The sequence below is a fragment of the Lotus japonicus genome, chromosome 3, assembly GCF_012489685.1.
Source record: "Lotus japonicus ecotype B-129 chromosome 3, LjGifu_v1.2".
NCBI classification, from domain to species: domain Eukaryota; kingdom Viridiplantae; phylum Streptophyta; class Magnoliopsida; order Fabales; family Fabaceae; genus Lotus; species Lotus japonicus.
The window spans coordinates 41,696,196-41,768,284 of record NC_080043.1 but is presented as its reverse complement, the minus strand read 5'-3'; the positions used below and the strand labels follow the sequence as shown (position 1 = coordinate 41,768,284).

General features: G+C 42.5%; 1 protein-coding gene across 1 annotated transcript; it reads right to left on the bottom strand.

Moving 5' to 3' along the window:
- Nucleotides 1–32,165: 32,165 nt before the first annotated feature.
- LOC130748722 (protein AGENET DOMAIN (AGD)-CONTAINING P1-like) lies at nucleotides 32,166–32,815 on the bottom strand. Its single transcript, XM_057601967.1, has one exon. The coding sequence runs from the start codon at nucleotides 32,792–32,794 to the stop codon at nucleotides 32,312–32,314; it is 483 nt and encodes a 160-aa protein (XP_057457950.1). The 5' UTR covers nucleotides 32,795–32,815; the 3' UTR covers nucleotides 32,166–32,311.
- Between the last annotated feature and the right edge of the window lie 39,274 nt (nucleotides 32,816–72,089).

Below are 72,089 nucleotides of genomic sequence, written 5' to 3'. Positions count from 1 at the left end.
ACATCCAAATTAGACGAAAAAAATTAAGAACATAAACATAAAATGATTGAGACAAGATATCAAAATAAAATAATATTAGCGTAATATAATATTAGCATAACTAACTTACGTCTTCAGCTCTCAGTTCGTCGAGCTTGATCCGCCACAAATCAATTTGATTCGTTTGACGACCAACGTCAACACGATTTGGGTTTCTTCCCCACCTGAAATAAAATTTAGGGTATATTATTAACGGCTTATTTTGTCGCATTTATGTGAACAAATAAATATAACTTCTTGTAAATTACGTGCATACCTTCCTGCGATGGGGCATTCTATTGGCAATATCGGTATGATTTCAGGGGCAGTCATTGGAATCCTTTCCCAAGCCCAGATTTGGAGCAAATAAGTACAACCACCGATTTCTTGTCGTTCATAACCGGTTGCATGACATAACTCATGATAGAGAGTTGCAAGCACAGCCGAACCTGAACTGTACGTAGAGGCCAGAGCTAAATTCTCTATTAGTAGTAGATATCTTAGAGGCACATGTGATCCCGAGTGGTCGGGTAATAAGAAAGTGCCAATCAAGCGCAAAATGAATGCTCTTGCAGCAAATTCAGCTTCTGCCGGCCCAAGTGCACCTAGGTTTTGAAAATCAAAACACTGGTTTAACACTTTGTATTGTTTGAGAGAACCACATAGAGCGACCTCGTAAAATCCGGCCAATCGAACGTATTGTTCGATTTGTGGAGGGACACCATTCAAAGGAATGTGGGGTAATCTCAGCTTCAAGACTTTCTTACTTGTTTGGTTCCAAACATATCCCGACACATGTTTGTTTTGTTTCACCAACAACGTCGGATTTTTTGGACCGAGAGTTAGCACTGCTTCATCCGCCATTTACAAAACCTTCATGAAGTAATAAAATGCAACCGAAAATTAGGCATCAAAGAAAGTTTGAGACTCAAAAACAAATGATAAACTATAATATTTGAAAGGTTAGAATGAGAGATAGAGTTAGAAATAATTACCAACAATATAGAGACTTTTACACTTGAGAGAGTTTGAGGGTAGGTAGAGCTTGAGAGGTATCAAACTTATCACTTGAGAGTTCAGAAATGAGGCTTGAAAGTTGAGAATTGAGAGAGTTGGAGAGGTGAAGTCGAGCAATGAAACTTCAACATTTCTGGGGGTCTTTTTATAGGGGTTTCAGACCGCCAGAAATGCTGAACATAGCCAACAAGCCATTCGCGAGGTCAAGGGCGAATGCCTGTGCATGTTTGATCGTGGCCGACATGCCATTCGCGTGGCAGGCTACGAAAGCCTCTGCATGCCTCTACATGCATGTCAGCTCTGCTACGTCCCATCCATTGTCAGCCATTCGCGAGCTTTGTCGCGTATCCCTCTTGTTCCCCAGTCAACCTGCATCGGGAAGGAGGAGAATCTCTCCTGGTGCACCAGACTGTCCTTGTCGTATTAGGATTCGCAAGATTCCCCTCGAATGCTACAAGAAAACTACCCCAGACAGCTAAATTTAATTTTTTTCACCCCTTTTTTCCAATTAATATTTTTTTATACGTCATTCAGAAAAAAAAGCCGCAATTTTCCGAGAAGATCCGGTGTGTAAAGTTTTTCAAACTTTCCAAATTTCCAAGTTCAATTTTTAAATTTTCAAATATTGACTTGACAATGACATTGAGTTGATAAGTCACGGCTTTTGGAAAACTTGTAGACTTGTAGTCTTGTACAATGCACAGAGCATTAGATTAGATACACTTCCCTAACCCTAGGCGATTAGTAAAGAGGTACCCAACACAGCCCAATAAGGAATAGCCCAATAACATGCAAAGTGAGCACAAAAAAAAAAGATGCGTATGAACAGTGAAATGAGATTCTAAAATTTAAGTTAGTAGATTGCTTCGTATCGATTCTCTAGCCATGCTTGGCTAGTCTTTTCATTGCTTCGAGTTTTAGAGATTCTATGAAGTTCTAGTTGTTAATCCTATCTCTATGCATGAGTTCTTGTTTGTATCTTTGGATTTCAATTCAGAAATGTATGATTAGCTTGAATGCACACTTGCTATATGCTAAACTAAAATCAGACCGGAAGTTGTATTCTAGTTTAGGGAACTGAATTGAGATTGATCCTTCTATGCTTGCTGTTAGGAATAGAGGAAAATTTGAGTTGTGTTGGCCTGAATATGACATGCTAAGTGCCTCAAATGAATGTTGTAACACCCCGATTTCCGGGTGCCACTTTAGTAACCAGAAATAAACTCTACGCGGAAAACAGGTAATTTTTTTTTTCGTTTGATTCCTTTTAATAAAGCGATAGCAACCTCTGACTATGGTTCTGAAAACTCCGAGGGGTCGGGGTAGACCTAAGAAGGTTGTGCTAGCAGGAAACAAGTTGCAAAGCCGGTCTGAAAGCTCTTCTCGGGTTGAATCAGAAGTTAGCGGCACTGCGGAGATGGAGACGAGGTCTGGGAGAGAGCTATTGGTGTTGCCAGGGGAGCTGTCGGAGCCCTACAGTGTTATGACTCGGGCGCGGAGCGCTATTCTGATGGGGAAACGCCTAGGTATGGTTTACGATTGCACAGACGAAACGGCCCACAGCATGATTGCAGCTCAAATCTTGGCGCGTAAGTAGTTTTAGTTTTAGCAAAGGAGTTTCTTGGGTGTTGGCGGGAGCTTGGGAGTTGCTTGGCTTTTGGTGGGTTTTTCTAGTGTTTGTAAGGGCTTTTAGTTGGTTTGTATAGGCTTTGGATAGATTGGGTTGGATGCTATATTTTTTGGAGCTGTTTTTACTTTTGCTAACTGGTGTATTTCATGCCTATTTCCTCTTTAATATATTTTCTTCTTTCGAAAAAAAAAAATAAAGCGATAGGAAATAAAGACAAAACCCAACAATTAAACTAACCGATATACAATATATACACATGTACAGCCTCAGCTGCACCCCACGTCACGCGCACTCGCAGTGACTCCAAAGTAGTGTGCCCGTAGGCAAATATATACAGACCCTGAAGTGTGAGTGAAAGTATCAAATATACAGTCATCCAAGAGAAAGTCGGCCCCAAAATGGCCTCAACCCAAGACCCCTATAGTCCGACAGACTCTCTGTGATCCTCAGCAAGAGAACCACACAAAAAGCCATATATCGGGAACCTACCCTGTCCCAAAAGTAAGACGAATCAGAGCTAGGACAGTAACAACCAACTCAAAAGACTTTAACCACCCATACCCACACTATTATCATCGACTCTCCCTCGATCAGGCATGAAGTCTGGGTCCTCGTCGAAAGCTTCAGTAATAGTCGTTACGCTCCAGGTTCTCCACGAGGGGCGAATCATCACGAATCGCCTGACGGACGCCTGGCAGCAGGCCGACAGCCCAAACACAAACATGTAAGATCAAGTTTTGATCTAGTAGTACAACTCTATGTTTTGATGATTACAAGTTAACCTTTTGATATGAACAATTGTGGTACTCTAACGTGTTTTTCTGAGTGTGCTATTTACAGGCTCTGACCTCAACTCAATCTCACACAAATCAGAAGCACTGTGTATAAAGAGTGACCCAAGCAACGCTTTCGCATTCACCATGTTCAGTATGAACAGTGGAAAAGCTTCAGAAGTTCTGAAGCTATACAAACTCTGATGTGGACTCAGTCGCTAGAAGCTCTGAAGATCCAGAAGTTCTAATAACCAAGAAACACTGAAGGTTCAGATGTTCTGATGGTGTAGAAGACTCTGAAGATCCAGAAGCTGAATAGTGGAAACTCTGAAGTCCAGAAGCAAGAAACTCTGAAGGCCATGTTCTTCCCTCTGAGTTCAGAATCAGAAGATACAATGGTCAGAGGATCTGTGCTTTCCCTCTGACTCTGATCAACCGGCTTCACAAGTTCCAATATGAAGTATTCCCCTGATCAGAAGTCTCCTAGGTTAAAAGGTCAAGTCGCTATCCAAGTACAAAAGCAAGTGTACCTTCCTGACGACCTACCTAACGTTCTCAGCCACAGCAGAAGCTGGATTTTCCAGAACTGCCCTCCAACGGTAGCATTTCCCATGCAACGCTCAACCCTAATCCTTGGAGTATATATAGAGGCTGAAGATTGAAAGAAGCGGCTAGAAGCATTCACACGCGCAAGACATATTCAAAATATTCTAAGCTTTCTTTCATCTGAAATTCATTGTGTTTACTATTAGCTTTTTAGAAGCAAATCTCTTGTAAACATTTCTTTGATAAACAGTTTGTTTAGTTCCTTTAGGAGATCAAGGTTGATCGGATCCTAGAGAAGACTAAGAGAGTGAATCTTAGTGTGAGCTAAGTCAGTGTAATTGTTAGTCACTTGTAGGTTTCAAGTGCAGTTGTAACTCTTACCTGATTAGTGGATTGCCTTCATTCTAAGAAGGAAGAAATCACCTTAACGGGTGGACTGGAGTAGCTTGAGTGATTTATCAAGTGAACCAGGATAAAATCCTTGTGTGCTTTTCTATCTCTTATCTTTAGCACTTAAGTTCTCGAAAGATTTGTCAAAATCTTTAAGGTGGAAGTTTTGTACTGAAAACGTTATTCAAACCCCCCCTTTCTACCGTTTTTCATACCTTCAATTGGTATCAGAGCGCAAGTTCTGATTACCACACCTAACAGTGTTCAGTGATCCGGGCCGGTGTGAAAAACAATGGCTGCCACCACCAGTGAAACTCAAAGAGATGGTTACAACGCAAAGCCTCCTATGTTCGATGGTCAAAGGTTCGAATATTGGAAAGATAGACTGGAAAGTTTCTTTCTGGGTTTCGATGCAGATCTCTGGGATATTATTGTGGATGGCTATGAGCGTCCAGTTGATGCAGATGGCAAGAAGATCCCAAGGTCAGAGATGACTGCAGATCAAAAGAAGCTGTACTCACAACATCACAAAGCAAGAGCAATTCTTCTAAGTGCTATTTCCTATGAAGAGTACCAGAAGATTACAGATCGTGAGTTTGCTAAAGGCATTTTTGAATCTCTGAAGATGTCTCATGAAGGAAACAAGAAAGTCAAAGAATCAAAGGCATTGTCTTTGATCCAAAAGTATGAATCCTTCATCATGGAGCCAAATGAATCCATTGAAGAAATGTTCTCCCGATTTCAATTGCTTGTAGCTGGCATACGACCTCTCAACAAGAGCTACACAACAAAGGATCATGTCATAAGGGTCATCAGGTGTCTTCCTGAAAGTTGGATGCCCTTAGTGACTTCAATAGAGCTCACGAGAGACGTTGAGAATATGAGTTTAGAAGAACTCATCAGCATTTTGAAATGCCATGAGCTGAAGCGCTCAGAGATGCAAGATCTGAGGAAAAAGTCCATAGCCTTGAAATCCAAATCTGAAAAGGCTAAGGTTGAGAAGTCAAAGGCTCTTCAAGCTGAAGAAGAAGAATCTGAAGAAGCATCAGAAGATTCTGATGAAGATGAGCTGACTCTGATCTCCAAGAGACTCAACCGCATCTGGAAGCACAGGCAGAGCAAGTTCAAAGGCTCTGGAAAGGCAAAAGGAAAGTATGAGTCCTCAGGCCAGAAGAAGTCTTCAATCAAGGAAGTCACATGTTTTGAGTGCAAAGAATCTGGGCACTACAAAAGTGATTGTCCAAAGTTGAAGAAAGACAAGAAGCCAAAGAAGCACTTCAAGACCAAGAAGAGTCTGATGGTGACATTCGATGAATCAGAATCAGAGGATGTTGACTCTGATGGTGAAGTCCAAGGACTCATGGCCATTGTCAAAGACAAAGGAGCAGAGTCAAAGGAAGCTGTTGACTCTGACTCAGAATCAGAAGGAGATCCTAACTCAGACGATGAAAATGAGGTATTTGCTTCTTTCTCTACCTCTGAACTGAAACATGCTTTGTCTGATATCATGGATAAGTATAACTCTTTATTGTCTAAGCATAAAAAGTTGAAAAAGAACTTATCTGCTGTCTCCAAAACTCCTTCTGAACATGAGAAAATTATTTCTGATTTGAAAAATGAAAATCATGCTTTGGTAAATTCTAACTCTGTGCTTAAGAACCAGATTGCTAAGTTAGAAGAAATTGTTGCCTGTGATGCCTCTGATTGTAGAAATGAATCTAAGTATGAAAAGTCTTTTCAAAGATTCCTAGCTAAAAGCGTGGATAGAAGCCTAATGGCTTCAATGATCTATGGCGTAAGCAGAAATGGAATGCATGGCATTGGCTATTCTAAACCAATTAGAAATGAGCCTTCTGTGTCTAAAGCTAAATCCTTGTATGAATGCTTTGTTCCCTCTGGTACCATATTGCCTGATCCTGTACCTGCTAAAGTTGCTAAACATCCTCTTAAAAAGGGATCTTTCTCTATGACTAAATATCATGCAAGTATTCCTTTAAAATATTACGTTGAGACACCCAAGGTGATCAGAACCTCTGGGGTAACTAACAAAAGAGGACCCAGAAAGTGGGTACCTAAGGACAAGATTATCTATGTTGCAGATATCCTTGATAGCTCCACTGAAACACCAATCATGGTATCTGGACAGTGGATGCTCGCGTCACATGACGGGAGAAAAGCGTATGTTCCGAGAGCTGAAACTTAAGCCTGGAGGCGAAGTTGGCTTCGGAGGAAATGAAAAGGGTAAAATTGTTGGTACTGGTACTATTTGTGTAGATAGTAGTCCATGCATTGATAATGTTTTATTGGTAGACGGCTTAACACATAACTTATTGTCTATAAGTCAATTAGCTGACAAGGGTTATGATGTTATATTCAATCAAAAGTCCTGCCGGGCTGTAAGTCAGATCGATGGCTCTGTTCTGTTTAACAGCAAGAGGAAGAACAACATTTATAAGATCAGATTATCTGAGTTGGAGGCTCAGAATGTGAAGTTCCTTCTGTCTGTTAATGAAGAGCAGTGGGTATGGCATAGACGGTTAGGGCATGCCAGTATGAGAAAGATTTCTCAGCTGAGCAAGCTAAACCTTGTCAGGGGCTTACCCAATCTGAAGTTCGCTTCAGACGCTCTTTGTGAAGCATGTCAGAAAGGCAAATTCACAAAAGTCCCTTTCAAGGCAAAGAATGTTGTCTCAACCTCAAGGCCGTTAGAACTTCTGCATATCGACCTGTTTGGACCAGTGAAAACTGAGTCTATAGGTGGCAAGAGATATGGGATGGTTATCGTTGATGACTATAGCCGCTGGACATGGGTAAAGTTTCTAACCCGCAAGGATGAGTCTCATGCTGTGTTCTCTACCTTCATTGCTCAAGTGCAAAACGAGAAGGCTTGTAGGATTGTGCGTGTCAGAAGTGACCATGGTGGAGAGTTTGAGAATGATAAGTTTGAGAGTCTGTTTGATTCCTATGGAATTACACATGATTTCTCTTGTCCCAGAACTCCTCAACAAAATGGTGTTGTTGAGAGGAAGAACAGAACTCTTCAGGAGATGGCTAGAACCATGCTCCAAGAAACTGGCATGGCTAAGCATTTTTGGGCAGAGGCAGTAAATACAACATGTTACATTCAGAACAGAATCTCTGTGAGACCAATTCTGAATAAGACTCCTTATGAATTGTGGAAGAACATAAAACCCAACATTTCTTATTTTCATCCTTTTGGCTGTGTTTGTTATGTTCTCAATACTAAGGATAGATTGCATAAATTTGATGCTAAGTCTTCTAAGTGTCTATTACTTGGTTATTCTGATAGATCTAAAGGTTTTAGATTTTATAATACTGATGCTAAGACTATTGAAGAATCTATTCATGTTAGATTTGATGATAAGCTTAACTCTGACCAGTCAAAGCTAGTTGAAAAGTTTGCAGATTTAAGCATTAATGTTTCTGACAAAGGCAAAGCTCCAGAGGAAGTTGAGCCAGAGGAAGATGAACCAGAGGAAGAAGCTGGTCCCTCTAACTCACAAACTCTGAAGAAGAGCAGAATCACTGCAGCTCACCCTAAGGAATTGATTCTGGGTAACAAAGACGAACCAGTCAGAACCAGATCTGCCTTCAGACCTTCTGAAGAGACCCTTGCTGAGTCTGAAAGGATTGGTGTCCTTAATTGAACCCAAGTCAATAGATGAAGCTCTTCAGGACAAGGATTGGATTCTGGCCATGGAAGAAGAATTGAATCAATTCTCCAAGAACGATGTTTGGAGCTTAGTGAAGAAGCCTGAGAGTGTCCATGTTATTGGAACGAAATGGGTATTCAGAAACAAGCTAAATGAGAAAGGAGAAGTAGTCAGAAACAAGGCAAGGCTAGTTGCTCAAGGCTACAGCCAGCAGGAAGGAATAGACTACACTGAAACATTTGCTCCAGTAGCAAGACTGGAAGCAATCAGACTGTTGATCTCTTTCTCAGTAAATCACAACATAGTTCTACATCAGATGGACGTAAAGAGTGCCTTCCTAAATGGTTATATCTCAGAGGAAGTCTATGTTCATCAACCCCCAGGTTTTGAAGATGAGAAGAAACCAGACCATGTGTTCAAATTGAAGAAATCACTCTACGGTCTGAAGCAAGCTCCCAGAGCATGGTATGAGAGACTTAGCTCATTCCTTCTGGAGAATGAGTTTGTAAGGGGTAAAGTAGATACAACTCTTTTTTGCAAGACTTATAAAGATGATATCTTAATTGTGCAAATTTATGTTGATGATATTATATTTGGTTCTGCTAATCAATCTCTATGCAAAGAATTTTCTGAGATGATGCAGGCTGAATTTGAGATGAGTATGATGGGAGAATTAAAGTACTTTCTGGGAATACAAGTTGATCAAACACCAGAAGGAACATATATCCATCAGAGCAAGTACACTAAAGAACTTCTGAAGAAGTTCAATATGCTGGAATCTACAGTGGCCAAGACTCCAATGCATCCTACATGCATTCTGGAGAAAGAAGATAAAAGTGGTAAAGTATGTCAGAAGCTCTATCGTGGCATGATAGGTTCACTTCTATACTTAACTGCATCTAGGCCAGATATATTATTCAGTGTTCATTTATGTGCTCGATTCCAATCAGATCCAAGGGAAACCCACTTAACTGCTGTTAAGAGGATCCTAAGGTATCTGAAAGGCACCACTAACCTTGGCTTGATGTATAAGAAAACATCAGAGTATAAGCTTTCAGGTTATTGTGATGCTGATTATGCTGGAGATAGAACAGAGAGAAAAAGTACTTCCGGAAATTGTCAATTTCTGGGAAGCAATCTAGTCTCATGGGCAAGCAAGAGGCAATCAACCATTGCACTATCAACTGCAGAGGCAGAATATATCTCAGCAGCAATATGCAGCACTCAGATGCTCTGGATGAAACATCAGCTGGAGGATTATCAGATCCTTGAGAGCAATATCCCAATCTATTGTGATAACACTGCTGCAATCTCATTGAGTAAGAATCCTATCTTGCATTCAAGGGCAAAGCACATTGAGGTAAAGTATCATTTTATTAGAGATTATGTACAGAAGGGCGTACTTCTTCTGAAGTTTGTTGATACTGACCATCAATGGGCAGATATCTTTACAAAGCCCTTAGCTGAAGATAGATTTAATTTTATTCTGAAAAATCTAAACATGGACTTTTGTCCAGAGTGAAGATGGATCAGAACCTCTGACTATGATACTTCTTGATCAGAAGATGTCTAGTCCAGAAGGTAACTCAATCAGAGTGTGTGTGCCCACTGGTACTAACTCTGAAGCTGAGACAACAACACGTGCGTCAGAATTTCTGATGCATAGTTCCTTGTGCCCGTGTGACAGTCTGTTATGATTGCGTGTAGATATGCTTATCTCCTGTGTGTGATTGTGTATTTTACTGTTACTATCTATCTTTAATTTTCAACCGTTGATCTTAAATTGCTTTTTGAATCAACAACGGTTATTTGATAAAACCCAATATACACACACGTTGTCTTTCACTTCCGGTTTTCACTCTCGCACTCTCTGTTTTTCAAAACCGCTCTTCTCGATTTCTCTCTCGATCTCTCTTCATCTTTCAACCTTCATCTTCTACCTCAAACCTTCAACCTCTTAAAAATGGTGAGACAAACCAGAAGATCTACTGCAGATGCACCTCAGTTCCCTCACATGGTAGTTGGTTTGGCAACGGGTCAAAGGGGCTCTGAGAACCCGGCACAAGAACAAGTTCAAGCTCAAGAGCAGTTTGTTCCAATTGCAGAACGGGGCTGTGCCGTTCACTGTGTTTATCCTCCTGAGGAACTCCAAGTCCTGGCAGAATGGAGATTTAACCTCGACAACTTGGCTGCAAATGGGTTTGATCTTCGTCCTGAAGTCCAAGCTCAAGGTTGGGGAAATTATTTCAACCGACTTCGAGGACCGGTGTATGAGAAATTGGTAAAGGAATTCTGGAAGCACGCCGACTGCGATGATACTCAGGTGGTCTCTCACATTCTTGGAAGGAAGATCATCATCACTGAGAAGTCATTCGTGAATCTGCTAGGTGCAGAAACTGCTTATGGGTATCGGTTCCAACTGACGGAATCGAAGCTGAAACCCAGCACCAAGGACATAGTCAACCAGGCTCTGTACACCACCTTCAAACCGGGCAAGACGAGTTACAAGGTGATGGATCTTCACCCCAAACTCAGGATCTGGGACAAGATTCTGCTCAACTGCATAAACCAGAGACCGAAGGGCAGTTCCCCAGACTACATCAACTTCAACCAGAAGGCGATGTTGTTCTTCATCCAAAATCAGGAGAAGATCTGCCTTCCCTACTTCCTGTTCTCTTACTTGAAGGAATGCATCCGGAAGTCTCGCACCACCGCCTCCATCAAGTCTGCAATCAAATATATCCCTTTTGGGAGGCTGCTCTCAGACTTTCTAATTGAAAGCAACTTGGTGCAAGATTTGATCAATGCTGGTTGCACAGAGGATTTGAGCACAATTGTCAGTGATGTCTTCACTGCAAACTCCCTGAAGAAGATGGGTTTGGTCCAGAAGAAGATTGCTCCTGCTCATGAAGACACATCTTCTGAAATCAGAGGAAGAAGAATGCCTCTGAATGACTACCCTCTGTGGACACAAGCGGACAATCCTGACGCCATCAGATGCTATGTTGAAGACCTCAGGGCTCAAGGTTTCGAAATTGACCTTGATGATTTCGTCAGCAGACTACCGCCAGCTCCAGAGTTTCCTTCTCCTCTAAAGAAGAAAGCTCAGAGGAAGATGGTTCTGGAAGAATCCTCTGAAGAATCTGATGTCCCTCTGGTCAAGAAGACAAAGAGAAAGCCTGATGATGGTGATGATAGTGATAGTGAGGATGGTCCTCCAAAGAAGAAGCAGAAGAAGGTCAGAATCGTGGTGAAGCCTACTCGGGTGGAACCAGCTGCTGCAGTGGTCAGAAGGACTGAACCTCCTGCCAGAGTGACTCGATCATCAGCACATTCAAGTAAGCCTGCACTTGCTTCTGATGATGATTTGAATTTATTTGATGCACTTCCTATTTCTGCCTTGCTTCAACACTCCTCAAATCCCCTCACTCCTATTCCTGAATCCCAACCAGCCGCACAAACCCACCTCTCCACCACATTCCCCAAGATCCTCCTTCTTTCAACCTTCTCCTACTGAAGCACCACTCTGGAATTTGCTTCAGAACCCAACCTCTAGGTCAGAAGATCCAACCTCTCTCCTTACCATTCCATACGACCCATTATCTTCTGAACCAATCGTCCAAGACCAACCTGAGCCCAACCAAACAGAACCACAACCCAGAACGTCTGATCACTCTGTTCCCAGAGCATCAGCTCGTCCTGCTGCCAGAACCACGGATACAGACTCTTCAACAGCCTTCACACCTGTATCCTTCCCAATCAATGTTATTGACTCTCCTCCCTCCAATACCTCTGAATCAATTAGAAAATTCATGGAGGTTAGAAAAGAAAAGGTATCTGCCTTGGAAGAGTATTACCTTACCTGTCCAAGCCCTAGGAGATATCCTGGCCCTAGACCTGAACGTCTAGTTGACCCAGATGAACCTATCTTGGCCAATCCTATCCAAGAGGCAGACCCCTTAGTTCAACAAGCTCACCCTGTCCCTGACCAACATGAGCCTATTCAACCAGACCCTGAACCCGAACAATCAGTGTCTAACCAATCCTCGGTTAGATCACCTCACCCTCTGGTTGAAACTTCAGACCCTCACCTTGGAACCTCTGAACCCAATGCTCCCATGATTAACATTGGTTCTCCACAAGGTGCCTCTGAAGCCCATAGCAGCAATCACCCAGCCTCTCCTGAACCCAACCTCTCCATAATTCCCTATACTCACCTTCAACCCACATCTCTCTCTGAGTGCATCAATATTTTCTATCATGAAGCCTCTTTGAGGCTCCGCAATGTGCACGGTCAGACTGATCTTAGTGAGAATGCTGAAAATGTGGCTGATGAGTGGAACAATCTGAGCACTTGGCTAGTGGCTCAAGTTCCGATTATGATGCAGCTCCTGCATGCAGAGGGCAGTCAGAGCATTGAGGCTGCAAAGCAACGGTTTGCTAGAAGGGTGGCTCTTCACGAACTAGAACAGAGAAATAAGCTTCTTGAAGCAATTGAAGAAGCCAAGAGAAAGAAAGAACAAGCAGAAGAAGCTGCACGTCAAGCAGCAGCTCAAGCTGAACAAGCCAGACTTGAGGCAGAGCGTCTTGAAGCTGAGGCTGAGGCAGAGCGACTTGCACCAGTTGTATTTACTCCTGCTGCTTCTGCTTCCATTCCAGATCCTCAAGCTGCTCAGAATGTTCCTTCCAGCTCTACTCAGACAAGCTCATCCAGACTCGACATCATGGAACAACGTCTTGACACTCATGAATCCATGCTGATTGAGATGAAGCAAATGATGATGGAACTTCTGCGACGCACTGACAAACCTTAGTTTAGGATCTCTTCTTTTTCCTTCTTTTTATTTAACGTTATTTTATTCAAACTCTGTTTCTTTTTATTTACTTATTCTATTCTATTCGTTTGTGATTATATATGCATATCCTTATATATAATTGTGTCACATATGTTTGCAAAAATCTCGTTTTATTCATAATCTTTTTGTGTTTACATCATACATCACTTCTCTAAAAAGTCTAGAATGGAGGATCTCTCCTCATTCTTCTACACTCCTGGCGCTGCTCTGACCTATCCTTCTCCAGACGATCCAGTACATGCTGGATGTTGCTGAGCCTGTTCTTTAGCTCATCCCTCTCCAGAATCTCTTCTGAAGTCTTGAGCTTCTCTTCCAAACACTCCTTCTCTTCCAGCAGCTTGAGTTCAAGCCGGCTGAGTTCTTGCACCTCCTCCACGAAGGCAAGAAATTCCTTCAGGTCTCTCTCCAACTCTGGACGCAGGTCCTCTTCCAGCAGTGTCCGTGTTAGCTCCGAGATGGTCGTTGCACCCTCTGGATGCCTGATGTTCAGGAACAAGTCCTCTTCAAAGGCCTTCTTCCTCAGCTCTTCTAATGCTACGTTGTATGATGCCATTTGTTTTAACTGGAAATTGTTCGAGGTATGAAGCTTACCTTCTCTCCAACGCTTTATATAGGCTTCACTTTCTCTCTGCAAGTTAATGCTCCTACAGTTTCTCGAGGTTAAGTTCTTGGTAACTGACCCTTCTATTTACTCACTTGACCGGTGGTAAACGTTCATCCCTTGCATTAACTCTTCTATTTATTTTCGCCTAACTTTGATTCTTACATCGTTTTCATTTTCTTTTAAACTTAGACCTTCTCTAAGGGGGAGTACCTTGTACTTCAAGCTAAGTTTTTCACACCCCAAGCTTTTTGCTTATGACAAAAAGGGGGAGTAAACCCAGTTTTTGATTTGTAAGATGTGTTAGTGTGACTTATTTTTCTTTTGGAGATTTTAAGAGTTCCACCTTCATGACCATAGATGTGTCACTGGGCAAATACAAGGAATACATTTCACTTCTTCTGAAGTGATTCTAAGTTGACTCTGATACCCAAGACTCTGATACCTTGTCCCTGACTCTGATCACTTATGCGCTCTGATTATTCGTTTTTCATCTATGTCATAAGTTTTTCACCCTGAACTCTTACATCATTTAGCTCAGAATCTAGACTTTACTAACGTTTTCATCAAGTATTAGATTCAGGGGGAGCTAAGCTCAGAATCAAGCAGTGACTTGAATTCAGAATGAGCAAGATAAACTATTCACATCAGGATAAGTCTTATTCTATATCTCTAAACTCTGAGTGAATTCAGTTTAATGTTTAAGAATTGTTCATCAAAAATTTTAGTTTTGTCATCATCAAAAAGGGGGAGATTGTAAGATCAAGTTTTGATCTAGTAGTACAACTCTATGTTTTGATGATTACAAGTTAACCTTTTGATATGAACAATTGTGGTACTCTAACGTGTTTTTCTGAGTGTGCTATTTACAGGCTCTGACCTCAACTCAATCTCACACAAATCAGAAGCACTGTGTATAAAGAGTGACCCAAGCAACGCTTTCGCATTCACCATGTTCAGTATGAACAGTGGAAAAGCTTCAGAAGTTCTGAAGCTATACAAACTCTGATGTGGACTCAGTCGCTAGAAGCTCTGAAGATCCAGAAGTTCTGATAACCAAGAAACACTGAAGGTTCAGATGTTCTGATGGTGTAGAAGACTCTGAAGATCCAGAAGCTGAATAGTGGAAACTCTGAAGTCCAGAAGCAAGAAACTCTGAAGGCCATGTTCTTCCCTCTGAGTTCAGAATCAGAAGATACAATGGTCAGAGGATCTGTGCTTTCCCTCTGACTCTGATCAACCGGCTTCACAAGTTCCAATATGAAGTATTCCCCTGATCAGAAGTCTCCTAGGTTAAAAGGTCAAGTCGCTATCCAAGTACAAAAGCAAGTGTACCTTCCTGACGACCTACCTAACGTTCTCAGCCACAGCAGAAGCTGGATTTTCCAGAACTGCCCTCCAACGGTAGCATTTCCCATGCAACGCTCAACCCTAATCCTTGGAGTATATATAGAGGCTGAAGATTGAAAGAAGCGGCTAGAAGCATTCACACGCGCAAGACATATTCAAAATATTCTAAGCTTTCTTTCATCTGAAATTCATTGTGTTTACTATTAGCTTTTTAGAAGCAAATCTCTTGTAAACATTTTTTTGATAAACAATTTGTTTAGTTCCTTTAGGAGATCAAGGTTGATCGGATCCTAGAGAAGACTAAGAGAGTGAATCTTAGTGTGAGCTAAGTCAGTGTAATTGTTAGTCACTTGTAGGTTTCAAGTGCAGTTGTAACTCTTACCTGATTAGTGGATTGCCTTCATTCTAAGAAGGAAGAAATCACCTTAACGGGTGGACTGGAGTAGCTTGAGTGATTTATCAAGTGAACCAGGATAAAATCCTTGTGTGCTTTTCTATCTCTTATCTTTAGCACTTAAGTTCTCGAAAGATTTGTCAAAATCTTTAAGGTGGAAGTTTTGTACTGAAAACGTTATTCAAACCCCCCCTTTCTACCGTTTTTCATACCTTCAAAACATACAAACAAAGCCAAGGCGCTAGGGTCAACTTACAGAATACAATAGATATACAATCAACATGCGATAAAGGGGGTATATATATATGTTGTATATATACATATAAGTTCTGCATTGTATCAAATCTCTAATACCATTCAATCATCAAAACACATAACGATGTTTATCAACATCAAATCATCAATATCTCAACAAATATAGTTAGAGTGCATGATATGTCAATGCAACGTCAATTAAGAGGGTTCCGGAGGAAATAGGCTGGGCACGATCGAGTCGGTCCTAACACTGGCATTGTGTCGACCATAACCCTCGGGTGTCACTTACAACCTTGACATAGTCGGATCAGTCCTAACCCTGCGGGTCGACTTTTCCCTCCGCTATGCCTGACAATCAACAGGTCGATCCTAACCATACGGTCGATCATATCCCCCATCGAATGCCCGAGTTACCCGAAGGCATGCTGTACCCGAAGGTATATACTGTACCCGAAGGCATATACTGTACCCGAAGGTATATAGATATACTGTACCCGAAGGTATATAGATATACTGTACCCGAAGGCATATACTGTACCCGAAGGTATATAGATATACTGTACCCGAAGGTAAATGTCGATTCGGCGACAAAAGACAATTAATTATGAAGGAGTGCAATCACCCTTGATGACTTCTTGAGTCATCTGACTCATCAAATTCGATGGTCAAAAACTGCTCAGCGAGCGAAGAGTAACAATGTACTTGGAAACTTATAGTTCCCTGACTTATCCTTCAGATAGTCAAATAAATAAACTGCTCATCGAGCGAAAGAGTATAAGCATACTCAGAAACTTTTGAGCTTCCTCAAAACTTCGATTCGGCGACACTTCTCATTTTTTCAAAATTAATATCCAAATCCTAGAAGTTCATTTGAGATCCTTGACATTTAATTAAAAGAGTTTGAATGTTGTTTAAAGCATTATGGAATTTCTCATGAAAATATTTTCTTTCCAAAACTATAAGTTCAAAAGATCCCGATATCCCCAAATTCCCATGAGAAGGTCTTGAAACCTCAAAAGAAGACAAGAGCATGAACCTCAGTTCGTCCTGTCGAAATAAACCTTTTAGAGTTCGCCACCAACGGGGCATAACTAACTGTTATTCCTCACATTTGGTTAGTCCACGAATAACCGATATAAGTTGCACAATATGGTCAGCATATTCCAATAATAATTGCATGCTTCAGAATAATGTGCACAAGTATTCACATAGCCTAAGATTAACCATTTAATCACTCAGCAAGTATGGCATGTGAATTAAGTAATTGCGGCAAAACATAACCCTGTCCTATCCACTAGAAAGCAGTAATACAGAAACCAGTAAACGGCCGAAGCCTCTCAGAAAAAGGAGACACACGTCTCATATTAGTTTCACACGGCCGAAGCCTCCAGAAAATATTTCGCAGTTCAAAGCGATAAACAATATCCAAGCAATATTCAACATCAAGCAATATTCAAGTCGAAGTTATCGACGCCTACAATACAAATAGCTAGTAAGTAAGTTGCCCTAACCTCGAGTTGTTCTAGTCTCGCGGTGCAGGTCTCGCTCACAAGCTTGTTCAGTCAATCCCAAATTTTCGGACAATCGGGTCGAAATACGGCTACCCAGGGGCATTTTGGTCCAAAATAAAGGCTCAAAACTTCAAAGTTATCAGTTCTGAAAACAAATTTGACAGCAATGATCCTCATGACATCCGTGACAACAAATCCTAAAGGCACGAAGTCAGATTACGGCTTTTCGACAATAAAGTTTCGAAATGTGCGCAAAAAGGGTTTTTGAAACAGTTTTTCAGATCTTGGACAGCTCGATCACAATCGGCGATTACTGAAAGAGGTTTTAGACTCTTGGGAACATAAGGAACATAACCCAACCAAGAAATCAGAGAAATCAGACAGTTTTACAAAAAGCTCAAAACTGTGAGCACAGAAACGACTTCAGAAACGCAGTAGAAACAGTAATCAGAGGTAGGATTCAAGCTAGTTACCTCGATACCTTGGAGTAGAGACGAACTGCGCGAAGATCGGTCGAGTTTCGGCGAAAATCTCCTCTCCCTCTCTCTCTACAAACCGCGGCCCCAAATGGAAGAAAATGAGAGATATTTTGCTTTTTCGCCTATTTATAGGCGGGTGAAATCGCGGAAAAATGAAAATTTCGCGATTCCGATTTTTGCAGCACGTTCACCGAAGAATTCTAAGAGAGATTCTGGCGACAGAATTCCAGAACTCAAAACAAATCTCTGACATTTGGGAAAAACGATATCTAAAATCCCAAAAGCGGTGTAAGTTAATCTGTCCCGAAAAACTACTTTTTGCTGTGATGCTCAAACGACAAAACTTTGTACTGGAGAAAGATTGGAAATGTCGAAACAAATCTGGCAACACGGACGGAATCTTCGTTAGAAGTCCCGAATAGAAAAAGTCTTCATCCATCGCTCGAATCTAGGGTTTCGAAGCAAAGAAATTAGCGTCGGCGGACTTCCGAAAAGTGAATACTATCGTGCGTACAGTCCAGAGTTCCGAAATGAAACGCTGGTCGATGGAAAAATAAAGAGAATCTTTAAATTTTCCAAGAGTTCGAAATCTCACTTAAAACGTTACTCTAAGAGCGAAATAGCCGATTCTAGACACGCTCGCCATAAAGCAGGTGTGCAGACAACTCGTACTAACTCCGAAAACAACTACGCAACATTCCTCAAGCAATTTCTGAACTTTCTTCTTGATTAATCTTCCTCAAATATCAAACTCCTGTCACGCTTACACTGATTCTACGCGTGAGTCGGAAACTAACTTGTTCTGAAAATCCAGGTCTTACAAATGTCTAAGTATGCAAGGAATTGAGCTTATCATTCAGTTTGAGAGAATTGGTTATGTGAGGCATTAATAGGTAATTGGATAGGCTTTAGCGTCAAGGATAGGTTCAAGGTTTCACATGTATAGGATATGTAGACTAGAATGGAATAGATGATCGACAACCCAAAGCGCTTTTACATTTGATATTTCTCACGTTTTCACCATTGCTATTTTGACAACAATTTGTCACCAACAACCAACATTAAAATCAGAATTCTATTGTTTTTCAAACTCACAAGCTTTAGGCTTAAACCAATGATTCTCACTCACAATCCCTGTGGTTTGATATTTTAAAAACGGGTGGTTCTATACACTTGCAAATTGACCAACGGTATCCTTGGCCGAAGCTAGACTTGTTGGGGAGAGTCACGGCGAGGACCCATGGGGCAAGGCCGAGGGGAAACACCAAGGAGATCTTGGACACCACATCTTAACCCAAAACCTTAAGGCATTGGGTTTATAGGTCCATCTCCTTATAAACTCTCCCTCTTACCTTGGCTTCTCTCATGTTGAACTTGACTCTAACACTTGATTCCAACAAGCAAAGCAGAAGCGGTTCAAGGTTCAAAGAAGAAGACGAAGGACTCAAACGGTCATAGGGGACAAAACCAAGGTTACACAGAGGAGACTCTTTATACAGTTGAATTAAACGCAGAGCTAGAGGGAACAAACAAGAACCACAAATGATGGTACTTATGGAAAACATATTTTGGATACATGAGAGAATAGAGCCAAAACCCTATACTTAGATGACTTAGATTAGAAAATGTCATACCAGCATATTAAAAGGGCTTTCTCCCATATCGGAAGAGTAGTCGGCGTTTTCGTTCAGAAGTAGAGGAAGAGAAACCTCTTATTCAAATTCGGGTTTGCAAGCTTCTTGAGAGACGAGAAGCTAAGGATGCTATCAAACAACTAAATGAGAAATTATTAAACGGAATTCAATTAAATTAAAAACATTTTCATCATATTTCATGCTTAATTGCACTTAAATTATCACTAACAAGTGAATTAATCTCACACATGCAAAGGTAACTTCAATTTTCAACAAGAAAGTCACTGGAATTTCCAATTAAGATTACATGCAGAGCCATACGCTCGTGTTCTTCTTCTTCCTCTTGAAGAAGGTTGAGCTTGAGGAGTGATGAATCAAGTTCATCCTCCTCCAGACTTATTTCTTCCAATTTAAGCCTTAAAACTCACATGAAAGCTCTCCTTCATGATTAGAGAACCTCCAGAATCACCAACAAAGGTCCAAAAATCCTTGATCATCAAGAAAACAACATGCATGGGTGAATTAAGCTGAAATACTAATCTGGTTGTTCATAAAGAAAAACTTGAACTTTTTAAGCCAATATGACATTTGAACACAATCATGGAGCATGATTTCCTCTCCAAAAAATTCATGGGAACTCAGAGTTGGAGACAATAATTGATAGTTGACATAAAATTCCAACGATGAATATAGGAATGGTGATGTGAAGGTGAATAGTGAAGGTAGTTAAGAATTTTTTACTTTGTTCTTTTGAAACTTTCCCTTCACACTTTCGTCCTCCATTCACTATTTAAGATTGATTTTTTTAGTAAGCAAAATATATTGAATAAGAGTACTAAGGTTCTAACCCAAAGAATACAAGGAATATAATTAAAAAGAAAGAAAAGAAGAGAAGGAAACATAGTATATTCTAGACTCTAGAGTATACTCAACTAGATTAATTAAGTCCATTATTTCTACTTGATTCCTTTGCTTTCTTGAATTCTTTACTCTTTAGAACTTTGTGGAAATTTGTAGCACACACTTTCAACAAAGATATTTAGGAGTCAGTTTCTTAGAATGGAGGATGTTCCAACTCCGGTTAGAGGTGTAAACTTGAAGAAAACATGTCTCCCTCTTGGAATTCTAGTGGCCTTCCTCTTCTTGTTGTAGTAATCCATCTGACAAGTTTGTGCAATTCTCAACTTTTCTATGATGTTGTTCACTTTTTCTGTCATCTCCTGAACTAACTCCGGTCCTAAAGTCAGTTTGTCTTCATTAACTGAACCAGAAGAGTGGTGTTTTGCATCTTCTTCGATATAAAGCCTCAAATAGTGACATTTCGATGCTCGAGTAAAAGCCGTTTTTTTATGAATGGTGCCAGCTGCAGCCAAAGATGGAGAAGATGAATTATGTTGGGTCATTGACAACAATGGGATCTTCTTTCTCCATTAAAAGTTGTTATGCTGCTCTTGAGGAGAGGATATTTGGAATTGAAGGCTGGGTTGTGCAAAAAAAACAAGAAGCAATCCTTCCTCCCAAGGTTTCCCTGTTCGTGTGGATGGCATGAAGGGACAGAATTGCTTCAAAGCAAAACATGCTGGTTAGACTGTTAGAGGCGCTGCATTGGATGACTGAGGCATGTGTTCTCTCTGTAGTTCAACCTTAGAATCAAGCTGCCACACCTGCTATTGCACTTCAACAGAATTCGCGCCGCCTTTTGAATAAATTGATTCGAGTTGAATGTTGTATGTGGGCATGTCCAGAAACAGTAGGAGCACTAATGCAAGCTTGGAACTCTTATAGAGTGGCTGCTGATCACCCAATAATTTGGAAGGTATCCATATATGCAATGCTATGTGATCGTGCGGATCACGAGAGCGGGGCTGCTGATCGAAGAAGTGAAGCCTGTGTGCTGGGTTGTTAAACGGACCCGGGAGAGGCTCCTGCAAGGGACTCCAATGCCAAAGTGAGTGGAGGAATCGAGTAAAGGGGTAGCTGAAATTGGAGAGAATAACGTACCTTAGAATGAGTGAGCTGCCCCCCTTATATACAAGTTGGAGTATTAGGGTTGGAGCCATGCAACGTCATGCATGGCTCGTACTGGTGGGTCGAGGGCCGTTGGATCCCTCTGCTCCCTCTGCGATTTGTAGTGATCCAACGGTTTAGATTGCCTAGGGGGCCCACCATCCAACCACCCTAATTCCGTAGGGTGGTTGGCTTTGGTCAACCCCTAGGTGGTGGGGTCCATGTCCTCGGGCTAGGGGTGAGCGCCGTCCCGCTCGTGGTCGAGTCCACTCGGGTGATTCCCTTCTCCTGGTCGTCCCAATTGGGCCCCACTCGGGTGATTCCCTTACCTGGTCGTCTCGCTCGGTGACACCCTTTCCCTGGTCGTCCCAGAACAGTAGCCCCCCAGCTCTAGTCCACTGAGGTAGTGGGCTAGAAGCTTCCGGTCAGGTCCTCGTGGATTTCCCTACGCCCTTTGGTTCGGCCCCTGTCAGCCCTTACCGGAACAGTCGCCTCCCAGCTCTGCCTCACTGCATGAGTGAGGCGTGAGCTTCGGAATCTGCACGTACGGTCGTGGGGGAAGATCGTCATCCCCTTTGATATGGGACGGTCGGAACCCCCCCATGGACCCCGGGAAGGCCTAGTGGGACGACCAGCCCATCCATGGTCTTGGGACGGCGAGGTGGCCCCGAATCCAAACGTTTCGTAACAGTAACATGAAGCGACGTTTTGGCGGCGTCATTAATGCGTCTGACAAGAAATGGCACGCGTTACGTCGTTTCATCTCCCTTGCTGACGTGGCGGAAGCTGATTGGGTGGTAGCTTTCCCGCCTCCCCTAGCGTCATCATTACAGACGTAGGGTTTGGTGAAGCGTCGCTTCCCATTCCTAACTTCCCTTATAAAAAGGGGGCAGAAGGGGTTTCATTTGCGTTTTTCCCATTCTTCTGCACCTCAAGCTCTCATCTTTTCATCCTTTGAAGCTCTCCATTCCGACGTCGTAAGGCGCAGCTTCCCGGCGGCCGTCCTTTATTCCCCGGTGATCGTCCTCTTCTTGTTACTTGGTGAGTTCTTCTCGACTTCTTCCGCATTCTATTTTCTTCTTCTTCTTCTCGTCTCGTCCTCTAGGGGTTCTTAGGGTGCGTCTTTGCGGGTGGGAGAGAGTTGTCTCTTCCCCCCCGTGCGGCGGAGGGACGGTCCGTGGGCTGGTCCTCCGGCACTGGGTGTGCTCTCCCTGCCGGGGACAAAGGCGGATCCTATTGGTTTTCCCCTTTGAGTCGTGGTCAATAACTTGAGATATTGAAACGACGCTTTCCCCTGTGCAGGTTTAAGCATGACCGGAGCCGAAAAGAAAAAGGGCAAAGCGGTCGGGGGAGGCTCCAAGCCGAAGATGAGCAAAGATGCTCCGAAACGGAAAAAGATCGATCGAGAAAAGTAGCCTCACTTGGAAGGTGACCGAGCGCATTTAGACGACTGGTGTCGGGAGATACTGGGGATCGAGTCCTGTTACGCTAATGAGGACGAGAGGCACTTCCGGCGACAGTATTATCTGTCCGAGAAGCAGATCGGTCCAGGGCATGACGTTTTTGCGCCTGGCAAGAAAGAGAGGCTCCCGCAAACCCCCCCATTCGGCATCTACATGCATATTTATACCATGAAGAAGGTGAAGGTAAGCATGCCGTTAACCGACTTTCAGGTTTCCGTGCTGCGGCATATGATGGTGGCGCCCTCCCAGCTTCACCCCGGGGGCTGGGGTTTCGTGCGCGGTTATGAGACCGCCTGCGCACTTTTTGGGTAGGTGCCGTCCGTGCCCCTCTTTTTCCATCTTTTTGCGGTCGCCCATACCCAGGGTCACGGTGGTCACGGCATGGTAACTCTGAGGACGGTGTTCCCGATCTTCAAAGCCTTTGCCGATTCGTATAAAGACTTCAAGGACCAATTCTACCGGGTGGCGCCGACCTCGCCGCCTCCGTTCTGGTGGTTCGAGCCGGGACCAACGGGTGGGATGCGGGCGCAGTTCCCACTGGCCTGGAACGCGGCCCACTATCGGGAAAAGGTGACCTCATTCAGTTTCTCAGACGAGGGGGCTCTATCGGCGGCCGATTTGGAATTCAAGCGGTTGTTGATGGGCGCCATTCGTTATGTCATGGAAGGGGACAAGAAGGTCCCGGTTCGTCCCCTTCGATGCTATGACCTGTGTACCTACAGCGTTCGAAGGAACGCTAAGTTGCTACGTAAGCTTCTTATTTGTAATGCCCTTTCCCGTTGCTTTTTCCCATTTCGAGTGCTAATGTTGTTTTCATCGTTGGGCAGGTGGCATGGCGGACATTGACAGGACCTTGCTGGACGCGCTGCAAGTTGAAGGCGGACAGTCCACAGACGAGGAGGTGGAACAAGGGACTGATGCTGTCCAGGGGGAAGAGGGGCATGCTGAAAATCAACCCCAGCCCGACCGGGAGGATGGGGGCGGGGCCGTAGTTGGGGGGACCTCCGATCCCGTCCAGGAGCAAGGACGATCGGTTTCTGAGGAAGAGGGTACCCAGGGCCCGGCCTCGAAGAAGCGTCGAGTGGATGACCATCAAGATCATGCTGATGGTGAAGTGCAGGGCTCCGACCCGGAGCGGGCAGTGCCCGTCACCGTGGTACCCCCGCCTGAAAGGCTTTCCATTTGGGGTCCTAGGGCTGGCAACTGCCGGGAGCACCTGGCGCAGATCGACGAACTCGTGCTGACGGAGAATGACCAAAAGTACTTGGGCGATCGAGAGCCTGCCGGACTCCTTAATTACGTTCTCCGTGCCTCGCTCAAGACCGCATCTGCTGTCAGGTATCTCCAGTTGTCAACCATTCCGGAACTGGAGGAGCTCAGGGAGAAAGTTGAGAAAGATGATCAACTGATGTCCTCCATGAACAAGGAGCTGGAAGAGGGGTGCTCTGCCATCGAAGAGCTAAGCAAGTCGCTGGACAGCCTGAAGCTTGAGAATGAGCAGCTGAAGAAAAAGATTCAGGACGGTGAGAAGGCTCGTGAAGATCTGGAAGGGCGACTGAAGTCTGCGGAGGGGAAAGCTGAGACCGGCGTGGCTCGTGTGAAGGAGGTAGAGGCTGCCTTGCTGAAAGAGCGAGAACAGGGTGCGGCCGTAAAGAAAGGGTTTGAGGTCAGGATCGCCTCTCTGGAAGTTGACAAGAAAAAGCTGACGGCCACCGTGTCCAAGATTAACAAGGCTTCTTTCAACAATGCGGTGAGTCAGCTTTCATTTGTTAACCCGGGCTTGGAGACCGGTCCGGTCGGGTATCGAAAGGTGGTCTCCGAAGGCCGGATCGGAACTGTGGATTCCAAGGGAAAGTTTACCCCAACCTTCCCGGAGAAGAATGCCCCTTGAGGGGGTTGTAATTTTATTTTATTTTATTTTATTTTTTATTTTTTTTCAAGTGTTCTGAGCCGTGCGGGGCTATTGTAATCGTTTGTAATGACAATCAATGTTAATGAATGCACTACTTGGTTTGCTTTAGTTCCGATCTGTATTATTTGACGCGCCCGGTTGGGTCTTGTTATTGTCCCGGTAGGACTTTTTATTTTTTATCATTATTTTTTTTTTATTTTTTTGTGTGGTCGTATGGTCATGGTGCCGAGAGGGCTTTAAGATTCCATGCCCGTGGGTCCCTTCGTGCCCAACGGGTCTTTTGATTTGTTGTGCCCGGTGGGTCTTTTAGTTCGGTGCCCGGTGGGTCTTTTAGTTTGGTGCCCGGTGGGTCTTTTAGTTTGGTGCCCGGTGGGTCTTTTATTTTCGTGCCCGATGGGTCTTTTAGTTTGGTGCTCGGTGGGTCTTTTATTTTGTTCCGATCGGTTCGATGAAAATAACTAAACAAAACGCTCCTGCTTGATTCATTAAATAACGCAAGTATGTCCGTCGGTTACAAGAGGAGGATTGAAAGTAGCTCCTTGATCCTAGACTTAAGAAAATGAAAGAAAAACAGAAAACCGATTCCAAACGTTTGATTGACCGCGCTAGCTGTAGTAGCGGTTCAAGTTGGCGGCATTCCAAGTGCGGGGGATTTTTTCGCCCGAGAGCTTCTCCAACTTGTAGGCGCCGGTGCCGGTTGCTTCAGTTATTCTGTATGGGCCTTCCCAGTTGGCGGCCAACTTGCCTCGCTCGGTTCCTCGGGCTCCGATGCTGGCGTTGCGGAGGACTAAGTCCCCTGGTAGGAACACGCGGTGGACGACCTTCTTGCTGTAGCGGATGGCTGCATGCTGCTTCGCGATCAACTCCCTGCAATTGGCAACGGCCCTCCTTTCGGCGAGAAGGTCCAGGTCTTCATTGATGAGTTGGTCGTTCTGTCCCGGGTCGTGGCCCATGGTACAAGCGCTCGGCTCTCCAATCTCTGCTGGGATCACTGCCTCAGTGCCGAAAGTTAGGCGAAAGGGGCTCTCCCCAGTCGTAGAGTGCGGCGTTGTGCGGTATGCCCAAAGGACATGATCGAGTTGCTCTGCCCAGTTGCCCTTAGCGTCGTCCAGTCTTTTCTTGAGCCCTCTAAGGATTACTCGGTTTGCCGCTTCGGCTTGTCCGTTCGTCTGGGGGTGTTCCACAGAGGTGAAGTGGTGCTTGATGTGGAGCCCGTCTACGAGCTCCTTGAACCCTTGGGAGGCGAACTGTGTGCCATTGTCGGTAATAAGTATTCCAGGTACCCCGAATCGGCTGATGATGTTCTTGTAAAAGAAGCGTTGTATGCGGGCCGAAGTGATAGTTGCAAGGGGTTCTGCTTCAATCCACTTGGTGAAGTAGTCTACCGCGACGACCAGGTGTTTCCGCTGTCCTGGCGCGGTTGTAAAAGGTCCCAAGAGGTCCATTCCCCATTGGTGGAAAGGCCAAGGGGAGACCATAGTCGAGAGCCGTTCGGGCGGGGCTAAGCGGTGGTCAGCGTGTTTCTAGCATGGGTCACAGCGTTTAACGTGGTCGGCTGCGTCTTTCTCCAGGGTGGGCCAGTAGTAGCCGGCCCGGAGGACCTTTCTCGCCAGAGAACGCCCGCCGGGGTGGTGGCCACAGCTGCCCTCATGGATCTCGGCGAGCACATACTCTGCACGTTCCTTTGATAAGCACTTAAGAAGAGGAGTGGAAAATCCTCTCTTAAAGAGGTCTCCGTTCACCAAGGTGTACTAGGAAGCGTTCCTAGTCGGCTTCTTGGCTTCCGACTTGTCGGGTGGTAGCCAGCTCGTTGTGAGGTTCTTAACAATAGGGGTCCTCCAATCGTCGTCCGTGCCAACGCTCAAGGTGTGGATTCCGGTGGACCGGTCGGGGCCCGCGACGTACGGGAGGGCCAGTGTGCCCTGAATGACTGTCCTGTTCAGTCCGGGTTTCCCGGTGCTAGCCAGCTTTGCTAGGGTGTCCGCGCGGTCATTTTCAGCTCTTGGGACGTGGCGGAACTCCACCTTACGAAAGGTGGCAGCCAACCGCTTCAGGTGGGAGAGGTATTGTTCCAGAATTGGGTCCTTGGCCTGCGCCTCTCCGTTAGCCTGTGAGACCACTAGTAAGGAGTCGCAGCAGACAAGTATGTCCTGCGCCCCCAGGTCCCGCGCTGTCACCAGACCGGCGATGCAAGCTTCATACTCAGCTTGGTTGTTAGTGGCCGGGAAATTAAAGCGTAGCGACTGTTCTACGATCATCCCCAAGTTGCTTTGTAGGACGATCCCGGCGCCGCCCCCCTCTTTGTTGCTCGAGCCATCCACGTGGACGACCCAGGAGATTTCCGCCGGCGGGTCTTCTTCGCTCGTTAGTTCGACCAGGAAATCTGCTAGGACTTGCGCCTTGATCGCCCGTCTGGGCTCATATTGAATATCATGCTCGGAAAGCTCGATCGACCAACCCACCATTCGACCGGCTAGATCCGGTTTATGGAGGACTTGCCTGACCGGTTGATCTGTGCGGACAATAATGCTATGAGACTGGAAGTACCTTCTGAGTCGCCTGGCCGTGGTTAGGAGGGCGAGTGCCACTTTTTCGAGCATCTGATATCTTAGCTCAGCTCCTTTGAGCGAGCGGCTGACGAAGTAGACCGGAAGTTGGGCTCCCGCTTCCTTTCGTACCAGCACGGAGCTCACAGCCTTGTCTCGGACAGCTAAGTATAAGTATAGGGGCTCCCCTGGCTTTGGACTTGATAGGATCGGTGGGGAGGTGAGAACCTCTTTCAGCCGGGAGAAAGCCTGTTCGGCCTCTTCTGACCAAGTAAAGTTCGCTCATTTCTTTAGCAGGGCATAGAGTGGTAAGGCTCTTAGGGCAGCCTTCGGGAGAAACCGTCCGATTTCTGCCATCCACCCCGCCAATTGCTGGACTTCCTTGACCGTCCTAGGGCTTTTCATTTCTACAATAGCCTGGCACTTTTCGGGGTTTAGTTCAATCCCACGATTGGTGAGCATATATCCCAGAAACTTCCCGCTCTTGACTCCGAAGGTGCATTTTTCGGGGTTGAGGCGCATGTTGTACTTCTTCAGCTGTTCAAACACGACGGCCAGATCGGCTGCATGATCGCCCCCCTTTGGTGTTTTCACGATGATGTCATCAATGTAGACTTCGACCGACTTCCCGATCAGCGCCCCGAAGATTCTGGTCATCATTCGTTGGTAGGTGGCCACTGCGTTTTTCAGGCCGAATGGGGGCATAGTATAGCAATATGTCCCCCGATCGGTTATAAAAGCGGTCTTCTCTTCATCGTCTCTGTACATCGGAATCTGGTTGTACCCAGAATACGCTTCCATGAGGGACAATTATTCGTACCCAGAGGAGTTGTCCACCAAGGCATCGATGCTGGGGAGGGGGAAGGGATCTTTAGGGCAGGCCTTGTTCAGATCCGTGTAATCCACGCACATCCTCCACTTCCCGTTGGATTTTTTAACCAGGACCACGTTCGAAAGCCAAGTGGTGTACTTAACTTCGCGAATGATCCCGGCTTTCAGAAGTTCCGTTGTCTGTTCCTTGATTGCTTCCTGTTTCTCCGCGCTCATCTGCCTCTTCTGCTGGGCCACTGGCTTGAATCTACGGTCTACTGATAGCTTGTGACTGCAGAATGCTGGGTCGATGCCCGACATATCTTCGGACGACCACGCAAATAGGTGTCCGTTACTTCTCAGAAGGGTCTCCAGCCGGTTGGACAGATCCTGAGGGAGGTCTCGCGCCAGTTTGGTGGTTTGCTCGAGGCCACGACCGATCTGGACTGGTCGTGCTTCCCCGTCCGGCTTAAGACGTTGGTCCTCTCTGGATTGGTCTACTCGCGGATCGATGTCCGTCAAGCACGCTCCTGCTCGAAGATGGAAGTTTTCGACCCTTTTGCCTCGGTCGGGCTCTTTCCTCTTGCGATCCTCTCGCGCCAATCTGCAGCTAGAGTTATAACACCCCCTGGCCATGGTTAGGTTTCCGCGTACGGAAATTGCCCTACCGGCCCACGGGTATTTCAGCATCAGGTGGTGGGTGGAGATGATGGCTCGGTAGACATTAAGGCTTGGTTTGCCGATGATGGCGTTGTAGGCTGTTGGGCACTTCACCACTAAGAACCGGGCTTTGATAGTCCTGCAAACATTAGGGTCTCCTAGGGAGAGGTGTGCATCAAAATATCCTAACGGTAGAACTCTGTCCCTAGTGAAACCGATCAGGTCATGGTCATAGGGGATCAGGTCTTTCACAGATAAGCCTAGGGTTTTGTAAGCATCATAAAACATAATGTCAGCAGAACTACCTGTATCGATGAGTACTCGCCGTACCTTACCGTTTGCGATGAGGGCTTCTACGACGATCGGGTCGTCCTCCTCGCCGGTGTCTGTGCCGTAGTCGTCTTCTGTGAAGGTGATGGGAACTTTCTGCTGCGGCGTACGAAGGGAGTTAGGACGAGGTCTCCCAGCGGCTGACATGATAACTCGAGTGCTTTTCTTCCGACTGTTGTTTGATGGTCCACCTGCTGCCCATCCTCCAGCAATCGAGCCGACGTCGACCAGGTTGGTCCCGTGGTGTCGTCGTACATCATCTTGGTCCCGCCGGTCTGGAGAGCGGCGCCGATTCGGACTTCGACGACATTCGGGACTCCTGCGCCGGTTGGGGGTTCTATGACGGGGGCTCCTTTCTCGAGGAGGTGTACGTGCACGATTCCTGGGGGGTCCTGGCCCGGGCCCTGGGTGGGGTGGATGATCGTCTGGTAGGTGGCGAATGCGGACGAGGGGGGTTGCCTGAGGAGATGGCAACATACTTTGACAATCTCCCGATTCTAACCAGCTCTTCCACCTTGTCTTTCAGATTCAGACATTCGTCCGTGTTGTGACCGGGGCTGTCATGAAATTCGCAAAACCTCTTGGAATCCAGCTTATCCCCCGTGTGAGTAGCGGGGGGGGGGGTTTGTCCCTGAGGTCGGTAGAGGCTCTCTCCCGCAAGATGCGGGAGAGGGAAGAGTTCAGGGGGGTGTAACTATCGAACCTCTTCCGCTTCTGCTTTTTCTCATCCTGGCTCTTCCGTCTCTGTTCGCGATCGCGCTTAGGTTCACCCGGGTCTCGGGTTTTCTCAGAGGGTCGATGGCCTGGGTTTTGATTGGTGAACCTTAATGTTGCAGCCTCCTCCATGTTAATATACTTCTCTGATCGGGCCTGGAATTCCTCCAGCGTCCGGGCCTTCTTTCCATCCAAGGAAGTTAGGAAAGGACCTGGCCTAAGTGCTTGTCGTACCAAGATCAGGCGGACCTGAGGGAGGAGGTCCGGAATGTCTCCTGCTTCTTTGTTGAAGCGGTTAAGAAAAGCCTTCAGGGATTCCTTCTCGCCTTGCTTGATCAGAGCCAGAGTTTCTTCTGACTTCGGAATGTTTCTTACAGAGGAATACTGGGTCAAGAAGTTGGACATGACCCCTTCCCAATTGTGGATGGAGTTGTTGGGGAGGTTTTGGAACCAGTTCATCGGGCCCTTCCCCAAGCTCATCGGGAAGCAGCGGCAGTAGATCGGGTCAGTAGCCCCGGCGTACTGCATGGCTCCCACGAAGAAGTTGATGTGCTCCGTCGGGTCGGAGTCACCCTCATAGAGCTTCATTTTGGGCCTTGACCACCCTGGGGGGAAAGGAGTCGCCATGATGTCTGGAGAGAGTGGACCATTGATCGTCTGAGGTAAAGTCACCAGGGTGCCATGTGGGCGGACCGGGTCCCTGAGGGGTTCCCTGGTGGAAACGGGGCTCCTCCGTCCGGAGTAACTTCTGCGCGGGGAGTGGTACCTGCGGTGATGGGGGGGTTGATTCACGGCCCTTTCAGCGGTTTGTTCTCGGCCATGACCGTTGTGGTAGTCTGACGGGGGAGGTGGCCTCCTTCCCGTTTCCCCCTCCTGAGAGAACGTCGGTTCTTGTCTAGAGAGATCTTCCAGTTCCTCCAGCTGGCGGAGGCGCGCTCGAAGGGCGCGGATCTCGTCACGAGTGTTGCGGGCCTGGACATTGCGCTCCTGCCCCTCCTCAAGAGGATGTTCCTCCTCCATCGCCCTAACCCGGGCCTCCAGCCTGCACAGGGCTTCGTGCGCGGCATGGGGGGTAAGGATCCCTGCCTCCGGGGATCGTCCCTGGGGGGGAGTCGGAGGGGTAGCCCTCTGGGGCCGGGGGGAGTGTTGGTGGTTCGCGGATTCGTCCAGAGTCTCCACATGACCCTCGGGGGTTCGGTTGAAACGGCGAGAGGTCTGTCGGGTTTCTACCATTGCTCGTTGCTGCTGTACTTGTCTCTGACGGCACGTGGTGAAGGAAAAGTTTACTCGATCCCCACAGACGGCGCCAAATGATCGAGCGGATCACGAGAGCAGGGCTGCTGATCGAAGAAGTGAAGCCGGTGTGCTGGGTTGTTGAACGGACCCGGGAGGGGCTCCTGCAAGGGACTCCAATGCCAAAGTGAGTGGAGGAATCGAGTAAAGGGGTAGCTGAAATTGGAGAGAATAACGTACCTTAGAATGAGTGAGCTGCCCCCCTTATATACAAGTTGGAGTATTAGGGTTGGAGCCATGCAACGTCATGCATGGCTCGTACTGGTGGGTCGAGGGCCGTTGGATCCCTCTGCTCCCTCTGCGATTTGCAGTGATCCAACGGTTTAGATTGCCTAGGGGGCCCACCATCCAACCACCCTAATTCCGTAGGGTGGTTGGCTTAGGTCAACCCCTAGGTGGTGGGGTCCATGTCCTCGGGCTAGGGGTAAGCGCCGTCCCGCTCGTGGTCGAGTCCACTCGGGTGATTCCCTTCTCTTGGTCGTCCCAATTGGGCCCCACTCGGGTGATTCCCTTACCTGGTCGTCTCGCTCGGTGACACCCTTTCCCTGGTCGTCCCAGAACAGTAGCCCCCCAGCTCTAGTCCACTGAGGTAGTGGGCTAGAAGCTTCCGGTCAGGTCCTCGTGGATTTCCCTACGCCCTTCGGGTCGGCCCCTGTCAGCCCTTACCGGAACACTATGTTCATTGTAACTAGGCAGGAATGATTTGATATTCAACCAAGAACGTTTTAATGAAGATCAAATGTGGGAAATTCACTGAATGTGAGTGGCAATGTGGCATAGTAGATCAAGAGCTATTGGGAATCATGCCCTTTTTCTTCCTCCTCATTCGTTCAACATTTGCACAACATTAGATTGCCAGCAAAATCTAGAAGATTCAGCCCAGTCACTTGGATACCAATTTATATTGCCTGTACTAAAGGCTTCATTTTTATCAATGAATTTTCTGTCTTCGGAAAAAATGGAGAAAACCTCCTCTCTGTTGCAAGTTTTTCTCTTGTGAATTTTCAATAAACCGCACCTCTCAGAAAATAAGCCAAAAGAAAAAGATAGAGAGTCCTCCCTATCAAAACGCAGGAACATCATCATTTTCAGCCCTCTTTGCCTTTCAAAAATAAAAATACATTATATTAAGGTCTCTGATGTATATGAATTTTTTATATTATTATTCCTCCTCCTTATGAAGGGATTAGACCGAAAAATTATTAATCCAACACATGCACAAAATTGAAGAAAAATGGAGAAAAGAAAGACAAAATAACCAAAGAATAACAAAGGCAAGCAGAATTAAAGAGACAGAAAGTGTGTTGTAACTGAACCAATTACCAATTACCAATTACCAATTGCAAATTAATACAAAAAGGTTCATCACACAGAGACCCATAACCCCATATCCAAAATCCAACAACAAGAACAAAAGAAAACCCATTACAACGACACCTTGCCATTGATCATGGCATTTGGAACCACCTCCCTGAAAGAAACTCATGGTGAGCCCTGATGCGAGACGAACGGAACTCATGATACTCGTTCTTGGGCTTGGTGAAATTCACGCAGTACACAGACCGCTCCTTGTCCATCTCCCCGATGATCATCCCTTTCCACCACCCACCATTGGTGAACACGTCTACACTCTGATCCGACTCAAATACACCGCCGGGTTCGACACGAGGCGGCCTCGGGCGGAGGTCCTTCGCCGGCACTTTCTCCTTCAGATGAGCCCTGGGCTTCCCGTCCTGCATGAGGTTCTCGTACTTAACCTCGTAGCGGCCATCATCGAGGGCAGAGACAATGGTCGCCTCGAAATATGAACCAACGAAACCCTTCTCCCTGCCGATCACTTCTACTTTGTCACCGACGTTGTAAACAAGCGGAGGAGGAGGCATTTCCGGCAACTTCGCAAGAGAATTGAAGTTGGTTTTGGGGTGTGGCATTTTGGAGTAGCAGTGTGTCCTTTTTATACTAGATTGGGCGGGGCTGGGTGCGCGTGTCTTGATTTTTTTTTTCTGTCAATTGGGATCAGGAGTCAAAACATCAAAATTGTGAAATTTTACTTTTTGAGCTATTCAAATTTTAACTTTCAAATATTAGTTAAAAGTTAAAAATTTTAAAAAATAATAATTTTAGGCTCTGAGTACTTTTTTATTTTTAAGATGATACGATCTTATAAAAGATATAAGATATTTAAAAAATTAGTATATTTTATTGTTCTCATATTTCTATTTTGTTAAAATTTCAAAAACTTATATGTGAATGATAAAAATAATATGTATTGTAAAAAAAAAATTAAAAATATATACAATTTTTATAAAATAAGAAGATTAATATTTAATTTTAAAAAAGAGAAGTAAAAACTATTTACAATTAGTATTCGATATAATAAATAATATAAAAGTTATTAATAACTAATTACTATTTTATTTTTTTTAACTATTAATATTTTATAAATATTAAGGTCAAGTCAACCTAACTTTTACTAATTAGTTTTATCCTTCTTAATATTTTTAAATTTTAGTATATTTTATTGTTCTCATATTTCTATTTTGTTAAAATTTCAAAAATTTATATGTGAATGATAAAAATAATTAGAAGATATTTATTATAAAAATAATATGTATTGTCAAAAAAAAATTATAAACTAATTAGCATGTATTTTTTTTAATAAATAATTAATATTTTTTTAACTATTAATACTTTATCAATATTAAGGTCAAGTCAACTTGACTTTTACTAATTAGTTTTATCCTTATTAATATTTTTAAATTTTAGTATAGTTTATTGTTCTCATATTTCTATTTTGTTAAAATTTCAAAAAATTATATGTGAATGATAAAAATAATTAGAAGATATTTACTATAAAAATAATATGTATTGTCAAAAAAAATTATAAATATGTAAATTTTTTATAAAATAAGAAGATTAATATTTAATTTTAAAAAAGAGAAGTTAAAAATATTTACAATTAGTATTTCATATAATAAATAATATAAAAGTTATTAATAACTAATTAATATTTTATTATTTTTTTTAAATATTAATATTTCATCAATATTAAGGTCAAGTCAACTTGACTTTTACTAACTAGTTTTATCCTTATTAATATTTTTAAATTTTTTCTCAAATGTGATTAATAATTAATATTTCAATAAGGGAAATTGCTATACGGGTGAATACCAAAAGAAAAGTACGAAGGGGTGATGTGGCATTTAAAAACAATAATTATTATTAATTTAAAATAAAATAAAACCTCGTTGGCCCCACTTTCTAAACCATGTTCTCTACATTTTCGTTGCCTTCAAGCACCTAATCTCCCTATCTCTTCAACACGTAGCAGCGACTTTGCATCTTGTAACCACCCATTGTGTCCGTTGGTGTTTTGTTCACGTCAAGTTCGCGTTAGTGAGAATCTCTCTATTTTATCTTTTTCGTGTAAACTACAAATCGATTAATATTACACTTGTTTTGTGTAGTTGAAAAATTGTTTTTTTTTTGTTACATTAATGGAAGAAACACTTGTTGGAAAAATGAGATATTTTAAAGTTTCAATGTCCCACATTGTTTGTGCCATGAACTTTCAAAGACTTTATATACTAGACTTCTTTTGTGGATGTTAAAGAACCTAATAAGAGGTGGGTCTCGCGCGCATGAAATTGGGCCACGATTGGCCCAACGTAGTGCAAATCCACTGATTTGCCCCCCTGCGCGCATGTACATTCCTTGACGCGGTTCCAATTCCTGAACATCTCCAAATTTGAGGTGTTCTCCTCAACTCTGGGCGCATGCTAACAAGGTATGTCGTCATACTATTATTAGTACGTTATCTAACAAGCTATTTGATGTGCTCATTGAAGACCTGAAAAGTGAGAACATCAACTTACCTGGTGAGGATGCTGCTGGAGCACTGGTTAACAAGCTGACAGACTCTTGGAATGATTACAAACAACAGTTGAAGCATAGAGAAAAATAGATGCCCCTTGATGACCTCATAGCACACATCCTAATTGAGGACACCGGCAGAAGGGAGATAAGGCAAGCAAGATCAAAAGCCTTGACTTCGCGAGCAAACATGGTACAGAATAAATTTGTCCACAACATGTACACAAATAAGAAACCTGGTCAATTTGTCCGTAAACCTTCTAACATCCCCTTCAAATGGAACACAAGAGACACAAACAAGAGGAGTTGTTTTGTCTGTGGAAAGCCGGGTCATTTTCGAAATCAATGCAAATGCCGCCAGCAAAATGGTAACAATGGTAATAGTGGTGATCCTCCTAAACCAGATTCAAATCAGGTTAAAGGAGATGATGTTGCTTGGGCGGTTTCACTAGTCAATATGATTTCCGATGTGAAGATCTGGTTGGTAGAATCTGGTGCTACCAAACACATATGTGGAGATAGAGATGCATTTTCCTCCTACTTTCCTGTAGAGGAAGGAGAAGAACTGGTTTATGTGGGCGACTCCCGGACCTCTAGAGTCCATGGAAAAGGGACTGTTCGTCTCAAGCTCACATTGGGAAAGACCCTTGATTTATTGAATGTTCTCCATGTTCCTAAGATCAGATCAAATCTGATTTATGTTGGTCACTTGATGAAGGCTGGTGTGAAGATTTCTTTTGAATAAGATAAAATTGTAATGACCAAGGATAATGTATTCATAAGGAAGGGATATTATGACCAAGGTCTCTTTGTACTCAATGTTTCTAGAATAATGATGACCGAGTCTGGACGACCGACGCGTTTGGAGTTCGCAGGGTTTACGTCGGCGACGTGGTACTCACAGGACGTGACAAGCTGGGCAATATCGTGGAGGATCAATTCATAAGCGGAGGAGTCATAGAGATGCCCTTTCCACCGGCACGGTTCCACTGTCCGGTAGACGAAGAGTCCAGAGTTTCTTCGGAGGAGACAGATCCTTATGAGGAGACGACTGTGGATTTCCGACCAGTGATTGCAGAGCATGTCCTTCCAGATCCCGATGTCGAAGCACCGCCAAAGAAAAGACAATGCGGATGGCTTGAAGGTTCTGAGGGCGACACAGTTGTGCCTAAGAAGCGCTGAGCTTGTACTTTGGGGATCCTGAGAGTGGTTACGTCGATTTTGATTTATTTGCTTGTTGGATATTTTAAAAATGGTTTAGCGGTTTCTATTTCACAGATATTTGGATGATTACTTTTCAAATGTGGTTTTTTTCACACATGGGTGTGACCACAACGTTTATTTCCAATATTTTAAGGTTTCAATGTTTACTTACGAGTTTTATTTTCGCATGTTTCTTTTGGTAATTGGGTTATTATGTTAATTAAAGAACTTTATAAATTCAACGACGATTTGTCACTAAGTAAAGAGTAATAGATGAATCGACGAAAATTCTTTACGAAAACTATGTCATTTGGTTACTGTATGACACTCGAGAAATCGGGTCATTACACAATTGCCCAGCAGAACAATTAAAGCAGAGATTCTGTTTAGTAAGGCGAAGGACAGTGTGCCAACATAACCTTCAGTTGCACATACTTGCCATTCATCCCAATCTGGTACTTTGCTTGCTTCCAGTTGAAATTTGTACCCAACATCAGAAGGTCTTTTCCAAGATACTGATACAGAATGATTGGGGGCCTTCTCAATCCTCTTGATTAATTTTGCCTGAAAGACCTTGAAATGGGCCTTGGTTGTTCCTGCAGTGCGCCTACGCTTGATAGCAGAGGACACTAGCGTCTGAAGACGCCTCTTTCTCGCTTGAGAAAGGATGCGAACAGTACCATGCCCTGAGTGTTGTTTTGGGGAGCTTTCGTTGGACGATGCTTGTGTAGTGTTTTGGAAAGGTTGATCGATTTGAGTGGTCAGAGTTAAAGGGAAAAACTGAAATAGCTTAGATTTTGGTAACGTTCCTCATCAGAGGAATCCATAGTAAGGACAGGAGAAAATTTTGGAGAACTGTGATCAGTGGGATTCACAGTTTGTTCTTCTTGGTGTGGAATATGTGAGAGTGATTTTGGTGAATGGTGCGGATGTTATGGTGTGATAGAGTGGTTTGGATCATATGTGTCATCAAATATGGAATTAACAAATTCTTGATTTGAAACTTCAGAGATTACTTCTTGATGTGGAAAAGTGGTTTCCAAGGAGTTTGATAGCTTGGTGTGAAGGACAAGGTCTTCTTCATCAACTAGTTCATCAGGTTCATTAGCCAAGATCTTCCTTTTACAGAAGAGGGGCCGTTGAACTTGTTTAGCAGGTTCATCATCAAATTGCTTCCTCAGGCGTTTAAGCTTTTTCTTGGGTTCTGCAGGCTTGCAAGCTGGAGACCCTTGCTCAGATCTTGTTCTTGAAGCAATGGGATGAGAAACAGGTAGTACTGGAACTCCACCTTTGATGATTCGGATGGATCGTTCCTTGGTAGGAGCTTTGGGCACATTCCTGGACTGTTCCGGCTCGTCATCAGGAAACGATGCGATTCATAAGGCAGCAGAAACAACTCTCTTGGTTGGTTCCTTGCCGACTTGATCAGCTAGTTCCTTCAAGTTTTTCAACTTTCCTTTGCCAGCTTTGGAAGTGGCATCAGTTTTCTTCTTTTCTCTTACAGCTCTTTTCTTCTTGGTCAGATATTCACCAGGGACCTCCGAGTCATCATAGGTGATGTTCATTTTGCTCACATCTCCCAGCTTGATTGGAGTAGGCCAGATGATATCTTCTTCCAATCGTTCAGCCTTGTTCTCTACAAACTCGGCGGTAATACCTTTCTTCTCAAGAATCATAGTCAGTAGGGATCCAAAAGGAAGGTATCCTTTTCCCATTTCCAGAAAGTTGAGAAAGTAGTTCCACATCAAATGAGCAAGGTTGATTTTCACTCTTTTCATAATCTTGTAGAGAGCGTACCTTGCATGTGCATTCACATGTCCTCTAGCACCATCTTTGGGAAGAACAACTTTGCTGAACAACATTGTTGAACTTGAGCTCATCTTTGAGATTGCTCACTTCCACCAGCAAAGGGTCTTCTGGATTTTTCCAGATACACCGGTAGTCTTCTACCTTTGACAACCAAACGGGAGAGTATCTCTCGCCTTGATCAAGGCTCATGTAAGGCCCTAAGTTCAATTTGGAACAATTTTATGAAAGTTCGAATAAAATTGAAGTTTTAGTTAATGTTTGATAGCTGGCAGATTAGAACTGTCAACTTGGGTGAATTTTTAGAGGGTCTTAACGACTTCATTTGGGAGAACTTCCTTCATGAGAGTTGTAGCCCTTTAAGTCTAGAAAATTCTCCCAGTGGTTTCGAGTCAATCCGATATCTGTAGCTTCAGATATCCCCGTTTTAGTGAGCAAAGGTCCAGCTGCCCAGACCTTACGAGCTCTAACTTAAAACTTTGGGCTTAAGCCTTGGTTAATGCGTTATTTGGGTCGGTTAGTGAACTTATGAGGTCATGATCAGGAGATTAAGAAGAGGCTAAGTGGGCCAAGTGACTTGGATGAGAAGGAAGGAGCTAGGGTTATGAAAATCCTAGCCCATTAGTGGTGATGCCGCAGCCTTGCAAGGAGAAAAGGGAGGGAGATTTTGATTTTCTTCTGCAGTAAAGAGTGATTAGTACCAATTAAGCCCTGTCCCCTCTGACTTAAAACAGCATTAAACCCAAAACCATAACCCTAGCCCACTATTTTCCCCTTGACCGCCAGTTTTGTGAGTAAAAGGGAGAGAAAAACCAAATTTTCTTTCTTTCTTTCACACTTCAGAAAAACAGAAGCTAATCACGTAAACACACCCCCATCTCCTTCATCTTGCTCCAAGAACCACCACCATCCAAGCCACCGCCGGCCACCATCACCACCCATAACACCTTGCGCGTGAAGGAGGAGCTGCGAGAGGAAAGGGAACCGCGAAGAGGGGGAGAAGAAGGACGTGGACAGCAAGCCTTTTGATCTTGAATCTTCATCTTTTCTTTCTTTTCAGGCCATTAACCCAAGGTAAGGGCTGGTCCTAGGATTGGGTAGATTGCCTAGGGTATTTGCCATGTTTTACTATGAGAAAAGCCATGAACATGATTGCTTTTGCAAGAGTTTTGTGTTCATGATGCTTGCTGTTTATTTTTGCCTTGAGATCTTGATGTTTTGCTTCTGATTTGAGATGAAATGTTGATGCCATGATTCTCCATTAATCATCACTACAACTACCGTTTCTTCTATGACTTTGCTTGATTAAAATGATTGAAGATTTATATGCTTAGATCTGCCTTTTGTGCTAGAATTGATGGTTATCTTGGTTCTGGAAATTTAAGCATGATATATGATATATGATATGTGGTTCTTGCTGCTGGAATATGGTTTAAAACTCTGGGACTTGAATGGTTGAAAAATTAATTTGAAGGCAAAAGTATCTCTGCCAGTTTCCTGTACTGGACAGCGAGTTTCGGAGCTTAATATCACCTAATTCGGGGTCTCAAATGAAAAAGGGATAAACTGGAAAATTGTAGATTTTCGAATTGTCTTTCTATGCATATAAAGAACATAATTTTTGGTCTATTAATGAGGTCTGGAGGTCGATCTTAGTGACTGTTGCACCTGCTGTTCTTCCTGTACCGGACAGCAAGCTTTAAGGCCTAATATCACCTAATTCTGGATCTCAAATTGAAAAGTGATAAACTATAAAAGTGTAGAGTTTCGAATTATCTTTCCAGTCATGTATCATGTGAAATTTGTGGCTAAGTATTGCGGTCTGTAGACCAGTTTTAGTACACGCTGCACCTGTTGTCCAGAAACACTAAATTTGAGAAATTGTTGGAAATGTTAGTAACATGTGATTAGGGACATTTGTGAGATTTTTATATGATGATATCTGTAAACTGAGCCTCTGGAATTTGTAAATAATTTGTGAATTTGGGAGGCCCTGATTATTTCTATGCTTTGCATGAAGTTTAGTAGTGACTTTTTTAGGAGGTCGCTCACCCAGCTGTAATTCATCCTAGTGTGACTGTTATTTCTTGATGTTGTAATCTGATACGATATTAACTCATAAGACTCTAGGATTGACATTAGAGCCTTAAACACCAAGAGAATGAATTTATAACTCGCTTGCAAGTAAATGTGAATAATTTGGACATAGGTCAGGTAGACTATGGTCCATGAGAACGATGGTACCTTGCACGCGAGGGAGTTATTTGGGTTGACTGCGGTCTCCCGTGAACCTTGTGGGCCGGTGTGGCTTCACGTGATTTGGTTGACTGCGGTCACCATGAACTTTTGTGGATCACTGCGGCTCCACGTGATTTGGTTGACTGCGGTCACCGTGATGACCGTGCCTCTGCGGAAGCACGAAGATGGCCATGGAAGTTTTGGTGGGTTGTGTGAAGTGAGATTCCGTTAGTAACTGACTCTTTCCCATAAAAGACATATAATGTACTTATATTATATATGTTGTTGTTGATTTTGTCATTATCATCCTTTTTGTTGGACCTGACCCTGCTTGTTTGCTATGTGTTTATTTGGGGGGGGGGGGTAGATGGTCGTGAAGATAATGGCGACGTCTCATTCTTGGGAGTTGATGCTACGTGACGAGCCACTACAGATGACGACTACACTTCTGATGAAGAGGAAGAAGATAAAGAGGAAGGGGCCAAGGATAAGGTTGGGTTGTGAGACATCCATTTTTCTTTTGGGTTGAGAGTACCGAGTTTTGGAAGTATTGAACCATTACTTTATTTTAGTTGAGATAGTTTAACTTGATGTAATTTACTTTGAAGTTTTCTACCGGATATTTATTTCATACTCTTTTCAATGATTAATAAAGTTGGAGGTTTAGGTTGATGTTTATTTCCGCAAGTTTGAAATGGTTAAATTTCGAGAATTTTGTAAAATTGAACTTTTATCATTATTTCAAGATTAATAAGTGAATCGACGAAAACTCTTTATGAAAATTGGTTAATTAGTTACTGTGTAACACTCGAGAAATCGGGGCGTTACAGCTCACATTGAGAGCCTCAGCGACGTCATGCAGTGTGACGTCGATGATCTTGTTGTTCGCCCTTGACTTGATGGTTTGCCGACTCTTCACCATCGCACAGTCATAAAATTCCTTGACAAGAGGCACATAAACCTCTCGTTGTGCCATATTGTATACTGTTTCCCAGTCTTGATACATGAGATTAGTGAGTCCTGCCATTTTCACAAATGCAAAGACCTTCATGTCCAGATATCTTGGTGAAACGAGAGCATTATCACCCAGTTTCTCAGTCTTGACGACTCCTATCTCTTGGTTTTGAACTGATCGTTGCTGATTGATCCTGTCAGATCTTCTCTTCAAGATTTCCATTTCAATCTCTGTGTAAGGTGACTTACCACCCTTCTTGGAAGGAGCTTTGGAAGCGGTTGCAAGAACTCCGACCATTAGGTTTTTGGAAAAGGAAGAGACTTGCAGAGAGAATGGGGTTGCTTTTCTTGGAAGAGAGAGAGAGAGAGTATTTTGCAAATGAGATAGCGTGAGGGAAGTTTACAAAATCTCTTAGGGATATGTTGATTGAGAATATGGAATGACAGTTTTGGAAGAAAGTGTAAAAGGCAGTTTTCTTTGGAGAGAGAAAAGATCAAACAAATAGGTTGAGGTTACACGCGCGATAAAAGTTGATTGAATAACTGTTACGCATTAAATGTGATGTGACTTTTCAGAAGAAAACTGTTGAAGCACGTGCCAAGGATATGATGACGTTGAACTTTTGACAATTGAATTGCTAGCTGTTACTAAACGGTACCGAAAATAGATTCATAGTACGGTGTAACACTTGAGCAGTTATCATTGGCTTCTTGCTGATAGAACTGCTGAACGATACATAATCGATTCACCGAACGGTACCTGCTAAATTAGGAAGATTGCGTTTTCGTACCTTCAATGAGCAGATTGCATATTGATTCTTTTTCTCAAGTCTGAGAATCTGCCTTCCAGTAATGGTTTTGTGAGAATGTCAGCAAGTTGATCTTCAGTATGAACATAAGACATATCAATATGTCCTTTTCCAACTAGATCTCTAATGAAGTGATGTTTGATTTCAATATGCTTTGTCCTTGAGTGCTGAACTGGATTTTTCGCTATATTTATAGCACTTGTATTATCACACAGCAAAGGTATGTGGTTCTCATGGATATTGTAATCTTCAAGTTGATGCTTGATCCAAAGAAGTTGAGTACAGCAAGAACTGGCTGCAACGTACTCAGCTTCACCAGTGGATAGAGAGATGGTGCTTTGTCTTTTGCTACACCAAGAAACTAAACAGTTTCCTATAAAATAACATCCTTCGCTGGTGCTTTTTCGCTCAACTCTATCTCCAGCATAGTCAGCGTCACAGTACCCATTTAGCCTGAAATCACTACCTTTCTCATACAGTAGACCAAGATTAGCAGTACCTATTAAATATCTAAATATTCGTTTGACTGCACTAAGATGTGATTGTTGAGGATTTACCTGGAATCTTGCACATAGGTAAACACTAAACATGATGTCAGGTCTGCTTGAAGTAAGATACATAAGAGATCCAATCATTCCTCTGTACGATGTTGGATCAACCGGTGAGCTCTCATCGTTCTTGTCCAGAATGGTGTTTGGATACATTGGAGTGTTCATCTCATTTGAATTTTGCATGTTGTATTTCTTGAGCATATCCTTTATATATTTGGTCTGATGTATGTAAATCTTGTCTTTCTCTTGCTTGATTTGGAGACCAAGGAAGAATTTTAGTTCTCCCATCATACTCATTTCGAATTCGCTTTGCATGAGTGTCGAAAATTCTTTGCATAGTTTATCACTGGTGGCTCCAAAAAAGATGTCATCAACATACAGTTGTACAAGAATGTAATCGTCCTTCAGATGTCTTCTGAACAGTGTGTTGTCGATCTTTCCCCTTGAGAAACCGTTCTTCATGAGAAAGCTGCTCAGACGATCGTACCATGCTTTTGGCGCTTGTTTTAAACCATAAAGAGCTTTCTTGAGTTTGAATACATGTTCAGAGGCTGATGATTCTTCAAATCCTGGAGGCTGCTTCACATAAACTTCTTCTTCAATTACCCCATTTAGAAAGATACTTTTGACATCCATTTGATATAATTTGATGGAGTGTTTGTAACACCCCGATTTCCGGGGGTCACTTTAGTAACCTATTAAAGTAAATATGCAATATTTTCTAAAAGGGATTTATAAATGCGAGTATTTTTTTTTCTCTTCAAAGTATTTCTAAATCATCAAATGCATACTCCCAACTATATATAAATTTACATCCAGCCTTAAACAAGGCAAGTACCCGGAGGTAACAACAGATGAACCCAACTTACAAACCTAACGAATAGAATTAGATTCAACGAGGAATCTATTACGCAATGACTTATAAATCTGATATACTCCCTACGATTTCCACATCGGAGAATCGCAAGATAGCAATGCACCGGAACCTACCCAAAACTTCAAACGATACTTATAAAATAATCCTATAAGCTTTAACCAACAATGATAAGCTCTTTACCCAAAAGGCTCTAGCCTTACACCCGACTCTATTCTTCGAGTCTTCTATAGTTCTTCGACATGGAGTAGCATCTGCTCGCATCACCACCTATCGTTGTCTGACAATGGGCGTAGTCCGCCAAAACACAAACAGAAGGCGCGAGGGTCAACTCAAGGAATTACATAAATAATACACCTAGTAGATAGAGTTTAAGGGATAGCGCTAGCTACTTAGGCTTAGAAGTTTGTGATAGCATTATAAATTATATATCTTCCAATTGAATATAAATGATAATTACTGACAATTAACATATATCAAGTAAGATTAACAAGTAGCAATCACACTCGGCAACTAAGTCAGTATGCATGGTGCATGAATGAGATGACGAGGAACAAGATGCAATCCGGAGGGATGGGCACCAACGAGTCAGCCCTAACACCAGCCACGGTGGGACCATTTCCGCTCGGGTGTCTCTTATACCAAACAAAAGGTAGTCAGATCAGCAGTAAACCCCGAAGGCCTGCCATTTCCGTCTGCTACTAAGAATCACTGCAGTGTTCTTATGTGGAAATCCGGGTCTTATGACCATTTTGGAATCCACCGAGGTCCGGCATCCCACCGTGTATTAACCCCAGAAATGTGTGCATGAATGCAAAGTGATTAGCCAAACAATGTCTCCGACCTCACTCGTCACGTCGCCACGTGTTCTAGCTAACTTATTGTCTTTAAAAGGAATACCCTAAGGTAAATGTCGATTCTGCGACAAAAGACAATTAATTATAAAAAAATGTATTATCTCATGATGACTTCTTGAATCATCCGACTCATCTCCATCCGATGGTCAAAATCTGCTCAGCGAGCAAAGAGTATCGACATACTCGGAAACTATCTGTTTCCCAGCTTATCTTTCAGATAGCCAAACAACAAAACTGCTCATCGAGCAAAAGAGCATCAACATACTTAGAAACTTATTGGTTTCCCCACAACTTGGATTCGACGACACTTCTCATTTTCCCAAACTAATATTCAAACCCTAAGCTTTCATCCGAGATTGTTATCTTTATTTAAAGGTTCAAAGGTCGTTTAGTGTCTTATGAATTTTCCTTGTAAAATTGTTTCCATTTAGTTTTATCTCTAATCTTATGAGTTTAAAAGATCCCATAATCCCAAGTAACTCCCAGAGAAGGTCTCGATCCACTAAAACAATAACAAGGCCCGAACCTCGGTTCGTCCCGTCAAACTTTCCCAAAATCTCATGATAAATTTGGCATAACTGCCCGTTATCCTCACTCTGACGTACAACAGATATATGTGTAATTGCATAATCAAATTGGCACAATCCAACAGTCATGGCACATATATCAACACATCCTAGATTAACCGTTTAGCACATAGCATGTAAATCAATATCAACACATCCTAGATTAACCATTTAGCACATAGCATGTAAATCAATCTCAAAAACAATCCAGCGATGAATAATCATCATTGTCAGCCGAAGCCTCAGAAAACATTTCCCAGTCAATCACAATCAAGTGCATAAACAATAAATCAAGTCGAATTCGTCGACACCTAAAACATTAGCTAGTATTCAGTGAGTAGCCCTCACCTGTAGTTCCTCCAGTGTGGTCCTAAAGCGTTCCTTCACAATCTCCCCCTTCCTCTCCTTGGAATTCCTCAAACGAACCTTAGAGCAAAAACCATAGAATTCAATCACAATCAGTCAGAAACTCAGCAACCAATACTTACTAAGGTTACACGAAGCAGCATATACTCCGAAGTACGATAATCTAACGCGATAGGACAAGTTTTCGGAAAAAGGGATTTTTCCTCCCCCCTTGGAGGTGTTCTCGGCCACACACACTAATTGTGTGCGCCGATTTTTCTTCGATCAAACTTGGTTCCTAGGTTATCATTAGTCGTAACTAAGGCAGATTAAAGCTCGGAAAAGTTATCGGATCGAAAACTGTCGTAGGGGTATTTTTGGTCAATATTTTTAGCTCAGAATTTTAAAATTGGAAATTCGAAAAACAAATTTGATGGGGACGTCACCAACGACGTTTATGACAACTAACCCTATTGGCGCTAAGCTAAGTCGAGAGTTTTAAGTCTAAAGGGTGAAGCTTTGGCCAAAAATGGGTTTTTCAAGCAGAATTGAAACTCGTCGGCAGTTCGGCGAGATTCGGCGAAATGTAATCCGCTAAACATGCTCTTGGGCACGCACGGAAGAAGTTTAGATAGAAAGATTAAGTTATTTGGAAAGTTTTGCAAAAAGCTCAAAACTTAGAGCACAGAAAGACAAAGAGAAAAACGACAGAATTGACGATCAGAAGTAAGGGATAGCATCTATACCTCGAGATCTTCAAGTAGCAACTGTCGATGCAACGATCAGGCAAGAATCGGCGAAAAATCTTTTCTCCCCTCCTTCTCCTCTTGCTCGCGGGTTTGGTGGTGAAAATGGTGAAGAGTTTTGGTTTTTTTCTCCTATTTATAGGGAATGGAAAATGCGGAAAAATGAAAATATCGCGATTTCGATTTTTCCTATGCCATCCTCCGTGAATTCTAAGATAGGTTCTGGCGACAGAATTCCAGAACTCAAAAGAGGTTTCTTGGAATTAAGGTAAACGATCCAAAGTCGGTGTAAATCTATTTTACCCGAAAAACTACTTTTTGCAGTGAATGTCGGATGAGAAAACTTCTTTCTGAAGAAAGATTGGAAAGCTCGAAAGAAATAGGGTCACGCGTGTGGAATCTTCGTTTGAAGCTCCGAATAGAAAAAGTCTTCATCAACCGTTTATTTTTTGTTTCTTGAGCTATCAGGGTTTTAGTTTCGGCAAACCTCCGAGAATTAGAATCGGACGTTCGTGCATTCCAGGGTTTGGCATCGAAACGCTTGTCATGGAAGGATTAAGAGAAGTTCTAACATTTCTCTGAAGATTTTTGGAATTAGTTTCCATCGAGTCTTTAAGTGCCAATTAGTCGTTAACTGACGCTCTCGTCCTAGGTATAAGCGAATACTACTTGTGTTCTAACTTATATCGACTTTGATACAACCCATGGCCTTTTCCTGAACTTTCTCCTTCATAAACTTATTCCATTCAATAAACACTTGTTCAGGTTTTCCTTCAAGATACATCAAACCTAATCGTGAATAGGAATTTCATTCACTTATTTGGGTCTCACAGTGTTGACATGCAAAAGCTAGAAGAATGCGAATTGCTTCAATTCTAGCCACGTGAGCAAAGGTTTCTGTGTAGTCAATTCCCTCTTGTTGATTGTACCCTTGAGCAACCAGTCTTGCTTTGTTCCTTGTTACTTTTCCATTTTCATCCATCTTGTTTCTGAAAACCCACTTGGTACCAATGATTGAGTTTCCTTTAGGCTTAGGTACGAGTGTCCAGACTTCGCTTCTTTCGAACTGATTTAGTTCTTCTTGCATGGCTAAGATCCATCCTTCATCTCGTAAAGCTTCATCTACAGTTTTAGGTTCAATTTCTGAAATAAATGCGGTGTTGGATTCTTCTCTGAAGGCGGATCCTGTCTTGACTTTTTCTAAGACACTTCCAATAATCTGTTATGGTGGATGATCAGATTTGTATTTCCACTCCTTTGGTAGAGAGATACCACTTGATGTCATCACATGATCAGACGGTTCTTGAGACTCTGATTGAGAAGCAGTGGACTGTTCTACAGGTGAGACGTCAGAGGGTTGAACTTCTTTGGAGATCTCTTCATCCTCTTGATCAGAAAGATCAAGATTTAGAAAGTCTCTTTCCAAACGATCAGTTGATTCGGTTGAGTGATTGTCAAACTTGACATTGATGGATTCCTCGACTGCTTTCGTCCTAGAGTTGAAAACTCTGTAGGCTTTAGAGTGAGTGGAGTATCCAAGGAGAATACCTTGATCAGATTTGTTGTCAAATTTTCCAACATTGTCCTTATTGTTGAGTATGAAACATTTGCACCCAAAAGGATGAAAGTACGAAACGGTAGGACGTCTTCCACGCCACAGCTCATAAGGAGTCTTCTTTAGTAACGGTCGCATGGATATTCCGTTTTGGATGTAGCAAGCAGTTTCAATAGCTTCAGCCCAAAAGTACTTAGGTAAAGAGGTTTCACTTAGCGTCGTTCTTTCCATTTCTTGAAGTGACCTGTTCTTGCGTTCAACAACACCGTTTTGCTGAGGAGTTCTGGGAGCTAAGAGTTAATGAGTGATGCCTTTTTGTTCACAGAATTTTTCAAACTCTTCATTTACAAATTCTCCTCCACGATCACCGCTGATGGTTGTGATGTAGTAGCCTTTTTCATTCTGAACTCTCTTGCTGAATATTTTGAATGCTCGGAAGGTTTCATCTTTGCTTGTTAGGAAAAATACCCAACAAAATCTTGTGTAGTCATCGATTATGACAAAACAATATCTTCTTCCAGAGATACTAGCTACTCTAGTAGGTCCAAACAAATCCATATGTAAAAGGTCCAGGGGTTTGCTGGTGCTGACAGAGGTTTTAACACGACAGGAGGTACGATGTTGTTTGCTTTGAACACAAGCAGAACATGTAACATCAGATTTGATAGTCAGTTTTGGCAGACCACGTACTAAGTCATTACTTATGATTTAGTGATGGTCCTTAAGGAAGCATTCCCTAGCTTCCTATGCCAAAGCCAAGTATTGTCCTCTGATGATACTAGACAAGTTATATTTTGATTTGCTAGATTTTCCAAGTTGGTCTTATATAGATTCCCTTGTCTCTAGGCTTCAAAGATGATCTTGTCATCAGTATCAGTGACACTACACTACACTTCACTTTATTGAAGGAAACAATGAACCCACTATCACATAATTGACATATGCTAAGAAGATTGTGTTTTAATCCTTCAACCAACAGAACATTATTGATCACAGGGAGTGGTTCCTTACCAACATTAACTTCTCCAACAATGAGTCCTTTCTGATTTCCTCCAAAAGTAACTGATCCACCATTCCTGTTAGTTTGGATCTTTGGGAACATAGACTTTTCTCTTGTCATGTGACGCGAGCATCCACTGTCCAGGTACCATTGTTGGCGTTTCCTTCGTTCTGTTAAATAAGTCTGCAACAGAGATAATTGACATTTTAGGTGCCCAAATTTTCTTGGGACCTGAAGGGTTAGTAGCATTTTTAGGAGGAACCTTCCTTTCATAAGAAGTTTTCCTTTCATCTCGCTCAATTTTGTAGTTCACAACAAACTTAGTTTGATCAGACTCAGATGATGTAAAGGATATGCCAGACATGTTTTCACTAGATGAGGCTGATTCATTGTCAAAACCTAATCCACTTTTATCATACAGTTCGCGACTGTTGCCGCACAATTTAACTAGATTATCATGACCAATTGTGAATGTAGATAAATCATCTATTAAAACTTTAATTCTTTTCTTCAAGGTAGTTACTTCCTTAACAGAATCTTGTTCCTTTAAGGAAGTGTTTTCCTTAACTATGTGGTTCTTTTCTGTCAACACTTTTTCATGCTCTAGTTGTAGCTTAGCAAACTGTTTCTTCAAGGTTTTGTATTTTTCAGATAATGCATATGAATGTTCAAGTAGTTCATTGAATTCTTCTTTAAGATTTTCAGGTTTTACCTCATCATCCTCTTCATCGTCTGAACTTTCTGCAGATGCCATGAGAGCAACGAGTGCATCTTCATCTTCATCTTCATCATCATCTTCTGAACCGTCCTCAGAGTCATCCCATCCGGCTACTAAGGCTTTCTTTTTCTTGTAGAATGGTTTCTTGATTGACTTTTTCGCTAGTCTGGGACATTCCGACTTGATGTGACCTGACTTGTCTATATTTGAGCCACCTTCACCTTTGTGAGTGAAAGATTTCTTTTTCAAGCTTGATTCTCGTTTGTTGTCTTTCCTTAATGTTCCTTTTACTTTTTGTTGTTTGATCCACATTCTCTTGAACTTCATGTTGAAGAGAGCTTGTTCATCCTCTGACTGTTCTTCTGAGGATTCTTGTTCTTCATATTGTTCCTTTGATTGAATGGCTTTTGAACTGTTTGATTTGAATGCAATGTTCTTCTGCTTCTTCAGTCCTTCGTCATTTTCTAGTTCTATTTCATGAACCTTTCGAGATCCAGAGGAGATCTTCCAGTCTCAATGTGCTGAGATCTTTAGCTTCTTGAATAGCGGTGACTTTGGGTCTCCATCTTCTGGGAAGGCATCTTAGAATCTTTGTGATTTGATCAACATATTCATATTTGGGATCAATATTCCTAAGACCGTTAACGATGGTTTGGAATCTTCCAAACATATCATCAATGCTTTCATTTTCCTTCTCTTGAAGGTTTCATATTCAGCCACAAGTAAGCTCACTTTGGCTTGTCTGACATTTGCTGTACCTTCATAGGCAAGTCCTAGAGCTTCCCGGACTTCTTTTGCTGTAGCTAGACCATCAAGTTTGTCCAGCTGAGATTTTCTCAAAGCACATAATAGGAACAACTTTGCTCTAGCGTTGAGTTGATAATCTTTGCGTTGTGGTTCTGTTAGTTGATCTTTCTTTATAGGTTCTCCAGCTTCATCTTTGTGAACGATGTTGCCATTTTCAATGATGTCCCATAGTTTGTGTGGCGTCCCCTTCCTTAAGTGACGAGTTCTTCCTAACTCCATCACTCAGGAGTGAGCACGCTACGTGAAATAGTGAACTTTTTTTTTTCTACTTAGGGTTTCCTCATTGGGCCGGGATCGCAAGAGTAAAGAGTACTCAAGAGTTTCCCTTAACATCCCCAGGCATTTCGACCTCCTAACTTAAGACTACGGGAATAACGATATAAACCACACAAATCATACATAGCATGCATAGTTGGTGGACGGATCCACCACATAAGTCTACAGATAAGAAGACAACACATAAAGAGGACACAGTGCCCTCAAACACATAGTCTGGTACAGGTAATCAGAATACAGAAACAGAAACATAAATCATCATCATCATCATCATCAGAAACTCGGACCATATGGCTTCATCCCCTCGGATCTTCCTCCTCCGGATCCTCCTCACTGACCCCCCCGCTGGCTGCTGGCACTGACCCTGGCTCTGCTGTCGGACCCTGCTATGACTCCCTGACTCCGGACGCCTCGCCTCTCCGAATTCTGTGACGGTAAATTCTGGCATCTCGAGAGAATCTAGGGGGTCTCACTCGCTTGCGGGCTGTGAGCCGAAAGCAAGACAAGTTCCTCCGGGGTGGAGAAGATCCCATAGACTCCTGGGTCTGCGGAACTCTCTGATCTGGGGATCCCGGTGGGCTTACCACGATGACTGGTACTGCTGGGATAGGCTCTCCGGTCTCCATAGGCTCACCTGCCTGTGGATATGGCCCCTGTGGACTGCCTGGACTCCGCGGACCTACGTGCTCAGCGTGGGTCGGCAGGAAGAATGAGAATACGATCGGGAGTGTCACTGGGAACCCGATGTGTCCTGCTCCTGAATCCCTGCACCACAAAATTGTGAGTCCTTGATAAAAGCAGTATCCGGTAACTGGGTCAACATGCCAGCCAGCACGGGACGGGAAATCAGCGTGGATCACGAGGACTGGAGGGAAGCTCATTGTCACACCTGTTATCTGCTTTTATAAAAATAAGTACAAGGGTGAGTCATACGCGACTTGCACAATAATACACATCAGATAAGATAAGCGTTAAAACATAAGCCAACATATCATTAGTCACACACATGTTAACAAACACAAGTAATAATGCAATATGGCTAAATCAACCTTATTCATCCGTCCTTCGAATTGACTTCTCTCACTACTTCGTAGGAAATGGTGAGTTCATCGCCAACCTTTTTATTATTTTATTTATCATGTGATGAGTATAATTTAAGGGCCCGAAGCTATTGCTTCGTTACCTTCGGAAAGTCGTCTCGGGAACATGGACACTCCTTACAGTCCACTCTTTACCGGACAATGATCGCTCAGTAGCTCACACACAGAAGTACATAGCGCAACTCTTTGCCTTAAACATCATGCCAATCCCGACCTCAGGGGTCCTGCCGAGACGGACATGAGAGGTGTACTGGCGTGTAAATCCCGGGTCAATTCATCTCTGAACATGACCACCTTTGGCGTCTCTGTATTCCCACTCTCTTAGTGGTAGTGACAGTGCTTTCCTACTCCTTATTGCTCCTTGAGTGTATTTTTAAATATCAATCATCTCCCCCTTATACTTCCATTAAGTTTCTAATAAATTAGAAACAAGCATTTGCTGCCTTACTTAAAGTAAGTACACCATAGTAATTATAGAGGTGGGATCTTTGATAAGATCAAGTAGTTCTAGGAATACAAGCGGAGTTCTAATCCGTCGTTAATGGTTATGTACTTTTAATTTCTTAGAGAAAAGGGCTCACTTACTTATTCTACTATCATTATTCATTTTACTATTCTACCTATCCTACGGTTAATCCTAAGGTGTTATATGTGGTTCAATTTTCAAAAGCAAGTATCCATAACACATTAAATCGGGGATTATCTTTTCCCTCTTCCGACTACCTCAGATGCTTCAACGTATCAGGGACAATCCTGATACCATGTCACTTATAATCCTAAGTACCACTATATCCCATAGTGTACTATCATCCCTATCTACTATGCATCACTTCAATCATGGATCACAGTCACAGCAATTCAGCATAATAATTCATCCAACATTCACTCTTCAAGCACAACATCCAATCATGCATCCAATAACATATAAGCAAGTAATAATATGCTTCCTACCGTAATAACGTTCAACTTATTAGTTGTGTACCAAGACAAGGTCTTGTATAACCCCCCTTACCTTTAACCTTTACCAATAGAGGATCGTGTGTGTCTGAGATAGCTCCCTCTGCATCATTGATTATGCTTGGGTCAAGATAAGCAAATCGAGGCATTCTAACTTAGCCTTGATCTCAACTAACTAGGGTGTAACCTATATTTTGCATGTCCATTAATCTGACCTAATTAGTTTTAAGTCCCTAAATCATTCACTTAGGTTAATTACTAATTCAAAAACAACAACTTAATCATCTAGTTATATTATGCAAACTAATTTCATTTTCTAATAGCTAATTCCTATAATTCTTTCCATGTTACCATTTCTGTCCTCATGTCCTATACGTCCTCATAATCTGATTTCATTATTTCTAAGTCATTAATCTAATAATCTAACTTAAGCTAAAATATTTCTACTTAATTATTTCTAATTACTTAAGCTATATTATGTAAATTAATTCTATGATTAAGTTACAACTCTTAAGTCCTTACCTGGTTATTATCCTACTGGTTTCAGGTTCTATTAAGCTCATTTTACTATTCTCAGCTTAAACTCAGGTTCAGAATCACTTATTTTAAGCACTTAATTCAAAGTCTACTTGCAAACTAAGAAATCTATAAACTGAGCCTAATGTTAACATCTAATAGTCTATTCCTATAGTTTTCTAGCTTCTGAGTTCAATGGAATCATCGATTTCAACTTCTGGACACTCTAACAGTGCCAATTCACGATTTCAGAGGCTGCCTACAAGGTGAAATTGGGGCTTTCCTCTTCAAGGCTCTAACACTACAATTAACTATCCTAAAAGCTCCTATGACGTTCCAGAAGCATAAACTAATCCAGTTTGCAGGCCAATTCACTCTTGAAGCTCAACCCGATAGCTTCTTCGAGCTTCAAAAACCTTGGATCGGTTCTCATTGATTCCTAACGATTCATGGCTCTAAAGTAGTCTAAAGCTTCCTATCTATGTCCTAACATGCTCAGGGGATCAATTTGGATCAAAAACAAGCTAAAATTGGCGAGTTTTAGAAGCTACCTCGCCGGAAGTTGCAGAACTCGCCAGAGAAGACGATCGAAGGTTCTTAAAACGTCACCGCCGTGCTACTCCGAGTATTGGGGCTTGATCTACAGGTTGTGGGGAGTTGAATGGTACTCGTGGGTGTGGCTAAAGTGCTCGGTGATGAGAGAAAAGGCGCGTTACAGGTTGAGGGGTCGCCGGAGCTTCGCCGGAGATGGTGAAAGCTTCGTTTCTCGACCAAAACTTGACCACAAATAGTCAATTCTCTTCCTCTCCTCTCCAGGAACACAATGGGACAAGAATCAGGGTCTTACTCTCTCTGGTTTGAGAGATTAGAAGAGAAGAAGTTTCTGAACTTCCTCTCGGTTTTTCTCTTCTCTCAAGCTCTCTGGGCACTCTCTGAGGGTTTCAAGGGGCTTTGTGTGATGCTGTGATCGCGTGGATTCGAATGGTACTCCTTATATAGGCTGAAAAGTAATTAAATGGCTAATCCAAGCTTAAGCATTTTCAAGGTTGCACCACCAATCGGTTTTCATGCATGGTGATTAACCTAGGGCTTCTGGTTGTGTGGGGTGAGTTTGGAAAGCTTCAGAAGCCATCAGAGGTGATGAAGGAAGGGTGTCATGGCTGATTGCTTGCTTGAGTCAGCGGCACACAAATCCTAGGGTTCCGACTGTTCGATTTCTTTATTATTTTCCATGTCGGGACAAAATTGATGCAATATTATACTGGTTCAGGTTTGTTAGTGCTAAATTAGAGTGTATTTCCCCTCTCAAGGTTCAATATCATCTCCTTAGAGTGGTTAAAGTATCACTCTTTTAGCTTGGTTCGGGTTTCGATCACTCTGAGACAATGCATTTATCATTGTCAAGAGATGTGATCAGATCATCTATTTAGCCTATCCTACCTCTATCTCAAATTCATCCTCTTTTTAGGGTTATTGTGACCATGTCTTTGGTACTTTCATTGCCGGGTCGATTTAAAGTCGATTGACCGACGTCTCGGTTTACGTGCAAACAAGCAATATAGTAAAATATTCACACATACATGCATACACACACATATTATATATATTATATATATATATACATATATATTATATAGTATAGTTAGATTGTTAGTGCGTATTTGCCTATTCCGACTTTCTAGGGTTTCGTATCTCCTATGAGGTCGTTACCTTGTTGGTGGGATGTTACACTCTCCCCTCCTTTTTGAGAATTTCGTCCTCGAAATTCACATCCTAAGATACTAAACAGTTGAGGGTATGTCCTTCTCATATCCTCCTCTAATTCCCAAGTAGCTTCCTCATCTTTCCCCTCACTCCAAGCTACTTTCACTAACGGGATTTCCTTTTTCCTAAGTTGTTTCATCCTCCTATCCAATATCTTTTTAGGTTCGGCCGTGTATGTTAAGTTCTCCTTGAGTTATATATGTTCAGGTTTTATCACATGAGAAGGGTCGGGAATGTATTTCTTTATTTGGGAAACATGAAACACATCGTGCAAGTTTGACAAAGATGGCGGTAGCGCCACCTGGTAGGCTGATGTTCCTACTTTCCTAAGGATTTGGTAAGGTCTTAAATATTTTGGTGTAAGCTTTTTCGACTTAATTGACCTTCCTATCCCTTTAATTGGGTTAACTCTGAGGAAAACATGGTCTCCCTCTTCAAACTCTAAAGGCTTTCTCCTACGATCATAGTAAGCTTTCTGCCTATCCTGTGCTATCTTAAGCTTCTCCCTAATTCCTTTCACCTTTTTCGACATATCCTGCACGACGTCGGGTCCTAGTACTAGCTTATCTCCTTCATCAAACCAACTTAACGGGGTTCTACACTTCCTTCCGTACAACGCTTCAAATGGTGCCATTCCTATGCTTGAGTGGAAGCTATTGCTATATGAAAACTCCACTAATGGAAAACAATCTTCCCAACTGCCTTGCTCTTCTAAAGTGCATGCTCGCTGTAAGATCAAGTTTTGATCTAGTAGTACAACTCTATGTTTTGATGATTACAAGTTAACCTTTTGATATGAACAATTATGGTACTCTAACGTGTTTTTCTGAGTGTGCTATTTACAGGCTCTGACCTCAATTCAATCCCACACAAATCAGAAGCACTGTGCATAAAGAGTGACCCAAGCAACGCTTTCGCATTGACCATGTTCAATATGAATAGTGGAAAAGCTTCAGAAGTTCTGAAGCTACACAAACTCTGATGTGGACTCAGTCACTAGAAGCTCTGAAGATCCAGAAGTTCTGATAACCAAGAAACACTGAAAGTTCAGATGTTCTGATGGTGTAGAAGACTCTGAAGATACAGAAGCTGAATAGTGGAAACTCTGAAGTCGAGAAGCAAGAAACTCTGAAGACCATGTACTTCCCTCTGAGTTCAGAATCAGAAGATACAACGGTCAGAGGATCTGTGCTTTCCCTCTGACTCTGATCAACCGGCTTCACAAGTTCCAACATGAAGCATTCCCCTGATCAGAAGTCTCCTAGGTTTAAAGGTCAAGTCGCTATCCAAGTACAAAAGCATATGTACTATCCTGACGACCTACCTAACATCCTCAGCCACAGCAGAAGCTGGAATTTCCAGAACTGCCCTCCAACGGTAGCATTTCCATGCAACGTTCAACCCTAATCCTTGGAGTATAAATAGTGACTGAAGATTGAAAGAAGCGGCTAGAATCATTCACACACGCGCAAGAAATATTCAAATCCTTCTAAGCTTTCTTTCATCCTGAATTTCATTGTGTTTACTATAAGCTTTTTAGAAGCACTTTCTTTGTAAACAAGAACTTCATATACAGTTGTATAGTTTTCCTTTAGGAGATCAAGGTTGATCGGATCCTAGAGAAGACTAAGAGAGTGAATCTTAGTGTGAGCTAAGTCAGTGTATTGTTAGTCACTTGTAGGTTTCAAGTGCAGTTGTAACACATACCTGATTAGTGGATTGCCTTCATTCTAAGAAGGAAGATATCACCTTAACGGGTGGACTAGAGTAGCTTGAGTGATTTATCAAGTGAACCAGGATAAAATCCTTGTGTGCTTTTCTATCTCTCATCTTTAGCACTTAGTTCTCGAAAAGATTTGTTAGAATCTTTAAGGTGGAAGTTTTATCTTGAAAACGTTATTCAAACCCCCCCTTTCTACCGTTTTTCATACCTTCAATTGGTATCAGAGCGCAAGTTCTGATTACCACACCTAACAGTGTTCAGTGATCCGGGCCGGTGTGAAAAACAATGGCTGCCACCACCATTGAAACTCAAAGAGATGGTTACAATGCAAAGCCTCCTATGTTCGACGGTCAAAGGTTCGAATATTGGAATGATAGACTAGAAAGTTTCTTTCTGGGTTTCGATGCAGACCTATGGGATATTATTGTGGATGGCTACGAGCGTCCAGTTGATGCAGATGGCAAGAAGATCCCAAGGTCAGATATGACTGCAGATCAAATGAAGCTGTACTCACAACATCACAAAGCAAGAGCAATTCTTCTAAGTGCTATTTCTTATGAAGAGTACCAGAAGATCACAGATCGTGAGTTTGCAAAAGACATTTTTGAATCTCTGAAGATGTCTCATGAAGGAAACAAGAAAGTTAAAGAATCAAAGGCATTGTCTTTGATCCAAAAGTATGAATCCTTCATCATGGAGCCAAATTAGTCCATTGAAGAAATGTTCTCCAGATTTCAGTTGCTTGTAGCTGGTATACGACCTCTCAACAAGAGCTACACAACAAAAGATCATGTCATAAGGGTCATCAGGTGTCTTCCTGAAAGCTGGATGCCTCTAGTAACATCAATTGAGCTCACAAGAGATGTTGAGAATATGAGTTTAGAAGAACTCATCAGCATTTTGAAATGCCATGAGCTGAAGCGTTCTGAGATGCAAGATCTGAGGAAAAAGTCTATAGCCTTGAAATCCAAATCTGAAAAGGCTAAGGCTGAGAAGTCAAAGGCTCTCCAAGCTGAAGCAGAAGAATATGAAGAAGCATCAGAAGATTCTGATGAAGATGAGCTGACTCTGATCTCCAAGAGACTCAACCGCATCTGGAAGCACAGGCAGAGCAAGTACAAAGGCTCTGGAAAGGCAAAAGGAAAGTCTGAATCCTCAGGCCAGAAGAAGTCCTCACTTAAGGAAGTCACATGCTTTGAGTGCAAAGAATCAGGGCACTACAAAAGTGATTGTCCAAAGTTGAAGAAGGACAAGAAGCCAAAGAAGCACTTCAAGACGAAGAAGAGTCTGATGGTAACATTTGATGAATCAGAGTCAGAGGATGTTGACTCTGATGGTGAAGTCCAAGGACTCATGGCTATTGTCAAAGACAAAGGAGCAGAGTCAAAGGAAGCTGTTGACTCTGACTCAGAATCAGAAGGAGATCCTAACTCAGACGATGAAAATGAGGTATTCGCTTCTTTCTCTACCTCTGAACTGAAACATGCCTTGTCTGATATCATGGATAAGTATAACTCTTTATTGTCTAAGCATAAGAAGTTGAAAAAGAACTTATCTGCTGTTTCTCAGACTCCTTCTGAACATGAGAAAATTATTTCTGATTTGAAAAATGATAATCATGCTTTGATCAATTCTAACTCTGTGCTTAAGAACCAGATCGCTAAGTTAGAAGAAATAGTTGCTTGTGATGCCTCTGATTGTAGAAACGAATCTAAGTATGAAAAGTCTTTTCAAAGATTCCTAGCTAAGAGCGTAGATAGAAGCTTGATGGCTTCAATGATCTATGGCGTAAGCAGAAATGGAATGCATGGCATTGGCTATTCTAAACCAATTAGAAATGAGCCCTCTGTTCCCTCTGGTACCATATTGCCTGATCCTTTACCTGGTAAAGTTGTTAAAACCACTCTTAAAAAGGGATCCTTCTCCATGTCTAAATATCATGCAAAAATTCCTTTACATTATCATGTTGAAAAACCCAAGGTGATTAGAACCTCTGGGTTAACTAACAAGAAAGGACCCAGAAAGTGGGTACCTAAGGGTAAGATTATCTATGTTGCAGATATCCTTGATAGCTCCACTGAAACACCAATCATGGTATCTGGACAGTGGATGCTCGCGTCACATGACGGGAGAAAGGCGTATGTTCCAAGAGCTAAAACTTAAGCCTGGAGGCGAAGTTGGCTTTGGAGGAAATGAAAAGGGTAAAATTGTTGGTACTGGTACTATTTGTGTAGATAGTAGTCCATGCATTGATAATGTGTTATTGGTAGACGGCTTAACTCATAACTTATTGTCTATAAGTCAATTAGCTGACAAGGGTTATGATGTTATCTTTAATCAAAAGTCCTGCCGGGCTGTAAGTCAGATCGATGACTCTGTTCTGTTTAACAGCAAGAGGAAGAACAACATTTATAAGATCAGATTATCTAAGTTGGAGGCTCAGAATGTGAAGTGCCTTCTTTCTGTTAATGAAGAGCAGTGGGTATGGCATAGACGGTTAGGGCATGCCAGTATGAGAAAGATTTCTCAGCTGAGCAAGCTAAACCTTGTCAGGGGCTTACCCAATCTGAAGTTCGCTTCAGACGCTCTTTGTGAAGCATGTCAGAAAGGCAAATTCACTAAAGTCCCTTTCAAGGCAAAGAATGTTGTCTCAACCTCAAGGCCGTTGGAACTTCTGCATATCGACCTTTTTGGACCAGTGAAAACTGAGTCTATAGGTGGCAAGAGATATGGGATGGTTATCGTTGATGACTATAGCCGCTGGACATGGGTAAAGTTTCTAACCCGCAAGGATGAGTCTCATGCTGTGTTCTCTACCTTCATAGCCCAAGTGCAAAATGAGAAGGCTTGTAGGATTGTGCGTGTCAGAAGTGACCATGGTGGAGAGTTTGAGAATGACAAGTTTGAGAGTCTGTTTGATTCCTATGGAATTGCACATGATTTCTCTTGTCCCAGAACTCCTCAACAAAATGGTGTTGTTGAGAGGAAGAACAGAACTCTTCAGGAGATGGCTAGAACCATGCTCCAAGAAACTGGCATGGCTAAGCACTTTTGGGCAGAGGCAGTAAATACAGCATGTTACATTCAGAACAGAATCTCTGTGAGACCAATTATGAATAAGACTCCCTATGAATTGTGGAAGAACATAAAACCCAACATTTCTTATTTTCATCCTTTTGGTTGTGTTTGTTATGTTCTTAATACTAAGGATAGATTGCATAAATTTGATGCTAAGTCTTCTAAATGTCTATTACTTGGTTATTCTGAAAGATCTAAAGGTTTTAGATTTTATAATACTGATGCTAAGACTATTGAAGAGTCTATTCATGTTAGATTTGACGATAAGCTTGACTCTGACCAGTCAAAGCTAGTTGAGAAGTTTGCAGATATGAGCATAAATGTTTCTGACAAAGGCCAAGCTCCAGAAGAAGCTGAGCCAGAGGAAGATGAACCAGAAGAAGAAGCTGGTCCCTCTGATTCACAAACTCTGAAGAAGAGCAGTATCACTGCAGCTCTCCTAAGGAATTGATTCTGGGCAACAAAGACGAACCAATCAGAACCAAATCAGCCTTCAGACCCTCTGAAGAGACCTTGCTTAGTCTGAAAGGATTGGTGTCCTTAATTGAACCCAAGTCCATAGATGAAGCTCTTCAGGACAAGGATTGGATTCTGGCCATGGAAGAAGAATTGAATCAATTCTCCAAGAACGATGTTTGGAGCTTAAAGAAGAAGTCTGAGAGTGTCCATGTAATTGGAACAAAATGGGTGTTCAGAAACAAGCTGAATGAGAAAGGAGATGTAGTCAGAAACAAGGCAAGGTTAGTTGCTCAAGGCTACAGTCAGCAGGAAGGAATTGACTACACTGAAACATTTGCTCCAGTAGCAAGACTAGAAGCAATCAGACTATTGATCTCTTTCTCAGTGAATCACAACATAGTTCTTCATCAGATGGATGTGAAAAGTGCCTTCCTAAATGGTTATATTTCAGAGGAAGTTTATGTTCATCAACCCCCAGGTTTTGAAGATGAGAAGAAACTAGACCATGTGTTCAAATTGAAGAAATCACTCTATGGTCTGAAGCAAGCTCCCAGAGCATGGTATGAGAGACTCAGCTCATTCCTCTTGGAGAATGAGTTTGTAAGGGGTAAAGTAGATACAACTCTCTTTTGCAAAACTTATAAAGATGATATCTTAATTGTGCAAATCTATGTTGATGATATTATATTTGGTTCTGCTAATCAATCTCTATGCAAAGAATTTTCTGAGATGATGCAGGCTGAATTTGAGATGAGTATGATGGGAGAACTAAAGTACTTTCTGGGAATACAAGTTGATCAAACACCAGAAGGAACATATATCCATCAGAGCAAGTACACTAAAGAACTTCTGAAGAAGTTCAATATGCTGGAATCTACAGTGGCCAAGACTCCAATGCATCCAACATGCATTCTGGAGAAAGAAGATGTAAGTGGTAAAGTATGTCAGAAGCTCTATCGTTGTATGATAGGTTCACTTCTATACTTAACTGCATCTAGGCCAGATATATTATTTAGTGTTCACTTATGTGCTCGTTTCCAATCAGATCCAAGGGAAACCCACTTAACTGCTGTTAAGAGGATCCTAAGGTATCTGAAAGGCACCACTAACCTTGGCTTGATGTATAAGAAAACATCAGAGTATAAGCTTTCAGGTTATTGTGATGCTGATTATGCTGGAGATAGAACAGAGAGAAAAAGTACTTCTGGAAATTGTCAATTTCTGGGAAGCAATTTAGTCTCATGGGCAAGCAAGAGGCAATCAACCATTGCACTATCCACTGCAAAGGCAGAATATATCTCAGCAACAATATGCAGCACCCAGATGCTCTGGATGAAACATCAGCTGGAGGATTATCAGATCCTTGAGAGCAATATCCCAATCTATTGTGATAACACTGCTGCAATATCTTTGAGTAAGAATCCTATCTTACATTCAAGGGCAAAGCACATTGAGGTAAAGTATCACTTTATTAGAGATTATGTACAAAAGGGCGTACTTCTTCTGATGTTTGTTGATACTGACCATCAATGGGCAGATATCTTTACAAAGCCCTTAGCAGAGGATAGATTTAATTTTATTCTGAAAAATCTGAATATGGACTTTTGTCCAGAGTGAAGATGGATCAGAACCTCTGACTATGATACTTCTTGATCAGAAGATGTCTAGTCCAGAAGGTAACTCAATCAGAGTGTAAGTACCCATTGGTGCTGACTCTGAAGCTGAGACAGTAACACGTGTGTCAGTATCTCTGATGCATAGTTCCTTGTGCCCGTGTGACAGTCTGTCATAATGTGTGTAGATGTACTTCTCTCCTGTGTGTGTGATACGTGTATTTACTGTTACTATCATGCCTTTAATTTTTAACCGTTGATCTTAAAATGCTTTTTGAATCAACAACGGTTATTTGATAAAACCCACTATACACACACGATCTCCTACACTTTCGGTTTTTACTCTCTCTCTTCTGTATTTTCAAAACCGCTTACCCACGATCTATCTCTCGCTCTCTCTTCATCTTTCAACCTTCATCTTCTACCCAAAACCTTCAACCGCTCCAACAATGGTGAGACAAACCAGAAGAGATTTTGCAGATGCAACCCAGTTCCCTCATATGGTAGTTGGTCAAGCTACAGGCCAAATGGGTCCTGAAACTCCTAGTCAAGGTCAAGCTCAAGAGCAAGTTATTCCGATTGCAGAACGGGGCTGTGCCGTTCATTGTGTGTATGCTCCTGAGGAACTTCAAGTACTGGCAGAATGGAGATTCGACCTTGACAATCTTGCTACAAATGGGTATGATCTTCGTCCTGAAGTCCGTGTTCAAGGCTGGGAAAATTACTTCAACAGGCTTCAAGGACCGGTGTACGACAAGTTGATCAAGGAATTCTGGAAACACGCTGACTGCGATGACACTCAGGTGGTATCCTACATTCTTGGAAGGAAGATCATAATTACAGAGAAGTCATTTGTGAACCTACTGGGTGCAGAGACTGCACATGGGTATCGATTTCAACTCACTGAATCGAAGCTGAAACCCAAGACGAAGGATGAGACCAACAAGGCCCTATACACCACATACAAACCGGGCACGACTGATTACAAGGTCGTGGATCTTCATCCCAAGCTCAGAATCTGGCACAAGATTCTGCTGCACTGTATCAACCAGAGGCCAAAGGGCAGCTCCCCAGATTACATCAATTTCAGCCAGAAGGCAATGTTGTTCTTCATCCAAGACAAGCAGAAGATCTGCCTTCCCTACTTCCTGTTCTCTTACTTGAAGGAGTGTATCAAGAAGTCCAGAACTACTGCCTCCATCAAGTCAGCAATCAAGTATATCCCTTTTGGGAGGTTGCTATCAGATCTCTTCATTGAAAGCAACTTGGTGCAAGATCTGATCAATGCTGGATGCGTAGAGGATCTGACCACCATTGTCAGTGATGTCTTCACTGCAAATTCTCTGAAGAAGATGGGCTTGGTCCAGAAGAAAATCGCCCCTGCTCATGAAGATACATCTTCTGAAATCAGGAAGAGAAGGGTGCCTCTGAATGACTACCCTCTGTGGACACATGCTGACAACCCTGAAGCTATTAGGTGCTATGTAGAAGACCTAAGGGCTCAAGGCTTTGAGATTGATCTCGATGAATTCTTCAGAAGACTGCCGTCAGCTCAAGAGTTTCCCTCTCCTACCAAGAGGAAAGTTCAGAGGAAGATGGTCCTAGCAGAATCCTCTGAGGAATCTGATGGCTCTCAGAAGAAGAAAAAGAAGGCTGACCAGCCAAAGAGGAAACATGATGAAACCATCCAGTGTGATGCTGGTGGTGATGGTAATGTTGGTTCCAATAAAGATGGTTCTTCTCCTCAGAAGAAGAAGAAGAAACAAGTCCGACTTGTGGTGAAGCCTACGAGTGTGGAACCTGCTGCTCAAGTGATCAGAAGGATTGAGACTCCTGTCAGAGTGACTCGGTCTTCAATGCGTGCATCAAGTAAGTCTGCTATTGCTTCTGATTCTGATTTAGATACATTTGATGCACTCCCTATTTCTGCCCTTCTTAAACATTCCTCCAACCCACTCACTCCCATCCCAGAGTCCCAACCAGCCACACAAACTACTTCACCACCCAATTCACCAAGGTCTTCATTTTTCCAACCTTCTCCCAAAGAAGCACCTCTATGGAATATGCTTCAGAACCAACCCACCGGACCCTCTGATCCAACCTCACCTATTACCATCCAGTATAACCCATTAACTTCTGACCCCATCATCCCTGAACAACCAGAGCCCAACCAACCAGAACCTGAACCCAGAACTTCTGAGCACTCTGTCCCCCGAGCATCAGAACGTCTTGTTGCCAGAACCACTGATACAGATTCATCAAGTGTCTATACACCTGTATCCTTCCCACTCAATGTTGCTGACTCCTCCCCTTCCAACAACTCTGAATCCACTCGTAAATTCATGGAGGTCGGAAAATAAAAGGTGTCTTCCCTAGAAGAATATTACCTCACTTGTCCAAGCCCTAGGAGATATCCTGGCCCTAGACCTGAACGTCTAATTGACCCAGATGAACCTATCTTGGCCAATCCCTTACATGAGGCAGACCCTTTAGCTCAACAAGCTCAACCTGATCCTATCCAACAAGAGCCAGTTCAACCAGACCCAGAACAATCTGTGTCTAACCACTCTTCGGTTAGATCACCCAATCCTCTGGTTGAAACTTCTGAACCACACCTTGGAGCCTCTGAACCTCATGTCCAAACCTGTGACATTGGCTCTCCCCAAGGTGTCTCTGAAGCTCATAGCAGCAATCACCCAACCTCTCCAGAACAATACCTCTCCATAGTTCCCTACACTCACCTCAGACCCACCTCTCTCTCCGAGTGCATCAATATGTTTAATCAAGAAGCTTCTTTGAAGCTACGCAACGTGCAAGGTCATACTGACCTGAGTGAGAATCCTGACTCTGTTGCTGAGGAATGGGATCATCTGAGTACTTGGTTAGTTGCTCAGGTCCCTGCTATGATGAGTCATCTCATTGCTGAAAGGGATCAGCGGATAGCAGCTGCTAAGTAGAGGTTTGCCAGAAGAGTGGCTCTTCATGAACAAGAACAAAGACACAAGCTCCTTGCAGCTGCTGAAGAAGCCATAAGAAAGCAAGAGGAAGCTGCACGTCAAGCCGCAACTCAAGCTGAACAAGCCAGATTAGAGGCAGAGAAACTTGAAGCTGAAGCTAAAGCCCGTAGACTGGCACCAGTGGTTTTTACTCCTGCTGCTTCTGCTTCCATTCCAGCTCCTCAAGCTGCTCAGACTGTTCTTTCCAGTTCTACTCAGTCCAGCTCGTCAAGACTCGACACCATGGAACAACGTCTTGATACTCATGAGTCTATGCTGATCGAAATGAAGCAAATGATGATGGAACTTCTGCGTCGCACTGATAAACCTTAGCTTTAGGATCTCTTCGTTTTTCTTGCTTAACTTAGTTTTCTTTTTAAACTCTGGTTATTTTCCTTTAGCTTCTGTTGTTTATTGTTTTTTTTGCTCTGTTAATTACTGTTTCTCTTTGCATATATATCTATATTTATTTGTCACATTGTGTTTGCAAAAATTTTCTTTATTCATAATCTGTTCATGTTTACATCATACATTCTTTATCTCTTTCCCTAAAGTCTAGAATGGAGGATCTCTCCTCATTCTTCTGCACTCTTGGCGCTGCTCTGACCTCTCCCTCTCCAGACGATCCAGTGAATACTGGATGTTGTTGAGATTGACGATCTGCTCACCCCCCTCCAGAATTTCTTCTGCAGTCTTGAGCTTCTCTTCTATGATTTCTTTCTCTTCCAGCAGCTTCAGTTCAAGCTGGCTGAGTTCTTGTACTTCCTCCACGAAGGCAAGGAATTCCTCTAAGTCATTCTTCAACTCTGGACGAAGGTCTTCTTCTAGTAGTGACCTCGTCAGCTCCGATATGGTCTTTGTACCCTCTGGATGCCTAATGTTAAGGAACAAGTCCTCCTCAAAGGCCTTCCTTCTGAGCTCTTCTAGTGCTACCATGTATGATGCCATTTTCTCCTTTGATGGAATTGCTCGAGTTGTGAAGCTTACCCCATTCTCCATCGCTTTATATAGGCTTCACTTTCTCTCTGAAAGTTAATGTTCCTACAGTTTCTCGAGGATAAGTTCTTAGTAACTGACCCTTTACTTTACTCCCTTGGCCGGTGGTAAACGTTCTTCTTGTGCATTAACTCTTCTATTTATTTCGCCTAACTCTGATTCATGCATCGTTTTAATCTTCTTCAAACTTAGACCTTCTTTAAGGGGGAGTACCTTGTACTTCAAGCTAAGTTTTTCACACCCCAAGCTTTTTGCTTATGACAAAAAGGGGGCGTACAACCCAGTTTTTGATGTGTAAGATGTGTTAGTGTGATTTATTTTTCTTTTGGAGAATTTAAGAGTTCCACCTTTATGACCATAGATGTGTCACTGGGCAAATACAAGGAATACATTTCACTTCTTCTGAAGTGATTTTAGTTTGACTCTGATACCCAAGACTCTGATACCTTGTCCGTTGACTCTGATTACTTATGCGCTCTGATTACTCTATTTTCATCTATGTCATAAGTTTTTCACTCTGAACTCTTATATTATTTAGCTCAGAATCTAGACTATTCTAACGTTTTCATCAAGTATTAGATTCAGGGGGAGCTAAGCTCAGAATCAAGCAGTGACTTGAATTCAGAATGAGCAAGATAAACTATTCACATTAGGATAAGTCTTATTCTATATCTCTAAACTCTGAGTGAATTCAGTTTAATGTTTAAGAATTGTTCATCAAAAATCTTAGTTTTGTCATCATCAAAAAGGGGGAGATTGTAAGATCAAGTTTTGATCTAGTAGTACAACTCTATGTTTTGATGATTACAAGTTAACCTTTTGATATGAACAATTATGGAACTCTAACGTGTTTTTCTGAGTGTGCTATTTACAGGCTCTGACCTCAATTCAATCCCACACAAATCAGAAGCACTGTGCATAAAGAGTGACCCAAGCAACGCTTTCGCATTGACCATGTTCAATATGAACAGTGGAAAAGCTTCAGAAGTTCTGAAGCTACACAAACTCTAATGTGGACTCAGTCACTAGAAGCTCTGAAGATCCAGAAGTTCTGATAACCAAGAAACACTGAAAGTTCAGATGTTCTGATGGTGTAGAAGACTCTGAAGATACAGAAGCTGAATAGTGGAAACTCTGAAGTCCAGAAGCAAGAAACTCTGAAGACCATGTACTTCCCTCTGAATTCAGAATCAGAAGATACAACGGTCAGAGGATCTGTGCTTTCCTTCTGACTCGGATCAACCGGTTTCACAAGTTCCAACATGAAGCATTCCCCTGATCAGAAGTCTCCTAGGTTTAAAGGTCAAGTCGCTATCCAAGTACAAAAGCATATGTACTATCCTGACGACCTACCTACCATCCTCAGCCACAGCAGAAGCTGGAATTTCCAGAACTGCCCTCCAACGGTAGCATTTCCATGCAACGTTCAACCCTAATCCTTGGAGTATAAATAGTGACTGAAGATTGAAAGAAGCGGCTAGAAGCATTCACACACACGCAAGAAATATTCAAATCCTTCTAATCTTTCTTTCATCTGAAATTCATTGTGTTTACTATTAGCTTTTCAGAAGCAAATCTCTTGTAAACATTTCTTTGATAAACAGTTTGTTTAGTTCCTTTAGGAGATCAAGGTTGATCGGATCCTAGAGAAGACTAAGAGAGTGAATCTTAGTGTGAGCTAAGTCAGTGTATTGTTAGTCACTTGTAGGTTTCAAGTGCAGTTGTAACACATACCTGATTAGTGGATTGCCTTCATTCTAAGAAGGAAGAAATCACCTTAACGGGTGGACTGGAGTAGCTTGAGTGATTTATCAAGTGAACCAGGATAAAATCCTTGTGTGCTTTTCTATCTCTCATCTTTAGCACTGAGTTCTCGAAAAGATTTGTTAAAATCTTTAAGGTGGAAGTTTTATCTTGAAAACGTTATTCAAACCCCCCCTTTCTACCGTTTTTCATACCTTCACTCGCAACATATCTTCTAGTGTTTGAATGGTTCTTTCTGTCTGTCCGTCCGTCTGGGGTTGATATGCTGAGCTAAACTTCAAGTTTGTTCCCAAGGCTTTGTGTAGGCTCTTCCAAAATTGTGATGTAAATCGCGGATCTCTATCCGAAACTATGCTTGCCGGTATTCCATGATGTCTCACTACTTCTTTCACATATATCCTTGCTAATCTCTCTAGTGAGTATGTCATGTTAACCACTATGAAATGCGCGCACTTAGTGAGTCGGTCTACAATTATCCAAATAGCATCGTTCTTGCTCTGAGTTCTTGGTAATCCTGTGACAAAATCCATGGAAATGCTCTCCCACTTCCATTCAGGTATCTCTAGGGTCTCAATTCTCCCGAGGGTTTCTGATGCTCCACTTTAGCCTTTTGACATGTCAGACAGGTCATTACCTTCTTCAAGATGTCTTTCTTCATTCCGGGCCACCAAAATCTTTCCTTCTTCAAGATTCTTTCTCTCAGCTCCTTGTCTTCTGAGATGTATATCCTCTCGTGGAATCTCCATAATCTGTCTCTCCCTTTGGTTAGCTTTTCGCCTTCATTTTCCCTCATCTGCTCTTGAAAATCTTTGTCTTCCTCTTGACTTCGCTTAGTTTCTTCTAGAAATTCGCTAGTCACCACAACCATACCGAACTTCATCTGCTTTGGTCGCAGTTCCACAGCTAGGTTCAGGTCTTTGAACGCTCCCAACAGCTTCAGTTCCTCTATCATCATCGCTGAGACGTGCATGTGTGTGTCTGAGATAGCTCCCTCTGCATCATTGATTATGCTTGGGTCAAGATAAGCTAATCGAGGCATTCTAACTTAGCCTTGATCTCAACTAACTAGGGTGTAACCTATATTTTGCATGTCCATTAATCTGATCTAATTAGTTTTATGTCACTAAATCATTCACTTAGGTTAATTACTAATTTAAAAACAACAACTTAATCATCTAGTTATATTATGCAAACTAATTTCATTTTCTAATAGCTAATTCCTATAATTCTTTCCATGTTACAATTTCTGTCCTCATGTCCTATACGTCCTCATAATCTGATTTCATTATTTCTAAGTCATTAATCTAATAATCTAACTTAAGCTAAAATATTTATACTTAATTATTTCTAATTACTTAAGCCATATTGTGTAAATTAATTCTATGATTAAGTTACAACTCTTAAGTCCTTACCTGGTTATTATCCTACTGGTTTCAGGTTCTATTAAGCTCATTTTACTGTTCTCAGCTTAAACTCAGGTTCAGAATCACTTATTTTAAGCACTTCATTCAAAGTCTATTTGCAAACTAAGAAATCTATAAACTGAGCCTAATGTTAACATCTAATAGTCTATTCCTATAGTTTTCTACCTTCTGAGTTTAATGGAATCATCCATTTCAACTTCTGGACACTCTAACAGTGCCAATTCACGATTTCAGAGGCTGCCTACAAGGTGAAATTGGGGCTTTCCTCTTCAGGGCTCTAATACTACAATTAAATATCCTAAAAGCTCTTATGACGTTCCAGAAGCATAAACTAATCCAGTTTGCAGGCCAATTCACTCTCAGAAGCTCAACCCGATAGCTTCTTCGAGCTTCAAAAACCTTCGATCGGTTCTCATTGATTCCTAACGATTCATGGCTCTAAACTAGTCTAAAGCTTCCTATCTTTGTCCTAACATGCTCAGGAATTCAATTTTGTGAGACCCAAGTTTTTAAACTTAGAATAAGTGAATGAAATTCCTATTCACGATTAGGTTGATGTATCGTGAAGGAAAACCTGAACAAGTGATTATCGAATGGAATAAATTTATGAAGGAGAAAGTTTAGGAAAAGGCCAAGTATTGTATCAAAGTCGATAAAAGTTATAGCGCAAGTAGTATTCGCTTATACCTAGGACGAGAACGTCAGTAAACGACTAATTTGTACTTAAAGACACGGTGGAAACTAATTCCAAAAATCTTCAGAGAAATGTTAGAACTTCTCTTAATCCTTCCATGACAAGCGTTTCGATGCGAAACCCTGGAATGCACGAACGTCCGATTCTAATTCTCGGAGGTTTGCCGAAGCTAAAACCCTGATAGCTCAAGAAACCTAAAATAAACGGTTAATGAAGACTTTTACTATTCGGAGCTTCAAACGAAGATTCCACACGCATGCACCTATTTCTCTCGAGCTTTCCAATCTTTCTTCAGAAAGAAGTTTTCTCATCCGACATCCACTGCAAAAAAGTAGTTTTTCGGGTAAAATAGATTTACACCGACTATGAATCGTTTGCTTTAATTCCAAGAAACCTCTTTTGAGTTCTGGAATTTTGTCGCCAGAACCTATCTTCGAATTCACGGATGATGGCACAGGAAAAATCGAAATCGCGAAATTTTCATTTTTCCACATTTTCCATCCCCTATAAATAGGAGAAAAACCAAAAACTCTTGCCTGCGAGAAAGAGGAGAAGGAGGGGTGAAAAGATTTTTCGCCGATTCTTACCTGATCGTTGCATCGACAGTTGCTACTTGAAGATCTCGAGGTATAGATGCTAATCCTTACTTCTGATCGTCAATTCTGTCGTTTTTCTCTATGTCTTTCTGTGCTCTAAGTTTTGAGCTTTTTGCAAAACTGTCCAAATAACTTCATCTTTCTATCTAAACCTCTTCCCTGCGTGCCCAAGAGCATGTTTAGCGGATTACATTGAGCTGATTCTCGCCGAACTGCCGCCGAGTTTCAATTCTGCTTGAAAAACCCATTTTGGGCCAAAGTTTTACCCTTTAGGCTTAAGACTCTCGACTGAGCTTAGCACCAATAGGGTTAGTTGCCATAAACGTCGTTGGTGACGTCCCCATCAAATTTGTTTTTCGAATTTCCAATTTTGAAATTCTGAGCTAAAAATATTGACCAAAATACCCCTGGGACAGTTTTCGACCCGATAATTTTTCCGAGCTTTGATCCGTCTTAGTTACGACTAATGATAACCTAGGAACCAAGTTTGATCAAAGAAAAATCGGCGCACACAATTAGTGTGTGAGGCCGAGAGCCCTTCAAGGGGGGAAGAAAAATTCCTTTTTCGAAAACTTGTCCTATCGCGTTAGATTATCGTACATCGGAGTATATGCTGCTTCGTGTAACCTTAGTAAGTATTGGGTGCTGAGTTTCTGATTGATTGTGATTGAATTCTGTGGTTTTTGCTCTAAGGTTCGTTTGAGGAATTTCAAGGAGAGGAAGGAAGAGATTTTGAAGGAACGCTTCAGGACCACACTGGAGGAGCTACAGTTGAGGGCTACTCACTGAATATTAGTTAATGTTTTAGGTGTCGACGAATTCGACTTGATTTATTGTTTATGCACTTTTTTGTGTTTGACTGGGAAATGTTTTCTGAGGCTTCGACTGACAATGATGATTACTCATCTCTGAATTGTTTTTGAGATTGATTCACATGCTATGTGCTAAATGGTTAATCTAGGATGTGTTGATATTGATCTACGTGCTATGTGCTAAATGGTTAATCTAGGATGTGTTGATATATGTGCCATGACTGTTGGATTGTGCTAATTTGACTATGCAATTACACATATATCTGTTGTACTTCAGAGTGAGGATAACGGGAAGTTATGCCAAATTTATCATGATTGTAACACCCCGATTTCGGTGGCGTCACTTTAGTAACCAAAAATAAACTTAATACGGAAAAACGTGAATATATATTTTTTTTTTAATAACTAAGTCAAGACCGAATTAAATAAAACTCTAATGCGAAGGACAACAGAACTAATGTACAATATATAATACAGCCCCCGCTGTAAGTAACAACCTCGTCACGAGTAACCTCCAGTGACGGAAAGAAAAGTGTAGCGCCCGAAGGCAATATGTACAGACTGAAAGTAAAGGTGAAGTGTCCGCAACACCATCCCTCAAAACTGAGAATCAGCTGGCCCATCGGCCTGAAGCAAGACCTCCTAAGTCCAACCAACTCTCTGTGATTCCTGTAAAGAAACCACACAAAAATCTATAGGTGGGAAACAACCCTGTCCCAAAAGAAACAAATGATGTTCAGAGCTAAGACTCTACTCCTACACTAATCCCATCTTGAGGAGCTCACACCAGCACTAAAACCTACATGCTAGCATGATCGTCGTCCGAATTCGAAATCCAGAACGACCTAGTCTATGTACACCATCCGTCATCCTCTCGCTACCGCGATGCGCTCCTGTTCCAGCATCTCAACTCTAGTTCCCCCCGAAGGGTGAACCATCATGATCTAGTCCGCCATGGACATCTGACAAAGGGCGTTTGTCCGCCAAAGCACAAACAGAAGACGCGGGGGTCAACTCCAAGGAATTATATAAATAATACCACCAATAGATACCATTAAAAGATTAGCCACTTAGGCTTATAACTAGGGATAACATCCTAGGGTTGCATTATTCCACAAAGAATATAACGACAGTAAATCACAGTTAACATACATCAAGTATAACTAACAAGTATCAAACACACTCATCAACTAAGTCAGAATGCATGTTGCATGAGATGATATGGCGGTTAACCCAGTTAACCAAATGCATTCCGGAAACGGATGGACATCAAACAGATCAATCCTAGCACCAGCAACGGTGGGACCATTCTGCCCGCGTGCCTCTTACACCAAACATAGGTATGGACATCAACCGAGTCAATCCTAGCACCAGCAACGGTGGGACCATTCTGCTCGCGTGCCTCTGGGATGGACATCAACCGGATCAATCCTAGCACCAGCAACGGTGGGACTATTCTGCCCGCGTGTCTCTTACACCAAACCAAGGTAGCCAGATCAGTCATACCCCGTAGGTCTGCCATTTCGGTCTGCTACTAAGAGTCACCTAGCAGCGCT

Excerpts from the sequence above, each read along its gene's own strand:
- LOC130748722 (XM_057601967.1), bottom strand. The coding sequence starts at position 32,794 with ATGCCACACCCCAAAACCAACTTCAATTCTCTTGCGAAGTTGCCGGAA.